At 37.4% G+C, this 54,433-nt stretch overlaps 1 protein-coding gene across 1 annotated transcript; it reads left to right on the top strand.

Annotated features, from left to right (window-relative positions):
- Positions 1-9,343: 9,343 nt before the first annotated feature.
- SHPRH (SNF2 histone linker PHD RING helicase) lies at positions 9,344-53,492 on the top strand. The gene is made up of 31 exons (XM_084283440.1): positions 9,344-9,448; positions 9,851-9,928; positions 10,925-11,598; positions 12,014-12,143; positions 14,034-14,252; positions 14,604-14,682; positions 15,457-15,607; positions 16,367-16,472; positions 16,973-17,229; positions 17,630-18,325; positions 21,715-21,966; positions 22,752-22,830; positions 23,780-23,943; positions 24,028-24,284; positions 26,191-26,312; positions 27,777-27,865; positions 29,515-29,604; positions 30,696-30,803; positions 31,814-31,956; positions 33,670-33,843; positions 34,398-34,460; positions 35,454-35,679; positions 36,959-37,102; positions 37,797-37,898; positions 38,795-38,866; positions 40,014-40,202; positions 47,902-47,994; positions 48,508-48,594; positions 49,072-49,250; positions 51,752-51,832; positions 53,110-53,492. The coding sequence occupies exons 3-31, from the start codon at positions 10,957-10,959 to the stop codon at positions 53,204-53,206; spliced, it is 5,091 nt and encodes a 1,696-aa protein (XP_084139566.1). The 5' UTR covers positions 9,344-9,448; positions 9,851-9,928; positions 10,925-10,956; the 3' UTR covers positions 53,207-53,492.
- Positions 53,493-54,433: the final 941 nt, after the last annotated feature.

Genomic DNA, 54,433 nt, shown 5'->3' with positions numbered 1-54,433 from the left:
AATAGACTAATGGCACAACCTATAGAACCTAATCCCAAAGGTCATGTGCTTAACTCTACTCTCATTTTACAGAGCTTTTAAGTTCGTGCCCTCACAGTTTTCTTTTTAGAAACTGAGGAGGAGGGTAAGGGGAGGTATTCAGGGATATGAGCTCAGAAGACAGCCTTCAGCTTCAGTTGTCTAGTTCATTTTTAATTTTGTTTATTCATTTCTAATGCAGTAAAAGCCTCATGAATAAATAACCCCTAAAAAAAAGATCTGCACAGTAAATACTCAGATGGACTACTACTCTATTAAAGGAACACCACATATGTTTTCCATGCATCACAGCTATGCCTTCCACTACTGTACACACTTTCTAGTTAAAGATCTCCAAAGGTGAAGAGAGAGACATTCTGGTCTATTTGTTGCTGCAAGGAAGACCTGATGCTGCTCAGGCTGCTTCCTTGAGGTGACAGAGTACTTTTGAGAGCACGGAAGATTGCTGAGGGGTGTTAGAGAAGAGTCTCTTAACATCTCCCAGCTGTAAATTGGACATTTTAGGATGCTAAGTTTAAACTTTCTTTTCTCTTCACCCATTTTAACTGTCTTGGTTGTGGATATGAAATGTGGGTGAAAGGAGACTGTTATTCAGACTGGTGCTATTTGTAATTTTATAGTGTAGATAATGCATTCAGAAACCTTTTCTTGAATGCAGTCTGCATTTAATGCTGTTAAAGAGTTTATCTTTATACAGTTTATGGGATAATTTTGATTAGATGAAGTTCTTACTCCATAGCAGTGTATAATACCTATACTAATTATGGTAATTGTATACTGGAAGTTGGTTATTCAGAAGAAAGCTATTTGCTTAGCATATAACACTTTGGGACTATGAGACAGGGAAGTGTCTGGATTTGAAGAATAAGCAATAAAGACCACTTTGGAGCAGATTGTCCCTTATGTTACCTTACATTACAGATATCTTAGTGATCATTCAAATTGATGTTCTCTTGCTTGAGACAGCATTAACTTCACCCGAATCTCTCAGAAACACAAAGCATAGGTAGGGAAGCATCAGCATAGCTCCTCAGAGAGCTGCATTGCTTGTGCAGAAAACGATGCAGAAGGCAGGCATTAACTTGGAAAGATGGAGACAAAAAGCCAAACCCAACTAAGCTTTCACCAGGCAAACCTAACCCACACCTGAACAATTTTGACAACAGTTGGGCCCAGCCAGGCAGAACTGGAAAATGTGACTGTCTGGGCAGGACCCTCCTAGCAAAGCTCTCTGCTTGCAAGAAGCTGGGACAAAAAAAAAAATCTTGCTAGACTGTGAAGTTTTGCATGGTGTGGATGCTGCCCTCTTTTTTCCCCATCACTCATCTCAAACTATTGTATTTGTTAGACTTAAGAACAAGGAACAAAATTTTGAAGTAACACCCACAACAGCAGATAACTCTTCTGGAGTTACCAGGGTACCAGAGCAAAACAAAATTCTGGGGTTAAATCACTTTTGGCGGATAACTTATAAGTTACTGTAAGTGGCTGGAACAGTGTTACCAGCAATATCTGTGTGCTCATGCTCAAGCCTCCTGACACCATGCTCACTAATGCATTTAGCTCTGTGTGGGGCTGGATCTGCCCTAGGAGGCTGGGCAGTCAGGGCGGGTGGAGCCCTCAGTGCGCTAAGGTAAATGTACCTACTTATGCTTTGGGCAGGGACCAGCACTGGTGCAATTTGTGACAATCCATAAACAAGATGCTTATCAAGCTGGAAGATAAACATTCCTGCTTTTGCTGATATCTCTACACACAACATCATAGTATTATTTATATCCTATAACATCTTAATCATTTATCACTTTCCATCTGTGCTGCACACTCAGGACTTCATCTATTAGAAACATCTACAGGTCCATAAACATCCTACCAGAGTATTTCTGCAACCTTTTTACATTCTCTTTCTATTGCCTAAAGAAACAAACTGCAGTGAATAAGCAATACTTCACTGGGAAAATAAAATATATATATTTTGCTCTGGTCCTGTTACTTTCTCTCACAATCATTTTTCAAAGACAAGCCTGTTCTCCCATCTCTCTGCACCAATTACCTCCTCAATTACAAGGGCTCATTTTTGTCCATGCAGGGCTGTGAATTTTTTCATTGTTTTATTGTGTGACAAGGTGTTGTTTTTGTGGTGCTTTTTTACCCTGAGACTGTGTTCAGTGATGCATTGTCATTTCTGGTGGCTCACTTCCCCAGTCAGACAAGGTGGATGCCACCAATTCCAACTAATGAACAGTCTTGTGGGATGAAAGAAAGCACTTTAGAACAAAGCAAGTCAAAGCTGAAAACCCTCAAAGCACAGAAAGCAGGAAGGAGAGTAGGTCGAAGCACAGTTTATTATCATGACTTGTGTATGAAGTTTGTAGTTGTAATGCTACACAGCAGATGATGCACTCATCCTGGTGAGAGTACAGAAATGATTTTTTGTTGCTGTTGTTGTCATTGTTTTATAGACAAAACAAAATACATGCAGCTGGGTTTAGTTTGATGGGAAAAGGCAAAGGAAAGAGTAATGAAAATAAAATATCTACAGATACTGGGAATTAAAAAAAAAAAAAAAACACAAACAAAAAAAACCATCAAGTTTCTATAATTGGAAACATTGACTATCTAAAGAAGTATCAAAATAGAGTACTTAACTTGCTTACATCACTTGTGCTGGTTATAAACCACAAAGCAGAGCTGTTAATTTGCTTGGTTCACCAGATCACATCAGGCTGGGTTTCTGTCCTTTGGTACCTGCATTATCATGTAGAGGAGCAACAAACACAAATTTGAAGCCCCCAGACAACATTTTGTTGCTCATTTCTCACTGTATTTCTAATTTTTACGCCTAAGACACACATAAACATGGTTTGATTAAAAAAAAAAAAAAGTGTATGTGTATATATTATTGGAAGCACGTTTATATCTAGAAATAATGTTCTTTCTTATCAGTTAAGGTCACTGCCTTAGCAAGTTAATGTTCAGGCCAAAATAGGTCATGTCAGAGATGCTTCAGGCTCCTCTCCACTAGACCAAATATGAAAGACTTGCTCCAGAGGTCCACACTCCACCAGGAGACAGGGGGCTGGAGGCTTCAGGGCTCTTAATGTATATAATAACTGTAAGGGACCAGATCCCGTACTGGTTGGCAGTAACAATATCGAGATAGTGGGTAACTACCCTGAAGCATGGGGCAGTTTCCTGACAGCTTTGTGATGTCTCCTTGGCTGTTTCCTAAGCTCAGAATGAGAACAAATGCTGGGTGGTGTGGAACACACCTCTTACCACCCTGTAAAACTAGGGGCTTTTTCTGAGTCAGTGTAACAATCAAGGTGGACTCAAATATGAATTTTAGGCAGACAACTGAATATAATGCTGCTCTAAAGATGATGGTTATTAATCTTCCTTCATGAAGCAACGTCAAAAATAATGAATTAATTTTAAGATCAAATCTTGTTAAACTTAAAGAAAACATATGTAGAGGCAGATTTTCATCTGTGTTAATTAAATGCATTAGTTTGTGGTGTGAGTACTGCAGATCTTTGTGTGCTTCTCATTTTATAAATCAAGGAAATAATATCCCGATCACTGCTGAACTTCATATTTTCTCTGACAGAAGATACAAAGACTGCTTCTCACTTCTTTGTAAGGGAAGAGGCCAAAAGAAAAATGTCCCAGAAGACTGCACATTTTTGTTTCAATGTCACTTTGAATTGCCTTTTTATCCACGGTGCAGACCACAGAGAAGAATTTTGCGTAAAAGAGACTTTTGATTGGTTTGATCTTTATATCAGAAAGTCAGCTATGAATTCAAATCTTCTCTTGCTAGAGTGTGAAAATGAAGATTTTTCACAGCCAAGAAAATATCTCCGAAGAAAACACAGATAATGTCAGAAATATCTGTCATGAGTGTCCTTCAACTCTTCTCTAAACTAGTGCCTTGTATGATGCTATAAATATCTGTATTTTGAGCCTAGATTTCCAAATGCTTTCAATGATTTTATAATACATACTTTATTTATTTATATTCAGTCATATTAGAGGAGTTGCTTTATCCCAGGAACTGCAAACTTTTTTTTAATGCATTTTTCGTTATGTTAAAAAAAAAAAAAAAAAAAAAGGCTCATAAAAGTAATATTAAAGCAATGAAAGCACCTTATTATGTATACATTTAAATAACTTCAAGAGCTGCATTGCAAATCCTGGATAGTAACTCCAGATGATATCCTAGATGCAACGTGGTTATTTTCTTTTCCTGCTCTCTATTACATCATCTTTTTAACTGTCTTCTTGTGTTGGAAAAAGGGAGATGGGCTTCACTCCCACCAGTGCCTGATCAGCTGCTACCACCAGTGCTGAGGTCAGTTATCACCTGGTTTCCACAAAACCAGCACGCAGCTCAGCTGAGTGGCAGATGGACCAGGGTGCGTAAGAGCTGCGTACACACATGAGCAGACAGATGGCCGAAGGAGTGCTATCCTGTGGGGTGTGGATGGACTCCTCCAGGAGAAGCTGCGTAGAGAGATAGAAGGGCATGAGAGATATATTGAACTCTCTTATTTTGAAGAAACAGAACCGAAATCCTGAATACAAAGTCAAAAAAAAAGAGAGGTTTGTAATCCCGTGGCTACGAGGTATTGTTTTATGCATGCTGGGGAGTTAGCCTACTGGCTTACATGATTGCTTTTGGCACACAAAAATATTTTGTTCTTTGTAGCTTTCTGAAAAATATGTAAATCTTCCAATCTTGCCTGAAGCAGCATTATAGACATGGATAGCAGCAATTTTATGATGAACACTTTAAAAATCCCTCTATGATAGCTAAATTACTTTAAAACACCAAACACCAAGGAAGTTGCGTAGAGTTGAACCTATGAACATAATTTCCTACAAATGCACAGAATTCTGACTGCAGATTTACTGATCTGGAATAGATTGGAGCCGTATTATACCTCTGCTGGGGTCCATTTTTTCGTTTCCATCATATGGTGATTTTATCTATAGAACGCAAATTTCCTATTAGTTAACTAACTGATTAACACAGTGAGTGGTTTTCTACCTAATTTGCTGAGGCACACAGATGCTCAGTTAGGTCTTCGGCATAATGTACAGTCATTGTAGTGCAGGGAATACAGTACACCTGCCCTCAGTTTTATTTTTTTGCTCCAGCCATTCACATTTCCTGTTGACAAAACCAACCTGGAGAAAAACACAACTTTGATTTATTTTAGAAAGCTCCTGGTTGTTTTTGCAATTAAAATATTGCTGAAAAGACCCTAAAGTATTGTATGTTGACTACTGTGCTGTTCTCTCTTCTTCATCCTCCCTCAAAAATAAACCCTCCACAAAGTTGCATGTCTCCCGCTTTTATTTGCTTACTCTTTCTGGGATTTAAGAGTTGTTATTGAGATCAAAGGGGAATTCATATCCATAAGCAAGAGAGGCTGTGTTCTTAAGTGTGATCAAAAAAAAACCAAACCAAAACAAAACAAAAACACAGTCTCCTTTTATGTCACATTTGCTTTTCTTTATATGGTTCCCTTCTATTTCCTTAAATTAAATGGCAATTATCTTCTTTCATGCATGCAAGTTCTTTAGAACAGGAGGGAAATTACTAGGTACTAATCACTAGGATCCTTAGTTATTAGCTGCTGAACAGAAATGGGCATTCTTCCACCCGCTCTTGACCCTTATTTCAAAATAGAGCTTGTTTATCCTGAGAACTATGGAAGATATTTCCTGCAGAATGGGAGTGCAAGAAAAAGAGAGTCTCAGGCAGAAATCATTATGCAGAATGGGCACCCTCTTGGTGCCATTGTATTTTTTTCTATTCTGAAAGCAGAAAAGGTTCCTTTCTTGCTTACTAATTTTCTGATGACATCCAGATGAGGTGATAAATAAAGTTCTATTTCATGAGTGCTTTGTATTTTAAGTCTTTAAAAACACAATCACTACAAAAATAAAGCACAAATCCAAACCTTGGAGAGGAAATCAGTAAACAGAGGACATGCATAATATATAAATAAAACAGACAATTAAAAGATGAGAACTAGGAGTTTTATAGACATTAGCATGTGAAAAAGCTTGCAAATGCACGGATTGTTGTCTTCTATTTCTATAAAGATTCTTAAAGTGTATGCTGCTTGAACAGTTTCTAATAATGGGTGACTGATTTGACTACCATCTGTGATGTGGTGGTTTTGTGTTTTGTTGTTGTTGTTTGCTTGTTTGTTTGATTGTGTTTTATTTCCATTCTTTTCCTGCAGGAGAATCTGCTGTGATGTTTTAGTTTAGACATTTTTGTCTGCTCTTGTTTGTGATGCCATATATTTGTATCGGAGAGCTCCAAGTGGAAGAAGTGTTCTTTGTGCTTTTAGTGGGAAGAGAGTTTAAATTTTGTGATCATCACTTCCTGGGGAAGAGAGGGTAAGGGCTAGGTAAGGTGGATACTGCTCGAACATTATGTCAATGTTTGTTTCTGTTTCAAGGAGACTGGGAAAATTTCTCTGGATGATTCATCACCTACTGGACTCCCAAGAAGAGCCTGTGCCAAAAGTTTAGAGCTCCTTCAGAAATTCAGAATATTCACTTCATAAAGAGCTTTGGGAGGAGGGGCTGGTGAAAATCCTGAACTGTAAAAATACAAGCTGTCAGGGTAGATCCATCATGTCCAAGCAGGCATTATAGATTTATAATGGAGTAGGACATCACAATATTCATTGTTAACTTCATGGCTACTTGTAGATCCCAGGACATTAATAACACAGTTTCTTATTGCTAACCTTAGAATTAGATTTGACAGCAGTTATGGATCTTTACAGGTAGCCCTTTAGGCTACACACATATAGCCTCTACCAGGCAATCCTGTGGATACAGTTTAGTTTCTGGCCAAGCAGCACAGCCTGTATCTTATCTTCTGGCCTTTTGGAAGAAGCTGCGCCCGGTCTGCATTTAAGCAGGACTGGCCCTCAGCATGAGAAGCATCCTGAAACCTTTTGTGCCCCTTTTTGCTGCAAATGTCCCTGCATGGTCTTCATAAGGGCACTGGCCTCATATACCTCTTCATTCCATCATTATAACAGTTGGAAAGTCATGCTAACAGCACAGTTGCTACTGGTGCTACTCTTCCTGGGGAAGCTTAACACCACAGACCTGTCTTTGGAGTCATCCAAACCCAAAATAAAAAGGCAAATCATCCACAGAAGCCTGGTTTCACTGTATTCCCAGGTAGCTCTGGTTACAGACTGAAGTCAAAGTGTTTTTTTTTTCCAGTTAGCAGGCTTCCCTTTTCTTTCCTGTTTCCCACTACTGGTGTAACCCAGACTCATCAAGCAGAGGAGGAAGAGCAGCCACTGGTGGATCTCTGTCTTTCCTGTCAAGAGCAGGTGCAGAACCCTTGTGTGAGGAGTCCCACGTCTGAGGTCCTGCACGGGAGAGTCTCCCCTGCCCCAGACTGACTGCATATCACTTTTAGGACCCCTCATGCCTCACTAACCATCAAGGGAGTTGTCCTCTGACTGCTCTGGAACATATCATTGGAGAGAGCCTCTTCAGGCTGGGAAAATCTGATGCTCACGTCTTGCAACATGAACCTGGGTGTCAACCCTTGCTGGGAGCTGTCTACCCAGGCATATGGCTGCAAGCCAGGATGTGGGAGTGAAACGTGGCAGAAATTCCTAGGGAAGCAGAAAACTTGAACTGCCCACTCATTGAGTCAACAGCTAACTCCCAAAAGGCACATCCAGAAACAAAAGGCATTTAGTAAAAAACAAACAGAAAAAGAAGTGGTTCTCGAGCCACCAGCTCAGCAGCACTTGCCGCAGTGCACAGGCCTTGTGCAAGAGCAGGCTCGGACACACTGCTCATGGGGTTGGACACCGTTGTTGCAGCCAGAGGTCACAGCATGGGTAACACGGTGAGCTGCCCCCACAGTGATCTGAGCCTGGCCTTAGGCTTTTTGGACTAGCAGGACCTTCTTCACACAGGGAGCTAAACAAGCTCTTCTGCCACCTCCACAATGTCTTCACACAGATGCTGGAGAACTTCTTAGCAGTAAAGCTGTGCACAGAGCTACAGAGCACCCTGAGGGCACCACCAGCCCTGCCTCTCCCTGCCCACCCCCAGGCCCAGGACCCCACATTAGCCCAGGGCCACCAGCCCCAGCTCCAGCAAGGCTGCAGCAGGGCCAGGCTACAGTTCCCCACAGCCCTGCCCTGCTGTAGGCCCATGTCCTGGCCAGACCTTGTCCTGTCTCCATCCAAAAGGGAGGTGCCCGGTGTCAGGGCTGGGGCTGCCCCAGTGCCCTCAGTGCCCTGCTCCTGGTGGGGCAGGGGGATGGGATGGGCTGCCGGGCCCTGCCCTGATGTACCCACAGGCAGTCCTGACACCCACAGGGTACACACACACATTTTCAGTTGTTGCACGGAACCTGCCCAGCAAACAGATATGTTCCCTCTGATTCATCCCCTCTGCTGCTGTTACCTTGCCACGTAAACCCACTACATCAATGCACACCAGGCAGTATGGAGTTGTTACTTTATCTGTGTTCTACAGTAATTTACAGTCGTAGGACTGGGTGGTGATTTTAAAGTGAATTTTCATGCAGGAATGGTCACGCAGGAAGACATGCACTGGGAATTGAAACAAACCGCCAGCATGGCAGTGCCAGTGCTCTGAGGGCTTCCTTCCACACTGAGTACACCACAGCCCTGGGCAGCTCCTCTGGGGCCACAGGAGCCTCACCCTTCCGGAGCGGCTGAGAACAGGGGAGAATCAGCCACAAAATTTGGTAAGGATTTTCTCTGTGAAGACTAAGAAAGGGCCTAAATAGCTGCTACAAGAAAAAAATAAATAAATAAATAAAAATTAATGGCTTTCTGATTTGTTTATTTAGAGCTGTTATAACAGAAGTCCCCAGGTGTGGATCTGTGTCTTTCACAGGAAGACAAGTGCTTCCACATTATTTACTGAAGGGCTATGTGCAGCCATGGGGCTTAGCCTGCCCCTACGCAGTGACAGCTGCCGAGGAAACCCCTCCCTACACCCCTGCTCTTGGAGCACTTTCTGGCGCCTTGCCCTCGCGCCTGCGCACACCGCCAACGACGCCGCGCCCTCCCTCCTGCCCCGCCCCTAGCCCCGCCCCACTGCGGGCAGCCCCTCTTTCCCCGCCCCCTCACGCCGCGGGGAGTCACCGCGCATGCGCCGCGCGTTCCCCCCCTCACGCTCCTTGTTACGCTAGCGGGGAAGGGGGCGGGAACAACGCTGCCTTCCTCGCCTCCCATTGGCCGCCGGCCGGGCCGGGGCGGGTGCGCGCGCATCGCCGTGCCCGGGAGGTCGCTGCCGCTGCGCTGCGGGCCGGGGGCCGCCTCCCCCCTCCCCACGCACACCGGACGTCGGCGGGGCGCGAGCCCCTGCGGTACGTTAGTGGCCGTTAGCGACCGTTGGCGGCAGTTGGAAACCGTTGGCCGCCGCGGGGGGAGCCCGGCCGCCCCCTCCCAGCTGTGGGCCCCGCGGGGAGCGCCTCGTCCCGGCGGGGCTCGGCTCGGGCAGCCCCGTCCCGGGGAGCGCCCCCTGCCCGGGTCCGGGTCCGGGTCCGGCTGGGGAGCGGCGGGGCGCGGGCCTCAAGAGGGGGGAGCGAACGCGGGGCCGGCCGGCTGCGGTGTCCTGCGGGACTTTGAAAACCAGCCGCGGTTCTGAGGATCCTGCCCTCTTCCCGCAGGAGCCCTTTAACGTTAGGATGTTGGGATTAGGAGCTTGGGGTGTTTGCCTCTCGGCTCCCGGCGCTTTGGTAGCGGTTGTGTCTGTGTTTCCTTAACAGTTGCGTGCGGAGGCTGAATCGGCGTGGATGTGTAAATATTTTCCTGTTGTGGTGACAAAGAAGGCGCTGTAATATGAGGTAAGAAATCTGCCGCCGTGTTTAAGCTCCTTATAAGGATCCTTATAACTGTCAAAGATAGTTTTCTTTAAAAACGATGACTGCTTATTTGAGTACTTAAGCATGAGCATGTAGTCCTGAGTGTGTAGTCATTAGTTTCCCCGATAAGTCTAATATTCCATGATTTTCTTCTTCATGTACGTTGTTTAGCATGTGGACTTTATTTTCTAGTATTTTATCTATAAAATCTGTTCCTTGCCCAGGTTGTGGCAAGGAGCTGCAGTTGTATCTTGATTAACCTTAGCAGTTAGTTGAATTCAGTAAGCCTAAGCATTTAGTTTGCTGATTGGTCTCACTGAAATGCATGGTGGCAGAAGTAAGGGCTCCTCTGCAAGTAGTTTGTATATCCAGCTCTCAGTATGCACAACTTCCTGGGAAAATAAAGTGTTCGGTCACTGGGGACTTCTAAGGACAGAATTTGATACCTTAGTATCTAAACTATGTTTTATGTAATAGCAGTTTCAGACAGTCCTCTGCTAAGTTTGCTTAAAGTTTCATTCCTATGTAGGCTTTGGAAGAAAAGGAGGGGCACTCTGCTTGTCGCTTCCCCACGCCCACCTCCAAATCTCTGGTACATCCTGCGCTTTTGTTTATGGTGTTTCTTTTGCTGTCTCCCTCCACCCCCAGCTTTGAGGGATTCCAGTGCTTCTACATCTATATCTGTCCCACAAGATTCTGAGCAGTAGTGAAATATAGCATTCCTGTTGATCTCCCTCTGTAACTGTCTGGCAGAATGAGCTGTAGTACAAGACAAATTCTTCGCATCCTCTTTGTGTAAGGTTTTTGCATAGGGACGGGAGATGGTCTGTAAAACTGCCTACTGATCAGTTAGATTTCTTAATGCATATGCCTGCATCCAAAACTTTGCAAGTTTAGCAGTAACTGCACAGTCAAATTTCAGTGTGAACATTTAATTTTGCAATACTTATCGCTGACTAATATAAATTCATCTCACAGAGTCTGAAAATAGCATCGAGAAAAACGACAAAATGAGTAGTCGTCGAAAGCGTGCACCTCCATCAAAAATAGACGATGTGAAGAAAAAACAGCTCTGCTGGAATATGCATGAAGACCGGAGAAATGAGGTGATAACATTAGATGATGAAATGACCAATGAGGATGATGTTCCAGGCCCAAGCACTTCCTCTTCGTCCTTCATTGTTATAAATGATGATAGCACTGATGAGGATCTCAGTCAAAAAGAAGACACCGGTTCAAAGTCTGTTAAATTTTTTACAGTTAACGACGAAGAAGACTCTTATTCCACTTTGACTTCTGTGTCAGTACAGCTAAATATTACTGTCCTGCCATACCGTGCAGATGGGTCCTGGAAAGCTTTATTGGGAGAATTTGCTCTTTGTCATCCTTCTGAGCAGATTCTAACTGAGGAATTCCATGAAAGGGGCTTTACTTTGATGAGAGGAGAATCTGATGATCACCTGCAGGTCTGTGTCCATAAAAGAAGCGAAGAAGAGTACAGTAACGAAACAAAGGAATACCTGGGTGCTTATGAACAAATTATTATGGTGGAACCAACTTTAGGTGGTGAAATATTGGAAGGCTTGCGATGGTTGCAAAAGAAAAAGATAATTGGCCTTTATCAAAGACCTGCAGAGGCTCAGGCTTTAAAGGTATTGATTCGTATATCTATTTTTGTTGTTTTACGTTTTAAAATTTCTTTTTTGTTGGAATTGGAAGATTAAACACTGCTGAACAACGAAGTCTGTCTTACAGTTTTATAATGTGATGAAATACATAGTTTCTGCATCCTTTTGCAAGTGTTTTTGGTGTGTTTTCTTCTGAAGACTGTCTTTACTGTTGCACCATTACTAACATTTTAATCAAATGAATTAAGGTAGCTTTTGTCTGTGACATACTGTATCTTCCTTACTGTTACCTTGGCAAAGTTCATCATATCTGTCTGCATCTGTTTATTTTGAAGGTCTGGTAGCTAAGGTTTTTCATGTAGAAGGCTATGAAAATTACAGTGTTTTTATTTATAATGTCCTTAGCATTCTGATAATTAAATGATTAAACATTTCATAGGTTGGAATTTACCTTCTGGAAGCTGGGCTTAGTAAACCAGATTTTCTCAGTGATGGAGGTGGAAGACCCAAAAAAGCTAATCAGCTGATTCAAAAACTCATGGAAAAGTTCTATAGTTTTATAATTCCAGGTAATCTGATTCAGTTGAATGTTGATTAATACTTTTTGTTACTTTTATTATTGTCTCTTTTCAGTAGTTTCAAATATAAAGGAAAAGTTATTCCTGCCATATAGAGCAGCTCTCTTTTTAAGTAATATTATTAGGTAATAAACTTTCCGTATTAGTATCCGACCATTAATCATATGCTAATTAACTTGTGGACAAATTACAGATGGTAATCTTCCTTCTCTACAGATAAGGCTCTGAGGCACATAAAAGCTTGAGACCTTACCATCTGGGGAGTAAATGCAGATTTCTTTAATGCATGTGAATTATTTGAACAGATGTACAGTAAATGGCTGAAGATACCTAAGAAATGTTTATTAAAAAAAAAATTAAACTCAGAGAAGTTTTATTCCTAGTTTGGTGCCTAACACAACCATGGCAACAGATTTTTTGTTTGGTTTATACTGTAAAACAATCGTAAAGAAAACTGCATTGATGAAGTTATGTAGAAATGAGGGAGATGTTCTCTCCATCCTATTGCTTTTATATTTTTTTTCCTCGGTGTACTCATCCTGGTAATGTTCTTGTAGAGGGTTTTGAGACTTGGAGTTATGGATTCCATATCAAGTTAAAGCAAGCATAGGATAGATGCATTAATGAATCTGCAAAAGATCAAAGTTACACTTCACAAACGTGGTAATTTCATTGTAATTTCCATTAAGTTAGGAATCTCTGTGAGAGGATCCCTTGGAGTAGTTTCTGTAGCTCTCTGGTGTTTGTGCCACGTATATTTCCTTTTCTTTTTTTTTTTTTTTTTTTTTTTGAGAGGTGTCACAGTGGTAGTCTGATTTAATTGTTGTGCCTCCCAGTATCATTTTTCTCTTTTTTTTTTCAGTATGATGTTATAGTTTTAAATGTACCTTAAAGGTCACTTTGTGATGATTATGCTAGGCTTGAGTTGCTTCTTAATTTTGGTCTTCTGAGAAAAATGCTGCAAGGTGGCTTTCTCTCCAATACTAGCAAGGGTTAGTGTCTTTATTTGAACTGTAGGGTTGTACAGCTCTTCCCAGGTTTTATTAGTACTGATTTTACTTGGGACCTAAAATGCTCTCAAAACTTGTGCAAGCCTTTTGTTGCCTCATCTTACTTCAGCTTCCTAAAATACTGACCCTTAAATTTTTCATAAATATTTGTTCTGCAGTGCATAAGTTCTGTGTATGCCCATATACCCAAATTTCATGGAAAATATGTATGTACAAGGTCTTCTTTGCTAAGTCTCCTAGAGGGTACATACTTCTCTTGAGGTAGGATTATGATTTCTGAAGTGTGAGTTGTCTGACTTCTTGCAGTGATATGATGGGAATTCCATGTTGTTAGACTTCTACAATTTTTATAGCCAGATGAATAATTTAAAAGTAACATGAAAACTTATACTGAAGAGATTTTCTGATTGTTTTTAATGTTTTCATATCAAGAAGGACTTTATTTAATGAAAAATGAACAAATCCTTTACAACCCACTGTGATTTTCCCCTTTCTCTAAGTCGATCAACCCGTGTGAACATTTTAAACTGAAATGTGAGTTATTTGTGATTCTTTATCCACTGGAAATACTTAGTGGAAGGTATTTATTGAATAAATAAGATCTGGTCATTCTGTGCCTAAACTCTGAAGGAAGAGCTTTTCCAGTTATATCCATTTCCATGATGGCAGTAGAGTGTTAATGTTAGCATCTAGGAAAGTGTTCTTTGTTTCCTACTGCTGGTAGCTGAGTCAGGTGCAGTTGTGACATGTTTAAATGATGTTTTGCTTTGTTTGTTTTCATGGCTTAAATAAGTATGTTGCAGCAGAACTTACTGAAATGTTGACAAGAGTTAATTGATAATGCATCTCTTGAATGACTGGGTGTACACAGATGTGCTGGAGGAAGATGAAGAAGAATCAGACATGGAACTAGAGCGCCAAAATATCGAAGAGCTTTATGACTTTGTAAGGCATACCCATCAGCAGGATATCCAATTGCTGAGAGAGGATGTGCAGCATCCTGCCTTAATTCCTATTCTGAGGCCGTACCAAAGTGAGGCTGTGAATTGGATGCTTCACAGAGAGAACTTCACAGGCACTCCAAGCAATGGCAAGTATATGGGCCTGGAAAACTTGTATAACTGAGGAAAGTGGTGTTGTATTGTGAGCATAATGTTTTCTTACTGTTTGATTAGAAGCTTTGTTAATTATTTCATTACTATTTTTATAAAAGGTGTGGCTTATAAAAGCAGCCCAAGTGGGTTGCTTGGGTAGTGCACTAAATGAGAAGATAAATATGCTTTGCTGATCAGCGGATGATACAGCTTGTTGGTCATGAAGCGTGGTGGACGTCTGCTTCTTTTATTTAAGTGCCACAATAAGGCTAAGCAATTCTAAGTACTGTTCTAACTACTGTTTATAGAGAAACCTTGTAATACTATTATGACCTCTTTCTCCCTAGAAAATGCACTGCACTTCTTATGGCGAGAGGTCATCACTCTGGATGGAGTGAAAATCTACTATAATCCATTTACAGGCTGGTACGTTTCTATGGTCACCTCTTTAGAGAACACCTTGAAGCTGTACTTTGTGAAAAACCTTATTGGCAGCTTTTATCTGGAGAATACAAGATAATCCATAATTCTAGCTTTTCAGTTAACAACTAAAGAATTAGAACAATGATATATTTGATTTTTAATGAAAGGGCAAATTGGAGTATATAATACATGGAAAAATAAGTAAATCTGGAGTTGAAGACCGTTCTTAAAGCTGCTTGTATTTGATGTAAGTTTTTGGTTATAAGATTAACATTCTTTTAAAATTAGAATGCTGGAGGCTTCAACCTGTTCTTCCAATGCTTTTAAAAGCTAAAGGAAGGAGGCAGCATAAAGCTTTTTATTAATGCAATTATTATCTCAGTTTCATTTTTCTCATGAATTTGTTTAGAACAGAATCTTTTGCTAGTATGCTTTTTTCCTGTTGCGTGTATGTAATTTTCAGAATATGAATATAAATATATTTTTATTTTTGTAGACTAATGTTGCAATACGCTAAGATTAGCGAAGCAAAATCTATCAGGGTGGAGGTGTGGGGGTAACCTTCTGCCATACACATTAATTTTGACCAGGTTGGAACACTCAAAGCTTGCAAGCTTTTGTCAAGCTCAGTTTATCTAATAAAAGATATTACCAATTCGTAGGTACTACCCCTTGCTTTGCTGACACTGTGCTGTGTGTATATTCCTGAACAAATGCTTCTGTCATACCGTTCTGTAATCACTGATTTTCCTCTTGGGAATGTACTTGTTTTTTTAGTATTATCCGTGAATATCCATGTGCTGGACCTCAGTGGCCTGGAGGTATTTTGGCAGATGAGATGGGTCTTGGAAAAACAGTAGAAGTGTTGGCGCTTATTCTGACTCACACCCGACAAGACATTAAGCAAGATGATCTGACATTACCTGAGGTGAGGCAACTAGGGTAAGATTTAATATGAGGAAATTACTTTTCAGATTAATGAAATGTGTTTTATCTCTAAGTTTACTATTTTGTTTTATATTAATCCAGAATCAAAGCTGGATTAAAGTACAGTAAAAACTTTAGCTTTTTACTATGTGATACGTGGTGACATAAATAGTGGAGTAGATTGCATGAGTGGCATTTGATACCATTCCCCTTTGTTGAAGGGGGACTAGCAGGCAACTGCACTGTTAATAAGCTGTTAATAGTTTCCACACACTCCAAGAGTGTATGAATTTATAGTTTGGTCTGCTAAGTCAGAAATTGTTCTCCCCTTCACTTCATTTTATTAATAAGTATCAAACATCTATTAGACAAGCTGTATTGCTTATTTGTTTTTGTCTTTCTGGCTGTATGTACAATATGTATTTTCCTCTCCTGCCTTTCCCCATCCGTAATCTATGTCAGTTACAGCTATAGATTCCTTCAACTTAGTTCTGAAGTTGCAGAGACCCCAAGGGGCTTGCTGGGCTGCTCTTCTGTTTTAGTGTAGGGTGTTGAACAGCATTTGCCAGAAAACTGAGCCAATGGGTATCATTCTACCTACTTAAAAATAAATAAATAAATAAATTAGAGGGATCAGTGCATCGTAAGAGTGCACACTTCATTAACAGTTCAAGCTTTTTTTCAAATGTGAAAAAATTAAGTTCAGAATTGCTGTGAAGAGATGTGAGCTGATAACACTATTTAATGTTGTCTGCCTTAGGGTAAGCTTGTGAACTTCTTTGTTCCACCTCAGCCTTTAGAAGGAAATAAAAAGAAAAAAACAAGGGAAATGGAGTTGAAATTGAAAGAAAAAATACAATATCCCAGTAAGTATTTCTGATGAATTTCTTAATGCATTTTGCTTTTGGCATAACTCTTGTGTTGACCATTGGTAGTGAGTTTAAGGCCACTCTGTGATTTTGCAGAATGAAGTGGTTCTTTCACTGAGTATTTTGGTGTAAGGTTGTGTATGTTTAAAAGTAAAGTTACCAACTCAGATGTCTGCTATAGAACTGTGTGTACCTGGGAGTCATTTTGTGAGAGTTCATTCATCAAACTGAAATAGAGAGTTTCTAAACTTCAGTAAGAAAAATTAGGAGGTAGTTATTTTTGTGGTTACTCTGTATTGAAATATGCATGTCTCATCTGAAAAGCGATTCATAAAACTACCTCAAGTAAAGTATTGTCAAAACTACTGTCTGTACACACTTTGCATTTTTTTAGATAAGCACAGACAGTGTTCAGAGTTCCTTTAATAGGTGTTCTCCAAGGTAACTGTCATTTTGTCTGAGCTGTAGTTTTTCTTCTGCTTTGGTTATACATGCAGGCTTACGAGTGATGGTATTAGCAGCTGTAAAGGAGATGAATGTGAAGAAAGGAGCATCCATTATTGCAATATTTAAGTATATCAGTGCTGTCTATAGGTATGACATACAGAGAAATAAACGTCTTCTCAAAAGAACTCTAGAAAAACTAATTGCAGAACAAGTAGTGGAACAAGTCAAAGGACATGGTCTGGCTGGGTCTTTCAAGCTGGGAAAGAATTACAAGGACCAGAAGAGACGAGAGAGAACCAAAGAACAGGTAAAACTTGCTTCAATAGCTACTTCAAAGAATGGTGCAAAGGCAGAGCTTTCTACCCATTGCATACTGCAGTCAACCAAGTTGTCTCTGTGACCTAGTTCTGTGATACTGGCTTATTTATAAAAATGAAAAAATGCACAATTTGCTTTGAAATCCATAGACAAGGAAGCAGAAATTATAAGTAGGTTAAATATGGGGCTAAACATTAACTACATTTGTCATGAGTCCTGTAAAATACTGCTGTAGGGGCTGGCAGATACACTGTTCTTACCTTGCAGTTGTGTGGTAAACACTGGTAAACATATAGGATGTTTATATCTTGATGTTAAAGTCTTCCTTCCAAAGGAAGAAAAAAAGGTGAGGAGAAAGTCTGACAATCTTGTTTAATTTTACTTTGTAGATAGCAAGGACTTCAGAAAGGACTCAGAAGAAGCAGTTGACTGATACTAATACTCAAACCAAAGAATCAAAAAATAGTGATGTTACTTCTGAAAATGTCCTTAAAATCCCTTTACAAGTAGGTATCGCCACAGAAGAACATGATTATTGTGCAACTAGGAAAAACAGCAAGACATCTGAAGTAGATCACAAGACCTCTGCAGAAGAGAATGATGTTCAGCAGGAAGCTGTGGTCCCAAAGTCTCTTGACTTGCATGGCAGCCTCCTTGTTTCCAGTGACGTTAGCAGTCATCCTGATCTTGATGTTCCTAAAGGTAAAGCTGATATCAAACAGGAAATCCCAAAGGACCAATCCTCACATTCCCAAGAACGTGCCAGCAGTAGTGTGCAGCATGCAAGTTCTGTGTTTCCGTTTAATACCTCTGAATATCGTTTTGAATGCATCTGTGGTGAGCTTGGATTGGTTGACTATAAAGCTCGTGTGCAGTGCCTGAAATGTTCTTTATGGCAGCATGCAGAATGTGTAAACTACAAAGAGGAAAATTTGAAGATCAAGCCCTTTTACTGTCCCCACTGCCTTGTGGCAATGAAACCAGTTTCTACAGGAGCAACTCTGATAATTTCTCCAAGTTCTATTTGTCATCAGTGGGTGGATGAGATCAACAGACATGTGAGGTCATCATCTCTTCGAGTTCTGGTAAGATTATATATGTTCATCTTCTGGGGAGTTATTTTATCAAGGCTTGGGGCTTTCTGTCTGACTCTCTGTATCATGTAAAGTTCAGACGTTTCTTTGTCAGAATTCTGTATTCCTTGCTGATAGACCGTCACGTCTGTTTTGGCAATACGTGATACACTTCTCTCCCTGAAAGATGTCTGCGTTTAGTTCTTCATTTTTTTCATTGTTAGTTGATCATTGGGAGACAATACAGTGAACTAGATATCTTTATCATACAGAAGCAAATCTTGAGTAGTAGCAACAATGCATGATTTCTAAGAGGGAATGCTGTATGCGTCTTTTTTTCCAAAAGATTATTGAGGAACTTAGGAAGGCCTTCCTATAGGTGTTTTTAGCTGTATCGACTCTCACTGTATACTTAGCAGCTCCCTGACAGGTGTTTCTCACTTCTTTGTAGATAAAAACAAATGGTTTAGTAGGTAAAGGGTATACTTTGGAATTCTGTTTCTCAGGCTTTATAGAAGTCTTGGGCTTTCAAGTTTACTGAAAATAACACCGTTACATCTTGGGCATTTCTCTAGAATGTCTGACATGGAATAGTATGTTGCTTGTCTGGAGACCTTGTATCATCTCTTGATTTCTCATTGAAATAAACTTAATTACACATACAGTAGTTGTGACTGTACAGGATTTTTTTTTTAATATAGCTATTACAGTATTCAAGGGTAAGCATTGCATTTTATTAAACTGAATTTATTTCAATTCAATTATTTATCTCAACTAGATGATCTTTAAGGTACCTTCCAACCCAGACCACTTGGTGATTCATGATGTAGTCAAGTCTTGTCCTTCATAGTTTTAATGAGCAAAAACCTTTCTAATGGTAAGGTGCTTTGAGATACTTAGATCCTTTGTATTTTGAATAAGGGTAAGTAGATAAAAAGAAATCTTCACAACCAAGAATGTATCTGATATCTTCAGTTATCCTTCAATTGTCCATTTGTACATTATATAATGTACAAATGAATTCTAGGCCTCCAGTAAGTTGTGTGTGTGAGTAGTCTAACTAGCTTAGATAACTAGCTTTATTGCGGCAGCTAACAAATGAGTAGCTTGCACAGTTTTCATAGGACCTAGTCCAAGTTCTATACCAGCTTTGATGAAAACTGTCAAAAATAGATTTACATGGTAACAGGAGAACAGCTTAAATACTGAATGTCATTACTTTAAAACTGTGACACCTTCCACTCTAAGACACTGTTTACATCTTCTTTTAACTGCCAACTGTAAGCCATCCAGAATGGCTTTCAGTGCTGTTTCAAATGAAAAGTTTTTTTTTTTTTTTTCTGTGAACTTAAAATGAAATGAATGCAGACATTTTGAAGTATTGACTTTCCCATGTTAACAGATTTTGCATTGCATGTGAATGATATTTTTTATTCTTTCAACTGGTCATAACCTGTGGGAAATTCTACAGATTTTGTGTAAAAGAACAAAGAATTAGTATTTATCAGTAGGTCTTGCTTTGTAGCAGGTTGTCTTTTCCTGCTGCTGTGGAAACAACCAAAACTTGGCCAAGTTACAAACCTCCAGAAAATCTGTTCACAAATGCTTCAAAGAGATCATTAGACTTCAATAGCTATTTTTCCTTAACAGTTGTTTCAGTGAGCATGCTCTGTGCTTTGGTGTTTTGTTTTTTAAATCTCCTTCTCTGTCTCTTTTTTTTTCTCCCTTGTTCATGTGCATTAGCCAGGTTGTACTTGCTCAGTTCTCTTGTTCTGGGGCTGAACAGAAATGTTCTGCAGGAGTTTCTTGCAGTTGACAAAAACTTTGTTGCTATATGCAGAAATGTAGAGCAAGATTACTGGAGTAAAAAAATATAGTAACAGTGAAAATAACAATTTTAACAGTGAAAATTAAACAGATCAAGGGCTAAGTAGGGGGAAAATCAAATGAGGTTGTATATCATCACCTCAATTTTGGTATTTCTAATCATTTGTTGCCTGAATTAAGAGAGCATTAAAGTTTGTTACCCTTAGGGACTGGGTATCTTAAGTGATTAAAACCAAGCATTTGTAGACAACTTTAGATAACAATAGACTGTCTTGATTAGAATGTTTATGTAATCACAGACTGAGAGACATATAGAAGGATATTAGCTGATTGAAGATGTGACTAGAATTTAGATGTTTTCTAAAAAGATGGGGGTATTCCTGTATCTATGAGAAGAAAACCAAACCATTTAATGCTGGGATTCAGCATTACATACAGTTCTAGGTGAATGGTAAGAAGTAGCTAATGACTTCTTATGAAAATGTAGTAAGCAATGGATACATGTAATTTTAAAGAGTGTTCCTGAGATAAATGGGGAGCAAGAGAAATCAGTTTTTTATGAGAAAGGGGGGGGGGGGAAAGTTGATTGCTATATAGCTCTGGTAATGATTACTTTTAGCTAGAAGTCCTGGGGATGACAAAACTCTATTTTTGTAAATGGATTTCACTGATTGTTTGCTATACCACTTGTTATATGAAATTTTGACATGCTTTGGTATTCTGAGTATATTAGGACTCATCATATTAGCTGTGTTTTAGATATAAAATGCTATCACAGGGAAGCATGTAGTAAAACGTTTGGTTTAGTTTGTAAAATTTTTATTGAAACTGCTCCATGTTTCCAAAAGGATTGTACTTAAAATAATGAGGGAGATGAACTACTTCCGATATTACAACAAATGTCACTATGAAAGATTTATTATAATATTCTGTTGATGCACAGAGAACTGTTTCTCACTAGGGTATTCTTTCTATGTCATGAGTCTCTGTGGAGATACTTTTTGTAGATAAAACTGTACCCAGAGTATTATTTTCTGTTTTTAACTATTTTATTTTACTGCATGCTACTGTCTTTGTCTAATCTTCCATGAAATTTTCACGAAATTCTTTGGGGGGTAGATGAGAGGATTGAGAGGAGAAAGGTAATATACATCTAGAGTAAATGAGAGAAGAGAGAGCATGTAACACTGGCATAATGCTACTTCTTACAACATAAAAGAATATTTAATCTTGTCTACAGCTGTTGATACACAAAATTGTTGTAGCAAGTTCTAAAATTCTTTTTTCTTCAAAGGAGAAACAAAATCAATACTTGAAGTTTTGTACAGATGTAAATAATTATACATGAAATTGCATCAATGTATTTCATTTGTTATTTTGTATTACTTATGTTTTCTGACCATACTAGTACATGGATACAGGTTTTGTGAATGATTTCCTATTTTATGAGGGCCACATCTAAAAGTATGCATGTATTAAGCCATACATGATAGATATGGTATATTTTATTTTTTTCTGAAATGTCTCTTACCTTAATTCTTCGCTAATGAGCTACTGAATGAAAATCCATGTAGGTATATCAAGGTGTGAAGAAGCATGGCTTTTTGCAGCCACACATGCTGGCGGAGCAGGAGGTGGTTATCACCACATACGATGTCCTCCGCACTGAACTGAACTACGTAGACATACCCCACAGCAACAGCGAAGATGGGCGGCGTTTCAGGAACCAGAAGCGGTACATGGCCATCCCAAGCCCCTTAGTAGCAGTGGAGTGGTGGAGGATCTGCCTTGATGAAGCACAAATGGTTGAATGTACTACTGCAAAGGTATAACATTCCCACTCATGCATTTATTTAACTTGAAAAGGTTTTGACAAGCTTATTGTAAATAATTAAATAAGACTCCCCCCGCTCCTAGCATTCGGTGAGCTTAGGTCATTTGTCCTTGTAGCTTGCTCTTCAGAAGTGAATTTTCTGTTGGAGATATTATTATTAATTGTTTCCCCTGCTGGAATTTTAGCAGACTGAAATATATTCAGCTCAAAAAATACTTAACGTAATCTATACTGACAGCTTAAACAACTAGGTCATGTTGTATATAGTGTCTGATAGTTTCAAGCAAGACACTAGGCAGTTCAGTGACATGGTTCAGAGGCATGTGTCCCCTGGATCCAGAGGTTAAAATAATTTGCAGTGTCTCTGGAAACTCTAGGTGTGCAATGGGAGATAATTAAAATTAATGTTCTTCCAATCTTTTCGCCCAAGACAGGAAGACAAAAATGCTACTTACATCATGGTTCATAAGCTTTAGTATTCATTCTGTGTATGTTTCTTTTGCTAACTCTGTGCCTCTTGTGAACATTTGATTGCACTTGATTACTTCGAAGTGGATATGGCTTTTGGTTACCTTAAAAATAGCTCTCAGTAACTTTGTACATGTTTTTGTAATACATTGTACCAATGCTGCTTAAAGGTTTGTTAAACTTTTAAACCAAAAGTTGTGCAGGCTTTTTTTTTTTTTTTTTTTTTTTTTTTTAAAGTCCCTATGTCTTCACACTGTGTTCCACTCTGTTTTTTCCTTTCCTGGCATTGATTCTATCTTGTTTTGCTAGGCTGCTGAAATGGCACTTCGTTTAAGTGGAATCAATCGCTGGTGTGTCAGTGGCACTCCTGTGCAGCGAGGATTAGAAGGTGAGATTTTATGCAGCAGTGTCAGCTGTGGGTTTTCCTTGTCCTGATAATTAGGTGGTGGGTTTGAAGCACTTAAAATGTCTGCTAATTTTGCTCTGAATTCAGAGATATGCATGAGATATTCTGACTTTGGAAGTCCCCTGGTCTGTGATGTATGTGATGAATGTCTTACAGCTCTGAGCTGAATTATCATAAAGCTAACAGAGTAGGGAATGTAGCCACCAGGTCTTTAAGAACTTGAGGGTGTCGTCATATATTTCTGTTTCTCATGTGGACAATGCAGGCATTTAAACATGTGCTTCTGTAGTTCTCCAGTAAGTTCTGAGTACAAGCTTAAAGTTAGTGTGTCCTTAAATTTTGTCCCCCAAGATGGTGGGCGTCTGAATTGATCAGAATTGGCAAGCTATGTTCTTTCAAGGTAAGAAAACAAGAATAGTGGGTTTTGTGAATTTCTTCTGCTGTAGTAGAAAAGTGAAAGTCTTCTGAATTGCAGCCACTTTTAGGATAGTGGGCAACAGAAGGTGCCCAGCAGGCTGTAAAGTAATGATACTGAGCAATATTATTGTAGAAAAAACTGGCAGACCTAGCTAACCGTATGCAATCATGTACTTTCTGCCTCTCACCCCTGCTCTGAGTAGGTTTAAATTCATCAGTTTGTTCTACTAAACTTGAAATTAACTGTTTGAGAGACATTTTGCGATATTGCAAGTTCAATAAAAATCAACAGGTAACTAAAGGAGAGACTCTTCCCTCACCTCACCCAGTCCCCTGCCTCCAGTTAACTGTTTTTGTGAAGGAATGACCAGAAAACAAGTGGAAAAGATAATCACTCAAATGTCTTTGCTTTATATATGGTAACATTTCTGTGGAAGCTAACTTTTTTTTTGGAGGCATATTCTGAAGTATTAAAACAAAAATGTTGCATTAAAACATTTTCTTTTCTTGGCAGATCTGTATGGATTGGTTCTCTTTCTTGGAGTTGATCCTTACTGGGTCAAACATTGGTGGGACCAGCTTTTATATCAACCTTATTGTAGGAAAAATCCCCGTCCTCTCTACAGTTTAATTGCCAAGATAATGTGGAGATCAGCAAAGAAAGATGTGATTGACCAAGTAAGAGAGAGGTTTTGGTTTTAAAATTTCTGAAGAAGATATATCAATAATTTTATTTGCAAATTACTTATTTTTTAATTGCAGATTCAAATCCCGCCTCAGACAGAAAACGTACACTGGCTTCACTTTTCTCCTGTGGAGAGACACTTCTATCATCGCCAGCACGAGGTGTGCTGCCAGGATGCATTGGCAAAACTCAGGAAGATTTCAGATTGGACTCTTAAGCTTAGCAGCCTAGATAGAAGGACCGTGACATCCATTCTGTACCCTTTGCTGCGGCTGAGGCAGGCCTGCTGTCATCCACAAGCTGTTCGGGGAGAGTTCTTGCCATTACAGAAAAGGTGAATTTTTATCACTTCCTGAATGGTTTGCTTTGGATAAAGCAAACCTTTAGTTGTGCCTAATGGTGCAGTATTTTGTACAGCTGTAAACCTCACTTTTAAGCTTCATAAGTTAACCATGCAACTTTGTCACACCAAGCTCTGACAACAGAAGTTGAGTGATATGCAGTAGGGGAGCCGGTAATTCTTGTGTTAAAGAAACATTAGTGCTGAGTGATAATGCAGCAACACTTTGACTTTGATGCTGTTGCATGCTAGGGTGTTACAGGTGACAAATATACTGTGAAACAAAATATACTCTTTTTCAGTTTCAGACAAGCCCACCAAATTTCATGTCTTACAAAACTCACTTTCATAAATGAGAACAATGAACTAATTGAATAAACAGAATGGAATAATTCTTTAAATCAAATGTTTTTAACGTGAGGTTGCACAGCTAGTAAATATGCATCAAAACTTGAAAGCTGTTCAAATCTTTCTTTTCCCCCTCTTGCATGCTTTCAAGGTCACCCTTCGCACAGAAGCCCTGCAAATATACCAGTTTGGTCCGAGCCTTTGGTAGACCTAAAGCCTGTTGCCACACTCTTTGTGAAACATAGTTACTTCTTTTTTGTGCAATTAAATGGGCTTTGTGAAAACAAGGTGTTTCTCTTCCAGAATCTCAGAGCACTGCTTGTGTTGTTTTATTCATAAATTTAAAAACAAGGAAAAACATAAACTTTAGCACTAGCCATGTTGCTTCTGTTGTTTTTTGCTTTTGTTCATCTATTTTATTAAGTTTATTTCCATCCTTTTATGAAGTTTTTTATCCTACTCCTTCCTGTTTCTCATACAGGGCACTTTCAGTGTGCCTAAGCAGCTGTAGATGACTTTCCAGCTGTTTCAGCAGGGACCAATAGCAGGCACTGTGCTATACCACTTTGTCTCACATTCTACCAGTGTGGTAGTAAGAAGTCAAACCTGGGAGAAAGCAATGTTCCCACAAACCCCTACATTATTTGCATTGAAATTAGCCAGCGGAGCGCAAATGAAACATAAAACTGAGCTGAGCATGCTGGGGACAGCTTAGTGTACTGCATTGATTTTGGCACAGTTCCAGGGAGCAGGGTTGTATCTGGTCTCACAGCAGCAATTGGTCATAGAAACAGCCTCAGGTTGGGTGTAGACTGCTGCTGCAGTTTACTTTCCTATCTCTTTGCATCAGTCTTCTTCCTGCCTGGATTCTTTGTCCCTTATTCCAAGCTTTATTCCAAGCTACCCTTCATGCTTCCTTCTTTGCTTCTCCCTCTCATCTTTCCTTTATTTTTCTGTTCAGCTATTTCACTTCTAATTAAATTCCTCACAATAATTACAAATATTACAAACAAATGTAGAAAAGGAAGTCTAGAAAGAAAGGGAAGTTGTGCTTGCTAATCTTCACTGTTTTCATTCCATATATTTTCCACTTACCTCAATATTTCATCCATTCTGCATGTTTAGGTTGGTGATGAAGGGGAGAAGTGTAGTTTCTCGTGGCTGTTTTCATTTCTCATTTTGTTCTCTCAGCTTCTAGTGACACGAGGTCTATTTTTGGTTGTTTCCAGTTCTCTATTGTAACAGAAGGAGCAACACATTTTGCCCCGTGAAGGATTACTTTACCTGGTTCTATTTTTCCTCTTGTTTTATTTCTCCCTATTTTTAGGAGTTGTCAGTCTCTTGATGTACTTAAGTTAGAGTAAATTTCTGCCTGGAAGAAGTCTGTTGGAAAAAGTTTTTTGTTGGCTTCTTATTTTTTAATCTCTGGTAAACATTTGCATAGTATGTTGCATGTATGTAACATAGTATTTTATGCTGCACAGCAAGACAGATTAACTTCTGTAGCATTATGGTTTTGTTTCAAATTTGAGCCACTTGCTCTCTATTCCAGCACCATGACCATGGAAGAACTGCTAACATCTCTTCAGAAGAAATGTAGAACAGAGTGTGAGGAAGCTCACCGACAGTTGGTGTGTGCTCTTAATGGCTTAGCTGGTATCCATATCATTAAAGGTAAGACTGGGTGGCTGTAATATATTTACTTCTTTTAGTAGGCTTATTATGGAAAAGACTTAATGAAAATAAACTTGGGAAAATAAGCTCGTAAAAGTGTTTATAACAAGACCAGCACTCCTCCTAGTCAAGGGAGAAGAGAATAGATGTAGTGTGGTGTCTTTGAGGTGCCTCGGTATTTCTGGCTTTCCTGTTTTGTGTTCTTTCTCAGTTCTACCATCTGTTTGTACTGGGAGGATAAGAAATCACACTTGTACTTATTCTGCTGCCTTATTTTATTAGTATACTGCTTTCAGGCCTGCCTTTGTGTTCCCTTCCACATAAAATTCCACAATGAATGTGGAATTACTTGGCTGCATTTTAGGGTCTGCGCTTTTGTTTAGCAGTTAGAGCTGTACAGCAGGCATCACAAATTTTTCAATGTTGATTTTTGTCTGAATTAAGAGGGGAAAGAAAGCTTTGACTGTAAAACAAAAGTTGTTTAAAAAACTTGCCATAAATACCAAGTTAGCAGTGACAACAATTTCTTTAACTCAACCAACTAAAAGTTACTGGCAAGTCAAGAAATCTTCCAAAGAATGTTTGACAAGCCTCAGTGTTGAGTCCTTGCAAATTCAGCGCATAACTTTTGTCCTGTTACAACAATAGTATATTGCACGACCCTTACAGTTTGCAACTGTTCCAGTGTAAGAAAGAACAAATCTTATTGCTGTTACGTTTCTAGATATGTGGGGAAGTGATTTTTTTTTTTTTTACTTCTTGTTTTTATATATTTCATGTCCTTGTACTTTCCCCATTTTAAGAGTCTTCTAAGACTGTATTGCTGTCTAAGTAATTTTTTATCAGATGAGAGAAAAGGAAATATTTTTTTTTAAATGCTGCTACTTTCATGTGTGCAACTTCAATTTTGCATATCTTCTTAAATCAATTTATGTTATCTGTTTTCTGAGAAGTGATTGTCATGTTGGTACCTTACATCTACGGTTATGATCCCTACATGTATGTAATTACTTTTTACATTTCTAAAGTACGATAAAACTTTTCTGTGCATGTGTTGTTAGGACTCTGGAAGAGTGAGTAACATATGTGCAGTACAAATTTAGTAATACATCCTTGCAATGAGTTGTAGATGGTGGGTTTTTAGTGTGACATTTGAGATGTTTTTTTTTGACATACACAACCGTGGATGGATATTTTTAAGATCAAGAAGTTTATAGATCTGACGATCATGTAATATACTTAACTTAGAAACTGCTTTAGCCTATAAGATTCAACACTGTATCTTTTCCCACTTTGGAGCAGGGAGAATGAATAGGGAAGATTTGCTTGAAGATGAACAAATATTATACAGCTTGTCTGAAAACCTCTTCATTTATTGCAAGTGGTGTCTGTCTGGATATTTAAAGACCAAGTCAATTTGTATATGTAAATGTTCTTGTTTTGTTTACTTTTTTTTAAATCCAGAAGAATATGCATTGGCTGCAGAGCTGTACAGAGAAGTGTTACGTTCTTCTGAAGAGCACAAAGAAAAGCTCAAAACAGATTCCTTGCAAGTGAGTAAAGATTAAGGTGTAAAGAGACTTGAATAAGAATTGGAATAATCTAGATTTAAATTGACAGGTTAAACTTTTCTTTCTCCCAAGTGGTGTGGTGAATGACTCTTTCAGCCAGCTGGCATCAGTCTTTAGATAGGAATCTGTCTAGTGACCTTCATTTGTCTTTTTCTAAAACCTACCATGTTTCTAAAAAGCTTTTGCTTCTCAGTCATAACGATATCCCAGAAGCAGTGTATGATCTCCACCTGCTGTTCTGTACTAAACTTAACAAGCTGACTTTCTAGGCTTGCATATGTGACTGTGACTGTTCACATTAATGGTATTATTTTGCAGACTAGTGCAAATACAGGATGCTGGGTTGGCAATAGGAGTGATATTAATGTGCCAAGTGATAGAGAATAATAAAATCATTGCACTGTAGATGATCTCAAATAGCATTAAAACACACAAAAAATCAGTTATTTTTTTCAGGAAAAATATGGATATATTTTCCTGATAAATAAACTTTGTAACAGTTATTTCAAGAACTATCTGTTTTAAATTGACCAGAATTCTTTTAATCCTAACAAGATATTTAAAATGCTAATGACAGATAAATAAGAAGTGATCTGTATATTTCTTTACTTTGCTTTTTTCCATTAAGTTACTCTTTGATTGCTAATCTTGTATGTGGTCATTTGGTGCCTCCATTGTGCTGCTTTGATATTCCTTGTTTGTGAAATTGAGGCATTTTTCAGTTAGCATGTTAGCATAAACTTGTTAAGCCACTTGTGACAACGTTGTTAATGAAGCTGTTTTACTGAATGATATATCAAGTAAATATTTTCCTCAAAATGTGCACTACCTAATATTGACTTTAGGTAATAAAACTACTTCTGTTGAGTGCTTCCCAGTTGTGTAGCTTTGACTCTAAGAAAATGGCAAGCCACTACAGGTTAGTGCTCTTTACTGGCTGATGTATTGATAGGGCAATGGTGGAGTGAGTCAAGGAGGTGAGAAAGGCATAAGATCATGCATAATCGAGGAGGTTATTAAAATACATTCATGGAATATGCAGGCAACATAATATTAGTAGACTGGTTTGGGATATATAAGGTGAACCTAGAATAAGAAGAATAGAGTTGCTTTGAAATAATGAAGTTGTTTTTTCCCCTGGAAAGTTTAAAAAAAAAAAAAAAAAAAAAAAGTAAAATAGTTGAAGTGTTCAAGAGAGAGGTTTTTTTTCCTTATATTCTCTTTTGTTTTAGAATGCTAAATGACTTCTCCATATGATGTTCCGAAAGATTTACAAAAGAATGTACTATAAAATAAACAACTTGTTTTACATAATAGTTAAGGGCAGTTTTAATTATGAGGGTGAGTACTGGACAGAATCTGAAGACTTGCCTAATAATTTGCTAAGAGGTGTTGAAAGTCTTTTTAACTTGTTTCACTTCCCACCTCACTAAAATGATGAAAACAATGTTTATCATTATATGCTTCCAGATTAATATAGGGGTTAAAAAAAAAAAAAAAGACGCTAATGCTTTAATGGAGTACTAATTTCTTGCCATAAGACTTCATTGCTGATTAAGCTTTTCCTGTCACAGTTATTGCAATATATTTTTTTCATGATTACCACTGACTTTTTTTTTTGGTATGTTTAGAGACTTCATTCTACACACAATTTGATGGAATTGTTGGGAAAGCACACAGGAATTCCTCCAACTTTGCGTGATAGCCGACTTGCAGAAGAGGTAAATCTTGTTCATTTTTATATAAATACGTTTATAAGAGTATCTTTTTATTTTTTTTTATCCTTTAATATTTTTCTCTAACCAGAGTTTTCAAGTTAACTGTGGGCATTTTCTTTCAGGTTAGTCAATAGAAATTTTTCTAGTTTCATAGTAACTTAATAGAAATTGTGCTCATTTTTTGATTGCCTTAAAACTCAAGCAATTTAATTACCACGTTTTCCTGACATTGATGTGAAGAGGATTGGAAAATGTGGCTTTTGCTTACAAATATAAAGCAGAAATTGCTATAAAAAACAATCTTCTGCCAGCAGCTCATTCAAATCCCTATGAGTCCGGTCTGTTTCTGGTAACTAACTTCCACCTGTAGCAGTAATATAATTGTTTTGATAGTAGCAAACAGAAGAAACAATTTAAACACACCATTAAAATGCACTAAATAAAGGTACCTAGTGATATCAGATTGTAATGGTAAAAGATGTGTGTATGTGTTAATGGTAAGAAACAAGATTTCTGTTGATCAGTTTTTAAAATAGCAAATAATCTTGTACAGGTTATATCAGAGACACCTGCATGTCATAAATGGTTTTCACTCTCAGGAGTAATTTTTATTGGAGAAAAAAACACAAGAGTGATGCCCACAAATATAATACAGTTTAAACCTTTCGTGGTATTTTTATTGATAAATTCTATATGTAGATAAAGTGAAATTCAATTGTGTGGTTCTCAGATTGAAAAACATTGTGTTGAAGCTAAACAATAGAAAAATCCTGAAACAATGTAGAGAGAATTAAGGAGTATGTGGCATTCCAATTCCTCTTATAATGTGTTGTATTTCTAGTGTGTTATTTGGGCCTGTCCAAAAGCAAAATCGCATGGTTAACATCATGTAATAATTTGTCTTTGAATGTTTTGGGAGGGCTTACGAATAAATTCTAGAGGGAAAAATTAAGTCTAAATATTACTCAAGAACAAAGGTGAGTAGCACTTAGGTAGATAGCCATTCTAAAGCATTATGGTAGCTGCGGAGATGTTGCATTTTTATACCTCATAAATAAGAGTTGTACGTCATTTAAACTCTTACTTACATACAGGCAGAACAACTTCGGCAGCATTATATGAGTAAATCAAATGCAGAAGTTGCAGAAGCCCATCAGGCTTTACAACCAGTTTTCCAGACCATTCGGGAGCTCCAGAGAAAGGCAGGTACCTCTTACATATTTAGTCTTTTTTTAATTTATTTAAATTTACCTTAATTTCATGTTTCCTTTTTTATCCAGACCTTCAGCTACCTATTATCTCTAATAGTTCTTGGAAGGCCTGTTTCAAATGGGACTTCAGCAGTGTGCGTATATTCATATATACACACACACACAAAAAACAGAGCCCCCAAATATACTGTGATCCCCGCACAAAGACGTTCACAGTGCTCAGTGAACGGATGACTAAAAAGAGAAGCATATAATAATGGTGAAATGGTTCTAGTAAAGTTTAGCACTGTGCTTGATTCTTATGTTAACAGTTTCACGTTGATTTTAAGTCAATGAGTTAGAGGTTTTGGCTTGAAATGTTTCTCTAGTGTATCAGATTACTTGTTACTTCTGAAGGAACTGTTCTTTTTTGACATGCATTTAGTCATTGTGTATAAGGCTCAATTACATCTATTCAAGGTGACTATTCACATTTCTTGGGAAGGTACAAACCAAACAAATTAATGAACACCTGAGATGAAATGCTGCTTGTTAAAATAGTAAAGAACTAATACAGAAATGGGGTCATACAGCACATACATGTGAAGAAGTAATCTTTCCTGTATTTTCACCTTTAAAAATTATAAGCTCACTTCAGTGTTATTCTTCATTAATTTCACAGATAACTTGCTTTCTTTGAAATGTTCCTTTCCTCTTTTATAGAGCGCACTTTGAATTGATTATGATACCTTTTACATGGGTATTCTGTGTATATGGCCTAAGAAAATCTGACTCTACTGAAGCAATTTCAAGGTGTGGAAGTAGATGGGGTTTTACAAAATCTCTGTACATGTATTCATTGGGTATTTTCTAAGCATATGCTCATTCTCTGCTTTCTTTCCATGGAATTTACCAGGTTGTGTTGTTTAAACGTGGCCTAGAGAGCAGAATAAGCCTCTGCTGCAAAGAGTAAACTTACTGGTTGTTGAATGTTCATAGATAACCTGTTCTTTTGCATACAGATACATTCTGGTTCTCCATGGTGGTTAGATGTCATCCAGACTGCAATACAGTATGCCATTGATGAGGAACTTGTTCAACGTGTGCAAAACGAAATAACCTGCAACTACAAACAGCAGACAAGTAAACTCTCCATGGCAGAAAAGTAAGAGAACTAGCTAAAGTAGGCTAATGAATACAGTTAAGTCTTTTCAAGTCTTCCGATCACTTTGTGCTAACAGCTGCAGTTTAGTAGCAGGCACTTGTGCTTCAGAACATCTGGGCTGCAATTAAGTTTCAAAAACAGTTCAAGAAATCAGAACTAGATAGAAGACTTGAAAAGGAAAGTAGGAGAATTAGCTTTCTCCTAGTCAAATGTTCTTTAAAACTTTCCTTTCTATTATATACGGTTGTTTTAGTGTTTTTTAGCAACTGCTTGTTAAGAAAGATCCCAAGTTTATTGCATTAAATTTGGGTAACCTCTAAAAGAAAATGACTCTCAGAAAAGGGAAGTGGACAGACTATATCAGGAATTCCTTGTGTAACAACATAAAATAGCATCATTGTCTTTAGAGCAAAGAATTTTGGGTTGATTTCATGTTAAACAGCAGTACTTCTGAATTCTAAATGTGTGAAGCAGTGCTTTATGGGTTAATATTATGCAAACAAATTGTCATAATAGCTACTCTTTACTGTGCTTGTTTTGAGTGGAATTTCTGATACAGAAAATCAGATCAAGAAGTTATTAGTAATGGTGTGATACTTTGATGTAACAATTCCATTTTTTTGTGTGCTATTACAGTATAATGATTTGGAGGAACATCTGGAAGTCACCTAGCACAAGCTCTTGCTCACAAATCACCCATGCTCAGAGACTTAGATTGACCAAGTTGCCCAGGAATTTGTTCTGTTAGATTTAGGAGGGAGCATCTCCCTCCAAGGAGGGAGATGCTACAGCGTCTTTGTGGAGTCTGTTCCAGTATTTGACCCACTCAATGAAAAATAAATATCCTTTATTTATTTATTTAAACACACCATTAAAACACACCATTTTATTATATTTATTTATTTATTTAAATAAGTATCCAGTTAGTGTTTCCTCTGTTGCATCTTGTGTCTGTTCTCTGTTGTCCTTCCACCATGCGCCTTTACGAAAAGTTTGGCTTGGTCTTCTCTGTCCATTCACGTTAGGTATAGATAAATGTAGAAAACAGTAAGTTCTCCTCTGAGCAGTTGTATTTTAAGGGTGAGCAAGGCCTGCGCTCTCAGGGAGAGAAAGAACTTAATTTCCTATTTAATTTATTTTAGCATGTGCAATAAAAAATTGATAGTGTCTAGCGTTTCCTAACAGTCAGTTGTGGAAGCAACAAATGGTAAACTCTCATTGAGTATTAGAGATGGTTAATCCAGGGGATAATGTGGGAGTTTTACAAACCTGTGATTGCAATACATGTGTATTTTCAAGCTACCTGGTCAGGCAAACTCATCTATTTTAGTTTAAAATATTTATTGCTTAACTAGGTCATTTTAAAAGCCAAGCTTCAGTAGTGTTGATAAACTTGTGCTCTTTTCTACTCACTTTAGGAAAGGCATGTTTTGAATCAAACTCCCCTTATGGTGTAGAAGCACAATCTTATAAAACATTTGTCTTGCATGTGAATACTAGACCCTGTATGAACAGTGCACTCTCAGTAAAGGACCTCTGCCCACAGGAAAAACATGATATAGGAAGTACTTTGCTAGTCCTCACATCCCCAATCTAATCAAGAAGGACAGCTAAGATTTAGGACATTTTTAGGAAATTATTTCTCCAAAATACTGAATTAAATTTGTATTTGATGACTCAGTGTGCTATTTTTTCCCTTTTTCTGCAAATCAGATTCCGTGACTGCAGAGGCCTTCAATACCTACTCACAACCCAGCTGGATGAAGTGAAGAAGTTTCAGAAGATTGTAAGAGAAGCAGTGAAAAACTTAGAAGGCCCTCCCTCAAAGCAGGTTATTGAGGCTGCCACTATCTGCCATTTGCGACCTGTTAGACTGCCACTTAACAAGTATGTCTGGAGAATCTAAAATATATTTTAGATGTATTACACAATTTTTCCTTTATTCAAAATAAGAGAAGAGATTATGGTCTTAATTTTGTTCTCAGTTTCGTGGTTCTATGTACACAGACAATACAGGTTCAGTTGTTAGAATCATGACCTTCATTTTTATAGAACTGTAGAGCTGTAGAATATCCTGAATTGGAAGGGACCCATAAGGGTCATAAAGTCCAACTTCTATCTTAAACACAAGACAACCTAAGAGTTAAACTGTATGTCCAAGAGCATTGTCCAGATACTGCTTGAGCAATGACTGGCGTGATCCTGCGATCACTTCCCTGTGGACCCTGACCACCCAGTCAGTGAAGAACTTTATAGAATGATAAAATTGCTTATGAAACCTTTTGCTGTCAGATATTATATCGCATGTACATATAAGACTTAAACTGTTCTTTTTAAGGACTTTGTGTAGTTTTTTAAATATTAGAATTAAGAATTACAGGAATTATTGTGGTTTCTGATCAAATTCTGAGTAGTTTTGTTTTCAATCTCCTATATTGCAGCTGTGTCTTCTGTAAGGCTGATGAGCTGTTCACAGAATATGAGTCGAAACTCTTTTCTCAGACGTAAGTTCATTGCTATATAATTTTTTCACTTCAAAAAGAAAAAGTTGGATTGTTCTCTATTTTGTGCTTACAGTTTTCTGAAATGCTTTGAACAAATTAAAACTTCTTGCTTGGGGTCTTGATAGCAATTTCATTAGGTTAAATTTTCTATGTAAAATTCATTTGAAGAAGTCATCTACAAAGAACAAATGCATGCCGCTCTTTCTCAGGCTGCTATAATTGGCAGTATGTGTGAAGTGTTGAAGTGTTCAGAAAGAGCCATACCCTTATGCCATACCCTTTCACTGATATTTTTCTGTATAACTCAAAGTAAGACAATTTGACTTAAGCCACAATGAGGGAGGAGACTTCAGACCTGAATGCAGCTGTGATCTGAAGGAAAGGTTGCACCAATCCATGGTGTGAAAGGAATATACGTAGTGGACAGTAGTGAGGCATAGGTCCTCTGAATTCTTCTTGACTTTTATCTCATATCCCTTACAGCATCAAAGCTAGATTTGAAAATCTTAATGTCACTTGAGAAAGCATTTGGAATGTCTTCCCTAGTGGGAGCTCTGTTAGGATCATTGGAATCACTAGGAAACATTAGGGTGTTTTCTGAATCGGCATTGTTTATTAAGAAGGTATCTGGGAAGCTGCACTGTTCTTAAACAGTGCAATGCATTGCATTATATTTTGCATCAGAATTTGATTAACTCTTGCTGATTAAAGAAGTCAGAGTTACATTTTTTTAATTGAATGTGACATTCTAGAATCATTAACTACTGAAAGATAATTAAAATGTGTAAGCATCTTACAAAAAGCTGTTAATGATTTTGAGCTGACAAAATGGCCTGTACAGTAATTTGAAACCAAGTAGCAAAACATCTGTCTGTATTTGTTTAGTTTGTTTTTTTCCTTTAATCAAATATTAGAAGGCTGAAATATATGATGAATAGTAGAAACTGATGTGGAATTCTAAATCAGTGATACGTTGTTGGCTTTATTTTTAAGTGTTAAAGGCCAAATGGCTATATTTGAAGAGATGATAGAAGATGAAGAAGGGCTAGTTGATGACCGTTTGCCCACCACAAGTAGAGGACTGTGGGCAACCAGTGAAACTGAGCGTGCCCTGAAAGCTATTCTCTCCTTTGCTAAAGCTCACCGGATGGATGTTAAGCTAACTGAAGAAGGTAGCATATTTCTGGAACTCTTTGAAGCATGGAAAAAGGAATATAAGGTACAGTAAATTAGATGATAAAGAAATATAGAAATAAAGAAATATTATAAGTAATACATGCAGATTTAAGCTGCATATGAACAAATATTTAAATTGCACTTCTGAAATTAGTTTGTATACACAAAACATTTTTGTGGTGATTATTACGTGATTTGATTTAAAATGGTTTATATATGGTTTAAGGATATCTAAAAGATCTGTACTGGCAAATAAGCAAGTTAGTAAGCACTGTAATTGCATCTGTTAGGATAGTATCTAGATACAATTAAATGTGTTTTTCTGCTTAGTTAAATCAGAACGTAGCAAGACAGCAAATCAGTTGGTCAATTCTGTAATTCAGTTAACCTTCCATCTTGTGCTAGCTATAGACGTCCCTTCACATGCTTTTTTTTATCCTGGATCTTTTTTGCCATGCAATGTAACCTAGAATACCATTCTGGTCCACCATTCTTTGGACCAGAGGGAACTGCTGGAGTCTAATGTGGCTTTCTTCATGCATCCTGGCATGTCTGGGTGTCCTTGCAGTAAATACCAGTGTTGGAGATAGGGGAAGAACTTCTGCATACAAGGGTATCATCCTATCTTATAGCCTAGATATAATCAAGTGTTTTCTTTCAGATAGTTATCCTTTTCATTTTTGATTTAAAAAAAAAAAAAAAGTAATTTTTGGCATTTGCATCACTGAAGTTTTTGATATAGTAATTAAATTGTGGAAAGCTTGGGAAGGCATATTTTATGGTATTATAAGTAATTTAGAAATAATATAACATCAATTTGTATATGTAGTATACTTCCAGTCCAAGATGTTTCTTTTGTAGAAAGTCAGCATTTTCTTTTACTTGGGAGATCTGAATCTGATTTAATCTTCACCCTGTGCTTGTCTGTTCTTTTGTCAAGACCATTAACATTTATTTAAAACACACTTCACCTTCAAGAAGTAATGTTTGTACTATAACAGCTAACTGTTCAAAAATTGGTTAATCATTTTCCCTTATTCAACATCTTGCCAGGCATTTTGTTTCTGATTTTTTAGTTGTGTAATAATAATAGCTGTAGAAGAAATGAGAGACCTCGTTCATAAAGAGACTGGAAAAGAGAATAAGCAAAAGGCATAGGGATAATCTTGCCTTCCTTTGTAATTTGTTGTTGTGTCTGAATTAGTGTAAAGAAATATTATCTCTTATTCAAAAATGTTTTCATATTATACAGTGTATGGTCGACTCATATAAAGAGAACTCAACTCAGTTCTGCTACTAATTTGTTTAGGCTTTTCTTATAGTTACTTCATGAATATTGGATGGTGCTAAGGGATCACGTGTCTGCTATTGATGAGCTAGCAATGGCTACAGAACGGCTGAGGGTGCGTCATCCTGATGAGCCAAAACCAAATCCACCAGTTCTCCACATCATAGAGCCACATGAGGTGAAGTACTTGACAGGAAAGACATCTTTTTTTTCTGAAGGAATCAAGTTTGGAGACTACCTCAAGTGTGTGTGTGCGTGTATAGTGAGAGAGATCTATGTATAAGTTCTATAATGCACCTCTGTTTCAATTTCAGAATGCTTGGGTGAAATAAACAGAAAACATGCCACTTTTAAATGTATTGTATGGGCCTTTTTGAGTTTATAACTCTTACATGGATATATTTTGTCAGCCTTCTGGCTGTATGAGTGGCATGTTTCCAAAAGACTACTGTCTTTCCAGCAGCAGGTGAATAGCTGAGGGACCTGTCTGGTATTGCCCAATTTTGCAACCTGGTGGAAAATGAAGTTGACCTGATTTCTGACCTGCATTGTTACTTTCCACAAGGACTTAAAAAAAAAAAAAAAAAAAAAAAAAAACAGCAGTAAAAAAAGAAAAGAAATAGACACCTTATTTCAGTACCTTGGAATCTGAGCCACCTCTGAGACATTTTCTGTTCTTGAACACGGGAAATGCTGGGTTGATTTCACTTAATTATTTTTCTTGCACAAATAGAAATATGTTTTCAATAGAAATATATTTTCCTTTTTTTCCTGTGAAGGCTCAGTGTTAGATATAAGTGCTACTATAGGAAAATAGACATTTGATCTATTTATTTTTTTGTATTTATACACGTTTCATACTGTTTCCGTAGGTAGAGCAAAATCGAGTGAAACTTCTGAATGACAAGGCAGTGGCTAAATCACAACTACAAAAGAAATTAGGACAACTTCTGTATCTCACTAATCTGGAGAAGGTAAGGTTTATGGTTCCTTGATCTTTACCAAACTAAAGTGATATATTCTACTTACTTGAAGAAAGTTGCTGTTATTTCATTTAAAAATTGCATTTTCAAGTAAATTCAGTTCTGTAAAGATTCACACTACATATTGAATTTGTGTGGTGTTCTGTGTTACTGCATATTCATAAAGTTATTTATTAAGTGTTATTAAGTGTAATAATAAAATATAAAAATATAATGTAAAAATGTAATGTAAAATATAAAAATGTAATAATAAAATAGTGTAATAATAGTAAAAGTGTTATTTTGGCCATCTGATTAATTACACAAACATAAAACTATGAAGTAGTTATAGATGGTTAAAATACTCAGTAAACTAACTGGGCCAAGTTCAGAAGAAGGCTTGTAAATCTATGTACCTCTGCACATACTTTTTGCTATTCTACCAAGACCTTGTTTCCTTAAATAGAAGAACAAAGAGCTTTATAGGTTAAATATTAAAAATGTCAAACCAAACGCCATGTATATTAGTGTTAATCATAGTGTTCAAGTAAGCATAATTAAGTATATTTAAGTGTTTTTACAACAATATAAAGCTGAGAGAAAATATAGCTAGCTTCTCATTTGAAGCTTCAATTTTCCTTAGATTTTTCAAAACTGTACTGCGATGATATCTGAAGGACCACAGTGTGAACAGCACTTACATAAATTATTATTTTTTTTAAGTTTCCCAAGATACTTTTCTTCATGGGTAATGTGTTTTAGGTTGTGCGCACACCTTCTAAGGATCTCAACATTCATTTTTCCCAGAAGTTTAAGTATAGAATAACTTTTATATTGATAAATATATATTTATGTGTATATGAAAACTATATTAATAACACAGAACACATTTTTCTTCTACTTTACAGTCTCAGGATAAAACGACTGGGGGAGTTAATCCAGAACCATGTCCTATCTGTGCACGTCAACTGGGAAAACAGGTAAGATATTTTACAAAAGCAAAAACTACTGACTAACTCTTTACCTAGATCTGAGTCAGTTGTATATCAAGACTGCCGTTATGTTTTATCTCTGACTTGGAGGATTTCACTGAAAGGAAAAGCAGTCTTGTCTTTAACTTTGTTCAAGACTGTCACTTGAGAAGATGGTAGCCATCACATTTCAAGGAAGTTTTAAAATGCTTTGCGTCCTGTTTCTGTATGATTGGAAGAACCTTATAAAGACTGGAAGATCTCTTGTTTGATTGCCAGACATTCAGTCAATTCCCTCTGCTAATTAGACCTGTGAATTTTTTTTAATCTTGGTATAGCCTGTAGAGCAGACTAGTACAGGATGGACTTCATAGACACAAAAAGATTGTTTTACAAATTACTTTCATGTGAAGGGAGGTCACAGATGAGATGTAGATATTCTAAGCCCCCAAAGGAAAAACAATTTCTGCAACACCAACTTTGTTTCTAACACATACTGTCAATAAAAGATCAATCTTCCATGTTCAAAATATTTCCTTTTAAAAACCCAAACATGTTGCCTAGGACTTTGGTGGTATGAAAGAAAACGTTCAAATTCATGCCCCTTGTAAAGAGGCTGCGGGTACCCTGTTTCTGGAAGTGCTTAAGGTCAGGTTGAGTGGGTCTTAAGACAAATGGATCTATTAAAAAGGGGCTAGACTAGATGATCTTTAAAGGTCTCTTCTAACCCAAACTAGTCTATGATTCTTTGACTTTTACGGAAGTCTAATAAAACATTTGTGTAATATTCTCTTAAAATGTTGTAAATGCTTATTCCGTGTACTTAACCTATGCATTACAAATTAGTGTTCATAGAAATGAGAGACTGTCATGTCTGTCTTCAAGTTTAGAATTGGGAAAATACAAAAATAAATAAATAAATAAATGCAGTGCAATTCTATGGATTATGAATTACTCTGTGCTGAAAACCTGTGAAATCCAGTCTTTTTTAGCAGGTGTAGTAGTAAAAATATTTCTAATATTCTTTATTTTTAAGCTGATTACTTCAATGAAAATAATGCATCTATGAAGATGTAATTTAACGTGTTTAATGCTCTGGTTTTCTTTTGCATTTATGTGAAACTGATAGTTTCTTTTTTTTCAATTCCCTACATAGTGGGCAGTGCTGACATGTGGACACTGTTTTTGTAATGAGTGTATAGCTATCATCATAGAACAGTACAGTGTTGGCACACGCCGGAGCTCAATTAAATGCGCCATTTGCAGGCAGACAACATCTCATAAAGAAATATCATATGTCTTTACTGCAGAAACTGCAAATCAGGAGGATGATATTCCTGTGAAGGTAAGCTGTGCCTGGGGGAAGGCCTGGTAAACAGATTAAAAATTACACATTTGTGAAAACTAACACTATTTTAGGGTGAGAGGGTGGGGTGAGAGCTTCTGCTGAGCTTAAGTTTTGGTGTTTTTTTTGTAAGTGTTTAAAACTGGGTAGAAATAAATGTTCTTTGTTTGCAGGTGGATTTTTTGTTGCTGTTGAGGTGGTGATTTTTCTTTTTGTAGCTAAGGAGATGTGAGGCTTTTTGGAGGCATAGTTTTGATACCTGTTCTTGAATGAAATGTGTAAAGTTTGAGAAAACTGTCTGTACCATAAGATTGTTACGAATTTAAAGTATTTATATTATCCTAAGTCTTCACTGTTAGCCAGAGAATATAAATCCCAATTCTGAACCTAAGATTAGTTATCTGAAATGTTTCTTGAGCTATTAGGGTACAGTAGTTTCACACTTTGCTTATCTGTGAAACGTCTGGTATACAAACCATAATTAGGGGAGGGAAATGCAACTCTAAATATGACTAATGAAAATTAAAAGCCTGAAAAAAGCTATATTAAGAAATAAATTACATTAAAAAGCTATAGCCTGCAGACTATGGCTGTGCTTCCTTCATCTAACTTGCCCACTAATAAACTAGTGGTTTCACTTCAGGTTCTAATAAGCATATTCAGTAATTTGACCAAAAATTTAGTAATAAATCACAGTAGAGAAACTGAAAGTTTTTATACCATAATATATCATTTCTTAAAGGCAATGCTTTTCATTGGTAAGTATTGACCATTAATCAGTTCTATCTCCAAAGGTTTCTCTTTGGAGAAAGGACCCTCAAATGAGTTCTGTAAAATCTACCTGTACATTTTTTGAAGCATTGTATTCCTGGTTCTCGCCCTCCTTTGGGCTGACAGCAGATAACTTTCCTATTTAGCTTTTGACATACCACACAACTCCTGCAGACTTGTTCAGCCAGAGTATATATATTCCTGCGCGTACAGATTTCCATACCACAGCATCACACATTGCTTGAATTCCCCAATGACCCTCTTGACATAAAACAGTTTATATTTGTCTCATTAGCACTTTATTCAGCATTTTTCTCCCATCAGGGAGTATCTGTTTTCCTTTGCACTTTGTGACTCCTAACTCCTTAAAAACCTCTTCTCTTGAAATTTTTAAGGTCTTAGTTTTGGGTAGGGGTAGCTCAACAATTCCCTGAATCCTGTCTGAATCTTATTTTTTGTTCCCCCTCAGACACCAGATTCCCTAAATACTTGACTTCTCATTCTACGTATTGTAATTTATTTTCCCAATGCTTTCAAGCCCTGTTTTCCCAGAAAGTTGAATATCTTCTTAGTGGCTTCCTTCACAACTGTTTTCTCCTGTCCTAACAATAAAGGATCATCCACATATTGTAACAGTAACACCCTCTTTGGAGGTTGGAATTGCTCCAAAATTTGTTCTGCCATTCCTTTGTCTCTCTTCCTCTCCTTTCCATCCTGGGCCCTCTATCTCCCCCTCTGCCTCACTACTCAGTACACTGTGAATACCATTTGTGTTGCTCTCTACTTTTCCTTCTCATATCCTCTCCTGGCATACACCTTCATACTACCCACACTGTTCGCTCCATCCTCTCACCTTCTGGAGTTTTTTCTGCATATCCGGCCAGGCTTTAATCACAAAATGAACTTTAAAGAGCCCTTGGGCTACTGGGTCCGCAGGAATTATCCCTGAGTACATTCTAATTCTGACTCTGAGTCTCTCATAGGATTTCTATGTTGTGAGTTGTTATTATCATAGTTAGATAAGCAGATATTTCTGATTTTTTGGAATTACTCTCGGTTTGGGGGGGGGGGGGGGGGGGGAAGGGGGTGTTAGTTCTTTCCCATTCTTGCATAGCCTGGCAAATCATTCCCCTCCTAAACATTCTTCTCCAGGGAATAACATACTCAAGATTGACATTTCCCCCCCAGGAATACAAATGAGGCCTTAGAAATGGATTTGACTCAGGGCCCCACTGCTCCCCCCCCCCCCCACCGCCATTCTTGCTGCTCTGCGCTCCTGGGCACAACTTCTCCAGGGACAGCATCAATTGCAGTCTCTGTCTCCCCTCCTGGAGCACCTGCCACTGCCTCCGGTGCAGTACTAGGATTATAGGGAGCATAACAAGATTCCTCATCTGAAAACGAAACCTTACTGTTTACATATAAATTTCAAACCTGAATTTTCATCAGACCCGTATTTTGGTCAAAATACTGAAGTTCCTTTTATTAGCTTTTTAGGCCAGGCAATTACACAATATCAAACCATTTATTTAATTGTGTATTTTTAAAATCTTTTTCCCTAGTTTTTGCGTTGTTTTTCCAAATCCTTATCATGCTCTCCAAAGGACTATCTTTAGGCACAATCCAGGGGTCTCCAACCCCACCCTGCTGACTCTTGGAACCCTTAATTCCCATCTTAATCCCCAGCTCTTCCTGACATGCTGCTGTGGACTTCACCACCCACAGGGTACCACACTCCTTCACCTAGGATTAGGACAGAGGTGGGGTGTACTGCCGAGCACCATGCTCAGGGTACCATACACCTAAGGGCCCAAACACCCCAATACTCTCTTTCACTCCTTTCCTCTCTCTCGCTTTGTCCCTCTCCAGCCAAGGGGACTTCATTCATCCCCTTGCCGGACCACCGAGCCTCGCGAATTGGGGATTCGCACTAAAAGTGCCTCATTCACACTCATGCACACCAGAGTCTCCCCAAACACAACCCAAGACAAGATACGGTAAAGTTTCCCTTACCTCGGTCCGTGCACTGTTTCCCAGTCCGGGTTATCGGCAGTAATCCCCGTGCCTCTTCCCAACGTGGGCTGTGTCTGTGTATGTTTGTGTTGGCCTCCCTTCTCCCCAGAGCTTCGCAGAGCCTGTCTTCAGATTAAACAGTCTCGGTCCTTTGCCGGCCATACTGAGACGGCCCACCACCCCCGACGGGACCACTGAAATCAGCAGGGTGCACCTTCCAGTCTGTGGTGGCAAGAAATCTTCAACAGGTGACAAGATTCCAGGCGAGCCCCCAAATTGTGAGAAACATCTCAAACAATTTTCTTCAGACAGGATCTTCTGTGAAGCTATTTTATTTGCAGTTGCAATGGTGGGCGTCCTGTCAATCAGGAGTGCATTTTAGTAAACAAATCATAACCTTTTATTCCCTATTACCCGATGCCCGATCATCTCCCCTGTTTTCTCATTGGCTGAGTACTACAGGTTCACAATCTACTCGATGCTCATCTATACCATATATGTACAATTTTTCTTTTTTTTTTTTTTTTTCCAACCCTTTAATTTATCCTTTCTTATGTTTTGAGAACTTGTGATCTTTGATTTACTGTTCTCGCACTGCTCATCCTGGTTTTCTCAAGCTGCTACCTTATTTTGGAATAGTGAGGCCTTCTACTGTCCACTTATCTACTTAGCATTTCTCCTTATTATGACTACACAACTACCTTGGAATACAGAAAAGTAGTTCTCTACTGCAAAAACACAACTTTGTTTCTCACACTCTGGTGCAATATTATGGGGGGGACATTCTTTCTCTTCCCTATGCATATAGTTAATAGCATAATTGTGAGGCCGCTTCCTTGGAGCTCATCTCCCCTTCTTTTGATTTAATTGTGTGCTGTAAACTTTTTTCCATGTTTTAGATGAGTTTTCTGGACCCTGTACTGTTGGGTACTCTGAAACAACATTGTCACTTTTGTTTATTTTCTTTTTGTTGATTTTTTTTTTTGACTGTTTTTGTTTGCAACATCAAAAGGTAGACTTTGGAAAAACTGAGTGCCTCTTGCCTGTTTGCATTTTAAGCTTGACAGTGTTTGGTCAAAGCTTCATTGGCTGGATACCATATACCTACAGAAAACATAATTACTGTATAAAGAATGACTTTCTCTCTTAAAACAAATGCCTGCATATCTGGGGAATTTCTTTCCCAATACTTTCCATTGACAGTGTGCAACAGCTCTACTGATCACTGGAAGTTGCATCTTCCAGTGTGACTCTTTGTTCTTTTTAGCCTGGCTTTTTAAGAAGTTATGGTCTTTTCACTGTGCTGTCTTAGACTTCGCCTGTAATTTAGCAACCCATTGGTTAATTTCAAACAGTGTGACAGTCTCTTGAGTTTCCATGATTATTCATTTTCTAGAATTCTTATAAAAGCAGCCATCCATCTGAAGGATGGCTCTGCAAAATACTGCAGGTTGAATTTCCCTTTTCCACAAAAGATTTTTAAAATTCAGGTTATTGGAGAAACTGTTTGTAATTTGTGTGCATTCCTAATGATGTTAATGAACCTGTAGATGCAAACATGTAGGAGATCAGTCATGATTGCATTGTTTTATCTACCTTTCTTGGTAACTTTGAGTTTTTGTTGGGTTAGAATCTGGGGAGGAGGAGGAGATAGTATATCTCTGACTCATTAACAGTACTCATGTGTAGTACAAGGTATGTCTTTGTACAAATCTGTTGTAATGTTAAAGCAAAAGCCTGTGGTCATTGAAGTTGTAGAAAAAAATAGAGAGTTCTGGATTAAAATGCGAAAGTAAAAGACTCATTGGTAATATTTTGATTTAGATAATGATACTGTCTTTAACTAGAATGTGATTATGGTACAGCTGGATGTAGCAATCATAGTTTTCATTTGGTTAGTATAGTTGAAAGTAACAAAATGTGCTGACAGAAACTTCCAAGTTATCTGTGCAAGTCTCCTTTGAACCTTGCATGTATACTAGGGTTGCTGGCCTTCACTGAAGTCAATGCTACCATATTCAGGCTATGTATCTCAGCCTTCCTGGACAATGGAATTGTTTTTTGTGAGTAGATGCTTCCTAAATCAAAGACTTGAAGTAGTTGAGAGCATGTGGCAGCAGGGGGAGTAAATGGACTGTATTTCTGAAGTGCTAATTATAGCAGTTTTAGCAGACGGTTTACTAAGGGTTTAGAGATACAATCCTGTTTCGAACAAGAAAACTTCAAATATGTTTTATAAATTACATAAGTAGAATAACCAAATTTCTGAGATAAAATACAGAAGGAACAGGTCACCTACTCTCCTGCATAAAGGGCTATAGAGTTCCCCAGAACTCTATAGTGTCTGCATCAGAACTTGAGGTGACGCAAAAAATATGAGTTTCACGTGAATTTTCATGGTGTTTTCAGCAAGGCCCATTCTTATCTCAAAAAAAAAAAAAAAAAGTTTAGTTTACATTGTAGCCTCAGTATTTTTGCTATCAAAGCAAGCAGGAATATTAAAAATTTTTCATCTCATTCCTTTAAGGACAGTTGTTAACAAAAGATAACTAACTTGTTATGGTTTTTGTAACATCTTGCACTGCGATACGTGAAAATTGTGTGATTTATTCAGAATTTGTATATTCATATGAAAGTTCTTCTGCTCTCTTTGGTCTTTTTCAGTATTCAGTGTCTCTTGTTTTGTTGGTGTTTTTGTTTTGTGGTGGTGGTTTTGTCTTTGTTTTGTTGTATACATCTTATTTTGTTGTACCAGCACTAGTCACAGTAAGTTAATGCATTAGATGTGAAAAGACTACTGTAAAAGGGAGCATTCTATACTGAGAGAGAGCTTACTGGCATCCCTGTATGTTTTGCTTCTATAAAAGCTTACAGTGTCTGGTTAGTGTTATCGTGGGCATTGCTAGTCTGTTATCTGAGAAATTTCTTGTTAGAGGGTAGTTTTATTCTCCTGTGTGCTGTTCCATAATCATTTAGAACTGCCTGATCTGTTTTTATATTCTCTTCTGATACTCAAGAAAATAACAAACTTCAAGGTGTGTGGGTAGTGGTGGGGTAACTTTTTTTTAAGAGACTGGAAACCAAGAACTCATAATAGCCAGGGTACTTCTATTAGTTTCAGCTCTCTGTAAATACTGAGAACAAAATTGAATTTTCTTGTGTGCTGTGAAAAAAAAACTTTGGTCAATTGTTAGCTCAATGATGAGTCAAATATAGTTTGTCTAATACAGTTCAAGCAGAGGGATGAAGAACTTGGCACACTTAACACACATCTTGGCAGAAATGACTGAATATTAAGAACATGAAAAGGTCATTTACAGTTTTAAATAACATTAAATTAAAATTTAGTTTATTCTGTGCCTGTGAAGAGGGTATAAAACCTCAGGTTTCCAGGGTTTTACACTTGTGAAATATTTTGCCATGCATGTTCAGAAGGCGGACTCCAACTTGAGGTGCTGAGACAAGTAACCCTAATGAAGAAAAGTAGCAGGGACAAATGATGCTTGAAGCAAAAGACTCAAGTTTCCTCAGGTTAGACAGGTGCACAGGTTGAACTGGCAGTGCAATTAATGTACTTCATTTTGAATTTATGGATTGGCTTTCTGCAAGAAGTTTTCTTATTGGCAGAGGTTTACATTTGGTCAGTTTGCTTTTTGTTTCTCAATAGATTTGGTATTGTATGTAAAAATAATTGCTTTGCAAATAGTAAGAGATCCTGTATAGTGTGAATGATCAAGCAGCCTGGTGTTGGCTTCCAACTTGTGCTTAGACTGCTGTCATCCTTCCCCACCAATTCTGCAAGCGGCATAACTTCAGAGAATTTGATCCCTCATTGTGGCAAGCCAACATAGTTAATTCAATGTTCAGAGGACAGGTGCAGACAGAAATAAAACAATATTTGTCCAGCTGAATCTAGTGCAGCTTGAAATTGCTATACATGTAAGAACTAGTAAGCAATTAAATAATGGCTTCTTAAAAAAGCATATTATGTAAAGTTACTGTAATACAAAGTGCGTACTGAAGGAGATAGAGGGAGATACTAAACAACTTGTTTAGAATCCTCTTCATGACTAAAGAGGAAAGAAGTCTAAGAATATAGAAGCCAAAGTCTACAAGAAGTAGTACTGAGTTCATTAAGCACTGAAATACAAATGCAGAATATGAAGATGTTTTCATCGCAGTGATGAATCCTTCAAGTTATACTTGAAGGATTCAGTTATATTCAGTATTCAGTATAATTCAGTTATACTTAGTAGCTTCTTAATATTTTAAGGTAATTAGCCAGCTTTATAGTAATGAGTGTAAGTTTAGTGTTGCCAGAGTGAGAAACAAAAGCAACAGAAATAAGGTTCATGCAGGTTTTTTGCATTATTGCCTTTGAGGAAGTGTGAAGGGAAGGGAAGTTAAATGTGCATTGGGAAAATTTTTTAAGCATGTATTTCTGGGTAAGTCGAACCTCAGCAGGCCTAACTGACGTATTTGGGTGTGATTGCACTTCTTGGGTTATCCAGTTTGCCTCATCCAGAACTAGGTAAGCATATCTGTAGTCCTTCATTCTTCCATGTACTGCACGTGCTGTAATATGTCATTGATCTATAGCAGTGCCTTACATGGGAGATTTCAAAGCAGTTCAGTGCTACTTAACCTGCTCGTCCTCCAAGTTGGTAGTATTTGAATCTGTCCCAAGTCAGCCTGGGAAGTTGCCATCTAAATAGGTCAAGAGTCTTCAAAATTGAAGTACTATGTTCTCTTTTTGAAAAGTATTGCAGCTTTATGAAACAATTTGCTGGTGTCTTTTTCTAAGATGTGTAAGATAAGTAAGAGTCCCAGTATAGCATTTTTTAATAAAACAATTAATTTGGAAGTTGTTGTTTAGTATCCTACTCTATTAATGGTGTTTTTTCTATTTTCAAAGGGGAGTCATTCCACCAAAGTGGAAGCTGTGGTTCGAACACTGAAGAGAATACAATTTAAAGATCCAGGGGCTAAATCCTTAGTTTTCTCAACGGTATTAATCACCATTTTCTGTTTTGTCTTTGTGTATTGTGTGTTTTCTGTGAGTTTAAAATGGTCATAATATTTCCTGGGATTTAGTTTAGCTACCACAATGTTGAGTCATTCTGTACAGTCACTAGATTGTTCTGTGAATTTGTAGGGCAGTTCATGTACCTGGGATACAATAATCCTAGTTAATAGATGTAACAGCTTCTTTTGTTAAAAGACAAATGCGTATATAGGAGCATTAGAAATTCTAGGTATCTTTAAATGTAATGCCCATATATTTTTGATAGATTATAAAAGCTCTTTTTGTGGTGGCTGCCAGTTATTTTTATTCAAGCTGATTTTTTAATTATCTTTTATGTTTAGATTTATGAAATATATGGTTAATGCAAATATTTTTTTTAACCTTAAATATTAGTATTTTGAAAGGCTTTAATTTATTGCAGTTGTCATTGTTGTTTGTAATACTGACTTCTGTTGTGGTTTTTTGTTTGTTTGTTTGTTTTTGTTTTTTTTACAGTGGCAAGATGTATTGGACATAATTTCAAAAGCTTTGTATGACAACAATATGACTTTTTCTCAGATCAATGGAATTAGTAAGTTTCAGGTACATAAAGGATATTTTTCTTTAAATTGTTTTCAGCTGGATATTATAGTTCTTAGAAGTTAATTTGATCCTTTTACTTCATTGCTTCATTTGAGAATCTAAAAGAGCAGCAAACCTGTTTAGCAGAATCTTTGGTCTCTGAATTCTAAAAATAATATTTGCCACAAATTAAAGCCTTTGAAGATTTAAAAAAAAAAAAAAAAGGTATGTATGTTCTCTTTTGAGAGGGCAGTGTTGGCTTGTTCATGCAGATGTTGAAATGTTAAGGATGAGACACACTGATCAGTGTTGCAAGAAATCCTCACCTTCCTGATAACCTGTCTGGTACTTGTTTGGTGATGACAGGGCTTGTATCAGTCTACAGGACTGTCAATATGGAGTCTGGAGTGTCTGCTGTAATTGCTTGAAAATATAAAGATGTCCCCATGCTCTTTATTCAGGAACTTCTGTCATGCTTCTGTGATTTTTGCCTTTTAGGAAAATCTCTCTGCATTTAAATATGATCCCAAGATCAATATTTTGCTGCTGCCCCTTCATACTGGTTCCAATGGACTAAACATAATCGAAGCAACTCATGTTCTGCTTGTGGAACCCATTCTGAATCCTGCACATGAGCTTCAGGCCATTGGCAGAGTACATCGTATTGGCCAGACGAAGTAAGAGTTCAAATTGCTTTAAGAGGCTTAGTGGTCTGGAGGTCCAGAGTAGACCTGCATACTGTAATCGAAATAAAACCAGTTCACTGAACTTCTCAGTTTTGGAGATGAGGCTATTCATAGGGACTCTATTTTTAAAGATGATCACATGAGGAACAGGAACAACAATAGTAATGAAAAGTTTGATGAAAGTCCACAACATGTAGTTTTGGGAGCTCTTGTTCTATTGGGGTTAGATGGAGTGGCAAACTGCAAATTTAGAAGTTTAGCAAGAGTGTAGGTTCTTGAGTCCAAAATCCTGAAAACCCTTGTGCTGCTGCTGCACTAATTTGTTTGCCTTCAGTTTCTTTGTTTTTAACTTTGAAGTTCTGCTTCTAGACATGTCCAGAAATGTCTTAGCTTTGCAGGTCTGAGCAACTCGCCATTTATGTCGTATGTGGCTAAGTTCAGGCCTGAATTTAGTTCATCTTAGTTTCCCTGAGAAACTTACTCTGTCTGGTCATTCCCAGCTCCAGATTACAATCTGTGTTAAATCATGTTTTGTTTTTTTCTTCCCTCTTAAAGTGGAAGCTGTTACAGTGAGAATCATTTCACCTGGTGAAATGCAGCCTTCACAAGGATGTCTGAGGCCAGCTTTCTGGCTGCTTCTATCGCTTTGGAATTTGAGTGATTATACCGCTTAAGAGAGTGCCCTGATCACTCTCTTAGATGAGGGTCCTGCCCATAGTTAACAGAGAAACTGAGTAAATTCAGAAGAAAAATTCCTAAATACCACATCTGGTTCAAGTACTTGATCTGTAAATGGTTAGAGGGTAAAAGAGTACTAGGGAAAAATAGATTGTACACCTTGTCTGTATTTTTAAAGAGTGTTTAACAGCTTTTAGCTGCTGTTGAAGACAGTACCAGTCTATGTGGACTATGTTCTAACTGTTACGCTGATCACTGTTTTTTTCAAGTATTTGTCATTTTCCATGGTTAGAAGGGTCAGAAAGTAAATACCTACAAAAATGTAAAATAACATTGGAAGATTTTCTTAAATGTATTGAAGAAAATCTATGAAAATCTAAAAGACCAGTTACAGCACACTCCATAAAGCTGGTTAGCTTTTCACAGTTCCTTCCTTCACCTCTGAGTAGGTCATTTTGAGAGATTAATGAGTCTCCATATCTTTTGTTTCAGTGTCTTAGATGTTAAATAGGTAGTACTGAACACTTAACATAACTTCTAGAAAGTTTTTCCTGAATGAATTATATGCAAATTATAGGTTTCATGTTACTTGAAAACTAGTAATGAAAGAACCCTGCATGTGAAGTTAGAAAGATAGAATCAATCCAGAAGTAATATTCTGGAATAGTAATAATGGGTTTATGTTTTGGAAATTGAAGCAAAAGGAGAGGGCATGAAATGAGCATATATGTGAAAGAATGCATATGGACAGGTGGATATTTGTGTGTTAGTAAAGACTTTAATAGTAAGGATGTAGAAAAGATCAATTACAAAAGCCTGCATTATAATTTTACTTGATGCTAGCCTAAGAGGTCTGGTAAAAACCTTGCAATAAAAACCAGCAAGAATGTATTATACTTCATAAAAGCCAGATTTCAGCAAACTCTTTTTTGAAAAAGAGCTGTGTTCAAGTCCAGTGAGCATAGCTCAGTTGAGTTCTTATTTACTTCTCTTTTTTGGTAGGTAGGTCTTTGCCTATGAATCACAGAGTATTTCCCCAAAATATTCCACTGTGTTATGTTACCTAACATTTTCAATTTAAATTCTGAAAAACATCCAATCACTTTCAAGGGTTCATATACTGAAAAATGTTTACATTGAGGAGTTTCTGAATGATTTTTACATTATCTGTGAAACTGACTTTTTTTTGTTTCACTTTGTTATACTCAACATTTCTTTTATCTCAGTGTTGGTTTTTTTTTGATTTTTTTTTTTTTGAAATATAATTTAACAAATAGGGCCTTCATTTTGTTCTATGCTTACTGACTTTTAAGTTTTATTGGTGTTTAAAGTTTTGCATTTACTGACTTTAACATTTTTATACAGTTTTGCCATCTTCAAGAACAATGTTATTAAAACTCTGGGAATGAGTTTATTATCCATTGCACTAAACTCTGCTTCTTGGACTGACTTGGGATGATGCAGTATAAACATTATATATAAAGAGTGAGCCAAAATCATTACTTTAAACCATATGGGAAACTCTCAAGGACTGTTTGTAATAGGGACATAGAAAGTAAAACTTTGCCCAGTGTCTGCTTTAGGATTTTAGTTAATACAGCTTATGCTAATGTGATCCAGCCAAGTGGAATTGCATGATCTTGGAGGCACTAAGCATCCTTAAATGTCAGTGAGAGTTACTAATCACCTGCCTTAAAATAGGGGTGTTTTTTCAGCAATCTTAAAATAATTAGTATAAGACAAGTGATCTTGAATTTTTGAGAGTAACAGCATATCTTCTGTTCACTTCTTTTTTTTTTTTTGAACATGTTCAGATCTACAATTGTTCATAGATTCCTGATAAAAGCAACAATAGAAGAGAGAATGCAGACTATGCTGAAAACTGTAGATAGAAGGTATGTGCTGAATTTTTTAAACACTGTTATTGCAATGAAACTGAAAAGGAGGTTGTCAGCCATACTTTTGTTACAATTAGGTACGCATCAAAAAAAACCACCCTTTTGCTATCCTTCAAATTCTTTTGGTTGAAAAAGAGCTTTTTAATGTGAAAAATGTATCTTTTATCTCGATTCCAGTAACTGGAAGATTAAGGTATTTTAATTCTCTGGAGAATATTTTTACATTTTGTGTACTTTGTTTCAGAAAAGCCCAATTAATGCACTGTGTATTATGATTTGCCGTTTCATTTTACTGACTTCCATTGCTATAAACATTGATATTAGTGGAGTACGACTAAGTTTGCCACTGAAATGACAGCTTGCTCTAAGATACTATCTTGTTCTTTCATAATTTTTAAATTCTACAAACTGAGACTTGACACTTTGTGTCACACGGGTTGGTTTTGCAGTCAGTGCAAGAGTTGTCCAGATGCCAGCTTGTAAGTTGGTCTGGTGTGCAGACGCAGAAAGCAATTTTCACCATTTCTTTTCCAAAAACTCTAATCAATAAAAGACTAGGACTAGAACTTAAGTGGTATTCACATTCTTTATACAGAAAATACAAGAGTTTTGTACCTCTTTAACTGTACTGTATACACATAACAAATCTAGGAAGCAACACTAGTTTAGGAAAATGAGTGACTTTTCTAGCTTTTCTGGTTCTTATAAAACAAGACTTAAATAACTACAGCCAAAGACTTGCATGTAAGTTTTTCACCTTTAGTTTTGAAAGAATAGTTTAATCAGTTTCCATATCTGTTAAGTAGCACTATTTTTGCTTATAAAGTTCAAATAAATATACAGTGATCTAATGAAGGCTAATGTTTTAAAAGTAGCATCAAACCTTATGCTTGGAATCCAAAGCCAATCCCTTAAACATTGACAGGACAAAGTGGTTTATGCCCATAATCACTGAGGTTGGAACTAGGAGAACTGTAAGGTCCTTTCCAACCTAAGCAATTCTATGATTCTGTGCTCCCATGTTCTGCTGCCTCTCAAGTGTTTGGTGATCATGTTAAGGACCGTAGGTGGACTTCGTATATTACTGAAATTGTGCATCAGGAGTAGCTGATGAGTGCATGCACTTCTCCTAATAGAAAGTGTGTTTTTTCTACTGAGCTCATAGCCCAACATTTATTGCATTCTGAACCATTTGGTGGTCTGTTTTCAGTACATACAGGTTGTTATTTAAATTGATTCCTTCTCTGATGTCTGCATGCAATTTTTTCCTACAGCCACACAAGCTCTTCCATGAAACAGTCAGAAGCTTCAGTTCTGACAGTGGCAGATTTGGCTGACCTTTTTACAGAGGAAACTGAAGAACTTGAGTAAAAACGTTGATTTGACCTCGTGAAATCAGAAAGTACCTGATCTAATAAGCACTTGTATATACTCTACTTGATCTGTCATTCATTTAAACACCATCTAATGTGTCCTTAATAGAACTATTGGAAATAGAAGAGTCTTCTAAGTGTTAACATTTTATTCTGTGGTGACATTCTTAGCAGCACGCATTTCTGATAGCACTGGAGAAAACTTGCACTTTGCACATTAAACAAAAATCTGGATTTTATTCCCAAAGAGCATTTGAGCTGGATGTTGGAACTGAGATCTTGAACTGCTGGATTTTTACCATCAGGTTGGATTGGTTAGTGATTCAGTATGAGAGTAAAACTATGTGGGTGGTGGGGTGGGAAAGGGAAGCAGAAAAACACAGATCTACTTTTTTTACTGTACAAAGAATTGTTAGGAAGAATGACTGTAAATTAATATTCTTCTAGAAAGGGCTTCTAGGGTTGCTACAATTTAATGTCAGGTTACTGAACGTCTTACTGGTAACACTTTAACTAATCTTTATTAATCATTTGGATATTTGTATTAGGCTTTTAGATATTCACAAAGACTAGTGTGACAATTAAATTTCGTTGTTAATGCTCACTCACTACAGAATGATAAATTAAATTATGCTTTTTGTATGCGTGTTGGTCTGGAACTCCGTTAAACACTTAAACATAATGTACATGTTTTTCACTTACTATTGAAACCGTGACTACTTCAGTGCTTTGTTTAAACAAAATACATTTGTTACAGATTTTTTTAAAAAGTAATTTGTTAAGCTGCTGATCACTTTAATTATTTAGTGCTTATGTACATTTTCTCCTCCTGATTTTTTGTCTATTTCTCCCTCTCAAAGATGCATCAGTCTAAATATTCAAAATATGAGATTGCTAGGCAGTCTAAATGGTAGGTATCTAGTCTAAGTTAGATAATCAGTGAAGGGATGAAACTTTTGTGGAATTTTCCATCTTTATGTATGTGAGAACACTGCACCATCTCAGTTGACTATTGAAAGAGTTTAGAAAGCAAAAGCTGACTTTTAAGATGCTGAAGGTAGGCAAGAAATTCTAAACTTTTTGCCGTAGGTTATGGACACACATTTGCTTAACATCAAGCAAGGTCAGTTACACAGTGTTATGTTTAGAGAATATGAAAATGTATGCATAAACAGGCTACTTCTTTCAGAGTACAGTATTTACTGTTTTAGCAGACTGTTTTTTG

This window comes from Netta rufina, assembly GCF_964035555.1.
Source record: "Netta rufina genome assembly, chromosome: 3".
In the NCBI taxonomy this organism is placed as follows: domain Eukaryota; kingdom Metazoa; phylum Chordata; class Aves; order Anseriformes; family Anatidae; genus Netta; species Netta rufina.
This window is presented reverse-complemented; position numbering and strand designations above follow the sequence as displayed.

Bases quoted from the DNA above. Each gene is read 5' to 3' on its own strand.
- SHPRH (XM_084283440.1), top strand. From the start codon at position 10,957: ATGAGTAGTCGTCGAAAGCGTGCACCTCCATCAAAAATAGACGATGTG. The intron at 34,461-35,453 runs GTAAGTTCATTG...TTTATTTTTAAG, and splicing joins TCGAAACTCTTTTCTCAGAC to TGTTAAAGGCCAAATGGCTA. The intron at 37,899-38,794 runs GTAAGGTTTATG...TCTACTTTACAG, and splicing joins ATCTCACTAATCTGGAGAAG to TCTCAGGATAAAACGACTGG.